Source organism: Carassius carassius, chromosome 16 (genome assembly GCF_963082965.1).
Source record: "Carassius carassius chromosome 16, fCarCar2.1, whole genome shotgun sequence".
NCBI classification, from domain to species: domain Eukaryota; kingdom Metazoa; phylum Chordata; class Actinopteri; order Cypriniformes; family Cyprinidae; genus Carassius; species Carassius carassius.
The window spans coordinates 8299121-8371209 of NC_081770.1; the positions used below are offsets into that span (position 1 = coordinate 8299121).

The window sequence follows — 72089 nt, forward strand, 5'->3', positions numbered from 1 at the left end:
ACATAACATGGAATATGTTGCAAATGCACAGTGGTGCTGTAGCCTATCATTCACATGCGTTAAGGAAATCACAACTTCATTTATATCTGGTTCTGTAATAATAGAGCTACTTTTACCCGATAGGGTGCACAATAAATAAATGCTTTTCTCATAAAGAAACCACTGATAAACCAATATAAAACATTTATTATAGCTGAAATCAGTAGAGCTGCAGGAATCTTCTCCATAGGCATGATGTTTTTGATGAGATATTTAGAGATAGACTGAAGCTGGACGATCAAACTGGATCTCTGACCATCAAAGACATCACAACTCAACACGCTGGATAATATCAACTACGTATTAGTGGAGTAAAACTGTATTAAAAGATTCTCCCAATTTACACACCGTAGTTACTAAAATAGCCTACATTCAGAAGATGATATAGTGTGGGAATTTGTTAAATTATTTCTATACATAGTTCTGAGAAATCTGTCACTATATTGAAGTGACTGCTGGAATACTGACTTGCTATCAGTTTAGAAATCATTTTCAGCCCACAATTATAAAGTAAAATCTAACAGCATGCATTAATTTAATAGAAATGATCAGAGCCACTGGGTAGAGCGCCATATGGTGTTCAAGCATCATCTCTGGAACAATTATACTTGGGCGCTCTGGACTTGTTATCCCTTCATAAGAGCAAAACGTAACTCTGTGTGATATTTAGTCTCTAGATAAGGCTTCAATGCAAGTCTGGGGGATTTTTTTTCACCTGTTTATCATCTAACAATTGAAAACGGTCATCTGAAATGCTTGCAATGGATGATAATAGGCCTATAGTATGATGTAAGACTGAGTAAATTATAAAAGAGCTATTATAGGTGAGTGTAATTTAATTTCAGTTTTGTGTAATAGTCAGTTCTCTAAATACTGCTGCTTCATATTAAGCTCTCAGTGGTGATGCTGTTTTAGCAGCTGTTCTTCATCAGTTCAATCAATATCATACAGCAGAAGTGAAATTAAATTACACTCACTAGTGACTGTAAAACCCGACAAGTTAACTTAACTCAAATCGTTTGAGTAAACCGATTGCCTTAAACCATTTAAGTTGAAAAAACTAACAGTTATGAGTACTCTGAACTTAATTCAGTTGAGTTCACTGAAAGAAGATATACATTGCAATTAAGTAATTAAGTGATTAACTGAGTGATAATTGTGAATTAGTGATGAACAGCTGCTGTTAACAAACAGAATCACTGAAGAAAAGAGAAACACAAGAACTACTACAACTGACTTCAGACACAGTCTTAGATGAAATCAACTGAAATAAAATACATTAAATCTCTCAAGATCTGATATAACAACCTACACCTAGGTACAGGTTAACACCTGATGGCATTTCTTCTGGCCTTTTGAGTTACAACAAATGTGTTTTAGAAACACACGGTTATAACAGCCAGAGAAAAGACTAAGACAGAAATCAAGGGTCAAGAGCCCAACTAAAGCAAACACTGATCTCTAACATGGTTACTTCAAATGAAACAATAAATCAACATCTAAACCTTAGTTCATTCTCAGTAAGATCTTCTGTAGACGTCTGACAGAAATAAAGTCAGTCTGGTTATTAATAAGTGGAGCTGGTGGGGTTGTTTAATCAGATCTTGAGAGATTTCATGTATTTTATTTCAGTTGATTTCATCTAAGACTGTGTCTGAAGTCAGTTGTAGTAGTTCTTGTGTTTCTCTTTTCTTCAGTGATTCTGTTTGTTAACAGCAGCTGTTCATCACTAATTCTCAATCAGCACTTAGTTAATCACTTAATTACTTGAATGCAGTTTTAAAACTTACATGGTTTAAATCAAGGCAATCTGTTTACTCAAACGGTTTGAGTTAAGTTAACTTGTCGGGTTTTACAGTGTATCCTGAATCTCTTTATATTGATGATGCTGATGCTGTGGCAACGGTGAATGCTGTGGATGATATTTAGTTCATAAATGATCCAGCTTCAGTCTGTCTCTGAATCTCTCAGTTTCTTCATTACACTGAACATCTGTACTTTATTTTCTTGTACATTCTAAAATAATTTATCCTGTGACTCACTCTGTTGGACATTAGGTCATGGGCGTCAGTTTGGTTTGAAATGTGGTGGGGACAGAGACGCATTCAGAAGTGCATTTTCAGAAGTGCTGGGTACAATGATGCATTTTTTTTCTCTTTCGCGCAGGTCATGTTTTGAAAGACGTCCTGTATCTTATTAATGTAAATAAATAAAAATGTATACAAAAATGTGATGATGTCCGACTCGTTTTATGAAGAAGAAAGCCGTACAAAGCATTAGACATATGATATATGACCCACTAATCTGCTTCATATCATCATATAAGTACCATGTTGACAATATGACATGGCCATGACATGGTTTAATGTACCTAAACAATGATTACCAAATTTCTCTTTCATGTTGCTTTGTTATAACCACTGAAAACGGGGAAAAAAATCTAACCCAAAATCGGGCCTCGCTCTACATTATCCCGCTTATTACATGGCTACCCACCAAATAAATCAATTTGACACAAAATATTGATTTAAAAAAGAGTTTATCGATTTAAACACAATTGTATTGCTTCCGCTAAAGAAAATAGTTCCGTCTCTACGATTAGAATCCTGCCGCGTCCATAGCAACGCTCTGTTTTTCATGGCAACGGTGTTATTATCAAGAAATAACAGACTTCATTCTACAGTGGAATTCAACCAAGCCATGTAATAATTTGATTTAATTCCCAGTACAATTTACCATATCTACACACAACACAACTTAAGCACTACAAATTTTATCAAGATTGAAAAAGCAAAAATACGTGTAGCACATGAACACTATTGACTATCACACCATGATCTGACTGCTCTCAATTCACAACAACATGCATCCATCCAATCTACATCAGGCATTTTGACTAAAACTTGATCCATTCCTCATCATCATCATCATCATCATCATCACAATTAGTTCAGAATTCAGCAATAGATTCAAGCAATAATTAAACAAGATACTGACTACTCAACAATCATCTCCCCCAACACTTGCTGTATGAACGCAAACCGTAACTAGCTAATTAAGTTGGTGGCTAAGGAAGTCTAACGTAACATTAATTGCAAGAGAAGAATTAAAACAGCCGATCCCTTGTGTGCAAATGCACAAGACCTAGCCATAATACCAGCAAATCTTAATAAACATAAGTTATGGCGTCTTACCTTTGTGTCAATGGTCTGCAGACCCATGCTGTGTGTACAACAACGTCCATTTGTTCTACAGGTTATCACTTTGATATGTTATAGTCCATGGCACTAGGATGCAACCTTGTGATATTGTATGAAGGCTAAATGACTTGCTCGTCTATGATACATTCGCCAGAAATTCTGGCCAATCCCAGCAAAGAATAGGTAGCCTCGTTCCCGCTCGTTCACTGTCCATTCCAAACTGTCAACTCATTTGAAAAACATTCTTTAAAAAAAGAAGCGCGATAGTCATATAGAGAAAATAATAACAGTGACACGATGACTCCCCCTCCCCCAACCTAGAACGTATCCCAATGTTACAGTTGTTGCAGTTTTAATGAACAGAAAAGCGTGTAGCCAGCGCAGCAGCAGAACTGGAGGTTTTCAAAAAAAAAAAAAAAAAAAAGTGGTGGGTACAAAATGACTCATGACGAAATCTGGGGGGGACGCGTCCCCCCCGTCCCCCCCGAAATCGACGCCTATGCATTAGGTGCTGTAAAATTGTGTTCATATTGGATAATTAAAGTCAAAGTGGCAGAAAATAAGCTGGTTGGCTGCTCTTAGCTAGTTTAAGCTGGTAGTAGCTGTTTTAGCTGTTAGTACAGAGTTGTTGACTTAGGCCCTGTCCACACGGACACGGGTATTTTTATAACCGTGACTTTTTTTACACGGTTAGGCCTTTCATCCAAATAAAAACGCAGTTTCAGGGCACCGAAACCGAACATTTTTTTGAAAACTACGGCCAGGGTGAGCATTTTCAGAAACGCTGGTTGCAGTGTTGTCGTGTGGACAGTATAACCGGGGTTTTTGCCTTGCGACGTCAGAGTGTGCGCCGTTATCCTGCTGGTGTGGCATGCTCTTAACAGCGCTTGATAGCATGTTTTTGCGTTTTCATGTGGACGGAATTTTTTTTTTAAACGCAGGAGGAAAAACTCCGGTTATAAAAATACCCATGTCCGTGTGGACTAGGCCTTAAAAGGGCTAACTAAACGGAATGAAATTACAATTAAATGTAGTGTTTATTGGCAAAATACATATATTCATTTTGTAGAAAACACATTTAATGTTTTAGAACAACAGATAAAAACGCAATATCTCACAAAACCATTATTATTGTTATTATCATTAATGGTTATCATTCATAGTTAACAAAAAAAAAAAAAAAAAAATCCAGTAATATTTGTAAGAATAGTTGAAACTGCTTTGGACGTGTTATAGACTTGAAGTTTTGTTCTTTTTTATCTGTTGCTATTATTTTATTTTGTTTAGTAATACAAATGGTAAAAAATTTATAAATAGTCACTTTGTGAAACAGGGTTAAACCTAAAATAAAAATATAGTCTAAAGTGGAAATTATCAGGGTCCATTCATCATCAGCTCATGTTGATTAAGTACTGTATTGAAATAGCCTAGACAAATACTTTGTTTTAATTGGACGGTATATATCCAGTCATGTCTAGTAACTAACAATTGTTTTCAATATCATTAGGATATATATATATATATATATATATATATATATATATATATATATATATATATATATATATATATATATATATAAATTTAAAAACCATGTCATAAGTGGAGATCAAACTGATTATATTAAAAATTTTGAAACGTTTTAAACAATGAGATCTAGAAGGATTTGTTATCTTGCGGCACCATCTGCAGGACATCATTAGTATTACGACCTTCAAGAAGTTGCTGTAAAGTTGTTTTCGTATTGAATATTCATTAGAGATTTTACCTTTTAACCTTACTATTTTACTATTAAGGGTCAAAGGTTTTTCTGTGTATATAAGATTTTTAAAAGCTGTGTTTTGGATCGCATATTATAACATGTTTGTTTTGACATGTTGTTAGCATGATTTAAAACTGTTAGGATGATCCGGCACTTTTAGCTACATATATATATATATATATATATATATATATATATATATATATATATATATATATATATATATATATATATATATATATATATATATATATATATATATATATATATATATATATATATATATAATTTTTTTTTTTTTGTTTTTTTGCATCCACTTCAAAGCTTTACTGGTAATTTAAATGTTTTGATTGTGTGCTTTTTTGACACATTTTTACATTTTTCTGAGCACAATCAAAGCGTGCTATGAGATAGAAAAAGCCTGTCAGACTGTGCCTGATTACTGAACTGAGTTATGTTTTGTGCTAATGCTGTCAAAACACACAAGGTTTAAGTGTAGACTCAGCTGGATATGTCTTAAATAAAAATAAACACCTGAAAGAAACAGATGCATGTCTGTACATTAGATGTGTGCAGGTCTTAAAGAGACAGTAGCCTACATGCTGCAGCTGCAATTAAAGGGATAGTTCACCCTAAAATTTTGTTTCTGTCATTATTTATTCACTCACATGTTGTCCCAAAACTATATTAACTTCTTTATTGTGCTGAACACAAAATAAGACATTTTGAAGAATCTGTGTAACCGAACAGTTGCTGGTCCACATTGACTTTGATAGTAGAAAGAAAAAAAATAAAACACCTATGGAAGTCACAGTGGACCAGAAACTGTTTGGTTTTCCACCTTCTTCAAAATAGCCTTTATGATTAGCAGAAGAAGGAAACTCATTCTTTTTAGGCTTAAAATAACTTTTAAGTGAGTACAAGAGGGTATAAAAAATTAAACACTTTTAATTTTTGGATGAATCATTTAATGTTAATAAAACACCAAACACATAGACAAAAATCACTCAGTACTCTTGACTGAAAAACTTTTTTAATACACCTATTGTACCTGAAAATAAAACTCTTTCTTTTATTTGTATAATATCTGTATTTGTAATTTGTATCTTTGTTCTCATTTTTTAATGACAAAGATAAAATAAAGAACAAAGATTTCTATCTTTACTGATGCAGTTTGGCCTAAATATCCACCTTACTTTTCATTTGTGTTACCTTAAAAGGCTTTATAATAGGGAAATTAGTTTGGCTGTGATGCTCAAACAGCTTGCAAAATAAAATAAAATAAAGCCAACATGACAAAGAATCATGATAAAGTCATATTTCTAAAAAAAAAAAAAAAAAAAGGATTCGTTATATTTTTATCATATCACCCACTCCTAACCAAGGAGGAACAAACCCATACAGACTCTAAACCCTCGCCCCTGGTCCACAATCACTCTCTGTCAGGTGATGTCATACTTGCGAGAAATTAAGTGCATTATGGGTATCGCCACTGAAGGTCTGGAAATCATGCCCATGAGGCAGATTGAACGACAAGATACAGATTTTTCTCTGTATAAGAACTTAAAAGAGCAATAATGAGTGAAAAAAAAGAAACTTCGCCTGGAAAGGATGAGATTTGCAATAGCATGATAGGAAAATTATCAGATGTTGCACTTGTAAGTAGATTAGAATTGTATAATAAAATATGGGAAAAAGGTAAACTACATACTGTAAATCATGGAAACATTCAATAATTGTTCCAAACGTAAAGCTAGGAAAAGACAGATCTAAAGCAGCAAGCTACAGACCAATAGCACTGACGTCAAACATGTGTAAGATAATGGAAAGATTGGTTATAAATAGACTCACATATTAGATAGAAAGTAAAGACTTGTTCACGCCGTACCAGAGTGGGTTTTGAAAGGTTAGGTCAACATGGACTCAATATTATAGAGTCAGAGATAATAAAAGCACAGATAAATAAAGAGGCTTTAATATGAGTTTTCATAGATGTGGAAAAGGCATATGATATGCTTTGGAATGATGGACTACTAATAAAAATGAAAACATGGGTATCTCAGGAAGAATGTACAACTGGTTATTAGACGTTTTATTTGACCGGACAATCCAGGTTAGAGTGAGAACATCAGAGTTTATTCAGTTGAACATGAAGCTCCACAAGGAAGTGTTTAATATAATGATCAATGATAACAAAATTGTCAATGTTCCTATTTATTTTGCTTTATTGTTAAAATGTTGGAAGGCAAACCCTGTTCCTCAAATGATGTTCAGTTCTACTGCTTTGTTTCAGGACTGGGATTTTTAAGATATAGCAAATAAATTATTTTATTTAGGTCTCAGAAATGTTGATCTGAATATTCACTCTGACTGAATATGCATGCATCTGATGCATTTAAAAATTAGAAAAAATTAAATTAAAAAATACAATTGAACTGCTGCTTTAGCCAGGCTCCTGATTGACTGTATTTCAAAAATCAAGGAAGGAGGCTGTGTATGCCTGATATATATTATGTTTTGAGTTCAAGCTAATGTTTTCATTTATTGGATGGATTTAAAAATGTTCAACTGCATTTTAACAAACCTCAAATTAAAATGCTGGTAATTAATAAATGATGCTCACTAATGACAGAAACACATAAGCTGCTAAAGCTGATCTAAATATGATCATTTGGTATGTGTTTCTCTCTTCCTGTGTCAAACATTATCACATCTTGTTATTTTCATATCTTGTTTTTATTTTTATCATTAGCAGAACAGGAAGACACTTTTCTCCTCCAAACTAAAAACACATGCAGTGAACTCACACTCTACAAATACACACTCTTCACACTCTCATCTACAAGATGTTTGTCCAGCAACAGATCAAACCACATTTCTGAAATAACACCACAGCAGCTTTCAGTTTGACTCAGATGAAACTATCTCCTAATGACAGATCATACATGCTTTTAACTTTTTACTTTGGCTTTTCCATAAACTAAAATTGAGAACTGAATAAATATATACAACAACTTTAAAATCACTAGAGTTTTGCTCCTTTTGCACCATGAAATGTAAAATTAACACGCTATTCTTCAATGTTTAGCTACTAAAAGACTAAACTAAAAAGGATAAAAATGATAAAAATGATAAAAAAATAAAGAATACTTCACTCATTAAGAACAGATAAAGTATTAATAAGGGCCAAATTTACTATAACAGATCATAACTACAACAAATCATATGCAAATGTAGTTTGTGAACAAGGAGGAGCAAACTCTGTTGTGGGAGGATTCAGTTCTAGTGAATTCAGTGTTTGAGCAGATGTTTTATTAGATCTGACACTGAACTAATGAAGAAAATGTTTCACATGTTTGCTTCGCTCTGTTTGTGCTGCTGGAGTCTGATCGGTAAGTTATAAAACATTTTTATGGTTTCTTTTTTTTTTTTATTCAGAGTAATGAAATTGCTGCTACAATTTAAGTTTATCTTCCAGATACTGATATGAACCTTTAGAGATAAATAAGGTACAAAAGTGCACCTTTTGAAAGAATACCATTTTACCATTTTCTGATAGTGGACTGTTTAAATTATATTATTTTCATATGCTGTAATGTATCAAATTAATCAGGAATATTGTAAAATTTACTAATTTTGAATTCAGGTCTGATTTTCAGAAAATCTATAAAATGTTAAAAATCACGCAGAAGTTACAGTTTGGATTTGTGGATTCTACAGCTACAACAACTGAAGACCTCTTCATAGTAATGGGTCTTCTCAGGGCCGGCGCAAGCTCAAATGCTGCTCTAGGCAGAGCACGATCGTGCCGCCCCCACCTCACACTCACAAATAGGTCTCCTTAAGATGTATGTAAACAAATAAAATTTTTTCTCTTTTTTATCTATAAAATTACACTAAAATAAAAATGTGTAAGCATGGTTTCAGAAGGTTTTCTTTTTTTATACTTTTTTAATAACTTTTTATATTAAAAAGTAGGCTACACAATTCAACAGCTGCATATAATCTCTGTTTTATAATAGATAGTGTACAGAATAAAACTAAACATATGCACACAAATTTTTAGTTCATAAGTACTGGAGGTTTCGAATTTTTCTTGACTAATACACACACACACATTCACACAACTAATAGTCTACATTTCAGTAGCGTGCGTGTCGCAGTGGCAAACACTTTGATTGCGTTCTCGAGTTTAACTTTTTAGCAAGTTCGTGCACAATTGCCTTAAACCATTTAAGTTGAAAAAAACTAACAGTTATGAGTACTCTGAACTTAATTCAGTTGAGTTCACTGAAATAACAATTGCAATTGTTGCTAGTCCATTAAGTCTGTCTGGTGTCATTGTACTTCGGAGATAATTTTTAATCAGTTTAAGCTTTGAGAAACTGCGTTCTCCAGAGCTCACAGTGACGGGGAGAGTGAGAAGCACTCTCAACGCTACAAAAACATTTGGAAAAATTGATTCCATCCCTTTTTCACAGATGAATTTAAGCGCATCCAGTGGTTTAGATCCAGCAACCAGGCGTCTGCCCAAAGCAGTCAGCTCTTCGAACAATTCATGCTCATCAACATCCCGTGAGTCTCCATGAGTCAGGGCCTTTTCCAGTCTTGAGCAATCCTGAAGAACTAATGTATTCAGTACCACAGTCTGCGTAGGGCACCAACTCCCAGAGGGGGCACCATCCCAATTGCTCAAAAAAAAACATGCGCCCTTCTCCCACCTGCGTTGAGACCGCTCGCACCTAATGTTTGCGGCTGGATGTTCATAATTGATTAATGGACATCTATGTCCGGGTAAAGGACATAAACTAAAGAAAGTAAAAAAAAAATGTAATTTAGGGACCGTCTCTAAAGTTACATGTGATATTGGTATACACTTGTCTAACGTCAGTAGCATTTGAAGAAAATTACTTACAGTCATGAAAACAACTGTAATTGTTCATCTAAGTCTCAGCTATAATGCACAATTGAATTGAAAGTTTGATATTTATTCAAATAAACTGTAAATCATATGTCAATTATGCTACTTTTTCACAAGGGCTCAAACGCAAATTTGAAGCTCAATAGCATTTGAGAAGAAAGACTTGCAGTCATAAAACAATTGTAATGTGTTCATTTAGGTGTCAGCTACAATGCACACCTTTTACATTTTTAATGTATATTAAAATAAATTATAAATCATATAGGTAAAAACAAGGCACGTTTATCACTTTCAGGCACATTATTATTATGTTTTTTCAGGTTCCCTTACGAAAATGACCCATGGTTTTTACAATAACACCACTAGCCATGGTAACTGCAAATTAACCATGGTTTTGTTACTTCAAATAATAATTTACAAAAAAGTATTAATATACTGTAATATTTTTTTGTTGTTGTTGCTATAAAAACAGACCTAAGCCATCAATAGCCTTTAAAATTACTTAAAATGCATTGTATGTATATATATATATATATATATATATATATATATATATATATATATATAAACAATGAGGCAGTAATGATTGGTTAATAATAAAACTGTTAACATACATAATGTAGGCAAATACAAAATAAACAATTTATGTATATGTTATTACAAATGCCTGCAAAGGGAGCCAAATGCCATGTAATTGCTGAATACAATTTATTCATTTACTTATTTATTTGATTATTTGAGCCTCATTGTTTCTCCAGTGCTCGCTCATTTAAAAGCCGTCGTCTTTTGTACTCATGACCAGATAATTGTATTTGTTCTGACATTTTTATATATACATTAAAGGATTTTGCACGTATATACTAATAGGGCACGGCAGGGCGGGTATTTTTATTCTAAATTTACAGTTAATGGAGTGGGGGGCAAATGCTGTTGATATAAGTGTGATAATTGTAACGTAATGTAAAACAAACAAATAAATTAATAATCCTCTCTCTCTCTCTCTCTCTCTCTCTCTCTCTCTCTCTTTCTCTCTCTCTTGCCGCCCTGGCTGAGCTGCCGCCCTAGTTCGCCTATAGGTATGTCACACACCGGCCTACCAAGAAACCAAGAAAAGAAAAGAAAGAAAAAAATACTCATTATTTGACACTATAGCACTTTACGGTTTCCTCACTGTAAACAAAAAATTGTTGTGTCAACTACAAATACTTTGTTACCCTGCTGCCTAATTTGGTTTTGTTATCTTGAAAACATGTTTCTTGTTGAAACAACTTCAAATTAGAGTGGAATTAGTCAGGTTACAACTTTAAGTTGACTTGACTATTATTTTCTAGTTCAGTCAACCTAAATCATGCTGTCAACAGGGATTTTTTTTTATTTTTACTTCAATCATAAGCAAATGTTACCCCACTGCCTTAAATTTTTAAATAAAGATGAAAAAATGCTTTCTGTAAATGAAATTTATTTAATGATAGAGACAAAACTTTCAAGTGATCAAAACATTAACTGACAATTGAACAACAAAAAAATAAAAAAAATAAAAAAAATACACACAAACACACACACGTCTAAAGATCTGAGTGTGATGTATTTGCATTTTTCAGTTTTAAGGAAAATGTGTACATTACTTTATAGGGAAATGAGACGTGAAACAACATTTTTTTAATGAGAACATGCATATTTCATGTCATGACATGATAAACTTGTGTGTTTCAGAAATGTGCATTCTAAAAAGTAGTGGACGTCTCAAAATAAATACAACCCCTGAAAGAGCTTGCTGTGGAGCGCATGAACACATCATGAACATTGAAAATTAAAACTGAAAGTGATGTGACATTCAGTCAAGTTTGGTGACACATTCTCGGAATTTGTGCTCTGCACATAACCCAACCAAAGTCCACACACACAGCAATGAACACACACACACACAAACACACACACCTGGAGCAGTGGGCAGCCATTTGAAGTTATTTTAAGTTGGGTGGACTTTAGTCCCCGTTTGTTAAGCTTACTCAAAAAAGTGACTCAAAAATTTACTCAAAAATATTCTGAATATTTTACAGTTGGTTTGATTCCTTTATCTCAATTGAGGGCTTCAGACGAAGAACCATATAAGTCCATATTTTCAATTTTTGAATAATACATTTTTTTTTAATTTGGACTCTGAATATTATATTACTTTTTTTTTTTTAATTGAAGATAGACAACAAAAGCTTCCCAATTCTAATGAGATAGGATTTTTTAGTATCAATCTTAAAAATAAAAAGTTAGAGTAATTTACATTTCTGGAATGTGGAAGAACAGTATATGTCCAGTTAATGTGGAATAACAGTATAAGTCCAATTAATCATATAAATTTAAACCACTGGAGATTTAATTCTTTTATCTTAGTTTTAATACAGTAACAGAACCTTAAAGAAAATATTAAGCATTTATTTCTTTCAATTTCTTTTATTTTTTGCCAACGTAAATCACAGAACAAAAACGCGGACAATACGGTACGAACAATGAACAATACATAGGCCTACTTATAGTACAGAAAATAAACGTCAGTACAAACAAACCGTACATACTTACAATAAACAATACATACAAACAATAAACAGTAATAACGGTAAACAATACATATTTACAATACAGACATACATCATCTTCATTCCATGCTGGTTCCATATGCTAGTTTACCATATATGTCTTCCTTTTTTTGGTTCTAAATAAAATAAAATAAATACCTATATATTACTATTATACAACATAAGATAAAGCATACAAGATAAGCTACAGCTACTTTTATGATTCATTTCACACAATATACACAATATATCCCACCTTTCCCTGCACATGACCTACACATACCAGGCTACTCTTCACATTCTAGTGTCCCATAAAATGCTTGGGCCTCCGCTGGCATGTAGGCTAGCATTTTCATAAGGTCACGGTGCTTCTCCTTCTTGATGGGCAGAGGGTCCTCATAAGCACGAGCATACATGGTGGAAAACAAGGGAGCTGGAGGTGGTTGATTCTTCCTCTGTTTGGTGATCAGCCAATGCTTCCATCCCTCGTAGAGGCTGTGGCTCCCTTTTGTGTGGACACACCATGGATCAGTAGCTGAAATCATGATTCAACAAGAAATTCAATAAAGATTCTTCCTTCACGCACATATCCCCAACACTGTTAATCTCAGAAAACCAGTTTAGTTTTTGTCTAGTTCTTTAGTTCTTTAGTTTTTTACCTGTCACTTTCAACCACATCATGGATGTGATTAGGAAGCCAGGTGGATGCTTTAATGTTGCATCAGGTAGCTGCCTGAAATCTGCACATTTCATCTCAATTACTTTAAATGGATGCAGCTGCCTGGCTCCACGGATCATCTCGGCGACATCGCTGGTGGTGTGGAGTGTGGACACCTTACGCCTCTTGTCCAGCGTGGCAAATGAACGGTCACAGGGAAGGAAGGAGTGACCAGACACCATGAACTTCTGCTCTATCTGACTGAAGTACCCTCTAGATACGAGTAGGGCCATGAGGTTTAGGACTCGCCAGTTGTTGTTCTGCCCACAGCATCGGTCACTATAGATGATGAGCTTCTGTTCCTTTGCCTGGACTAGGGGAGCGAAAGATGTTTCTGCCCACTTTAAAAGACAGCTTGCCACCTCGATGGAACCTCTGCGAGCGATGCCCTCATGCCAGAGGCACATTGTAGGAGGTTTGTCAATGCCCATCTCCTGGATACAGAGGTTGTAGTTGGCCAGCTGCCGTTGATAGTACACGTTGGAGTGTGTCAGGTTTGGCGTGAACACTACCCCCTGCATGTCGATGCAAATGACATGGCAGTCATCATTGGTTTTGGCCCACTCTGTGTCAGCCTGCAACTGGGTGTACGCTTTTTCGGCTTTCCGGTGGTGAAGCTCACTCTCGGCTGCGATCTTCAACCTTTCTCCATCTGTTGTAGCAGCTACTAATTTTGAGAACAGGGTGTCACATTTTGCACAAGTATCACTTCTTGGCTGCCCAAAACTGAGGTTTTGCTGCTTGAAGATGTCCCTATAGAGCCAGAACTTTGCAGTGGATGCTGGATTGTTTTCCTTGTATAGGCGGAACATGCGGAGCAGGTTTAAATCAGGGCTCAGGTACTCCCTCTCCACATCTCCCTTCATCCGTGAGTAGTGGTTCAGTTGGCGTGGGAAGCTCAGGATGTGCTCTCTTATCCCCTTTCTCACTGCAGGATGAATGCTATGAGGCCTAAAAAATAAACAACACAACTCACTGACCTGACTACCTGCTCTGTTCCCTCAGACTGACTGCCTAACTTTTCTTGAATAACCTTTTCAAAGATAAGTAACTTTAAATAAATATGTTATGGACAATGTATCTAATTAAAATCATGCATGTAATAAAAAGTTAACAAATGGAAAAAGCTGTATAAAACTTGCCTGTAGGCGACTGTTGGTCAGTTGAAAGACTGACATAAATGTGAGCTTACAAACAGCAAGTCTTTGGCCTCCTTGTTGCACATGGTACTTGAAGGTGTACTTCCTCTTTGTATTCTCAGTGTCGGGCCCACGTGGTCGTCTGCGACTCACCTTGTGCTAGAAGTAAAAAGACATATTGGGATGATCAGTGATCAGGCACATATGCAGTCTTAGTGAATTAAAGGCATACAGTAGTATTCAATTCACTGGTTATTTCATGGGCCTACATTGTAATGCATTGCATACTGTTGACATGATATGGTCATGAATTGCTTAAGTTAGCATACCTGCTCTAAACCAGAGAGAATGATAGCCTGCTGCCTCTCATAAGAGACAGCATAAAACTCTGTGAAGAGCTGGAGTTTTCTTTGGTCTGTTAGGCTTGAACACTGCCTGGGACATGTCTCCTTGCACGCCTTTGCCTTAACAGAAACAAAGTCACATTAGCGTTTTTTTGTTTTTTTTTTGAGCTATAAAACACTAGAGCTATTAGCAGCTATTAAGGTTACTAGCTAGAATATATAACAGCTTACACAATCAATGCATTTTTTTTATTACCTTTTTTTTATTTATTTTTATTATTTATTAAATAACAAGTAACAAACATAGCATAGCATACAATATTACAAAAACAAAGTGTTGCATTCAATGGTAACAGGGATCCAAAAATTATATCAAAATATTTTAAACACGTCAATGACTTTTTTTTTTTTTTACCAATTTCAGTGAAGACATAAAGCAATCAAATTCTACTCTAAACATCTTAAAGATTGGGGATGAATTTACATATGTTTGTTTATGTATATAAAATTCTGCCAGCAGTCCTTATAACACACAATCAATGAATGGTAAAAAAAAAAAAAAACATTCAAGCCTAACATTAGACGCCCAGTAGCCTACACGCCCCTCTGACTGTAACCGCTAACTTTATGTAGATACTTTGTATACGGTTTTTCACTCACCTCTTTTGGTGGACATTGTCCTCGTTTTTGCTCTCCTCTCCGGTTCACATATGGTTTCCCAGCATCCCTCAAAGACTTCCTTGCTCTGTCCTTCCATTCATTCATGTTCGCTCTCCTTTTTTTACCGACGTTTCGTCTATTAATGTCCGCAGCGGACATGAAAGCAACCGGCGTCTCCATTTTTCGTTAGTGGACATAAACGGTTTTTCCGCGTGAGACTATTTTAAAATTTTAAATTCAGAGTTTTGGTCGCGCGAACAGCCCCCAAAGTGATTCTGTATACAAAGTGGCACACATACATTGAAGTCACATGGTTATCTCAATTTTTGTTTTTTTGGACTTATACGGTTGTTCGTCGCATGTACTCAATTAGTGTCAGAGTTTAATTCATTTAAGTAGATACAGTATAAAACATTTTAAAAAACATGGTTTCATTATCATTTTTAGAAACAATAAAGGCATAATTAGAAGAAAAAAAATAAGACTTGTGGATCATAGGGGATAATATTCTGAATATTTTACAGTTGGTCTGATTCTTTTATCTTAAATAGTGTCAGAGTTTATTCAAGTGAGTACATTTAAGTTTTGTACATTGATATTCTGATATTTTTACAGTTGGTTTGATCCCATTATCTCAAATAGTGTCAGAGTTTAATTAATTAAAGTGGGTAAAGTGTATACACATGTGCAAAAATATGGATTCAGTACTGTATATAAAATCATTAAAAGCATAATCTGAAAAAACAAGTCTTGTGCATCACTGAGAATAATACTCTGAATATTTCACAGTTGGTTTAATACCTTTAGATCATATAGTGTTGTCGTTTAATGGATTTATATTATTGCATACATTAAAAGTTGTACAATTAATATAAAAAAAAAAAAAATTATAATATTGGAATTCCAAAAATGGAGCTTTGTGCAATAACAGTTATGTTTTTCTGAACATTTATTATTGCTTTAAAATTATAATGTCATGTGGTTAAATTGTTTAATTAATTTAAATGGTAATTTTCCCCCCTACAAATTAAGTCTTGTGCAACGTAAAGGACATATTTATGACTATCTGAGTTAGTTTGGGCTCAAAACATAACAGCCGCAAAGTTTAATTGGCCAAAAAATTTTTCAATTGGCCAATTTCAAATTTAAAACTAATATTACCGCTGTAATTTATGGTACGACTTTGTTTTTGCTTGTTTTTGAACAATTACTTTTAAAATAGTCTGTCTCAAGCTGCAGCGATATGTTTCATTCATTGTTGCGCTCTCATCTGAGTGAACGCTTTCAGGTGTGTGAGTCCTCTCTTCGACAGCAAATGCATCCTGCGCATTCATATGTGCTGAATACTGCCAAAGATGATGTATTTATAAGATAAAATTAATGGAGTTCAATTAAAGCTCCCTGTCTGACTCGTTTTAGAGTTGCTAATGAGTTTTGAAGTCAGCAAAAAGTAACAATAGTAACATAATGACAATTCATTTGAAATAACTCAATAAATTCATTAAATAATTCCTGTTATCTGGGGCTGTCCTAAATTAAGAAGTTATTCACGATGATTTTTAAGAAGATTCTTTTCAAGAATTTGAAATTTTCTTAGGTTTTGTCTAAAGTACAGTCTTAAGAAAAAAAGATAATAATATTCTTACGACTAATTTTTGGGAATACAAAATATTCTTAACTTTTTTCTAAAGTTAAAACTTAAGAAGAAAACGGCAGTTAAGATGACATTTCTTCTAAATAATGTTTCATGAATCCAGCCCCAGACGGGCTGATGAGTGTCTTCTGTCTGCAATGGCCTTCACCAGAATGACGAGATCTCACGATCAGTGATGTTGAGAACAAGATATTGCTATTGAACTGATTCAACACCTTGTTTTTTTAAGTTGAGAGAACAAATCAGTCAATTAACAAACTAGTTAAATATATCAACATGAAAAATAATAACTGAAACAACTAAACTGCTGAAGTGCAGAAAAGACAGTTTACTTTTTACATTTTTTAGTCCTTTTATCTGCTAGAGCTGCTCACATCAGAGAGTGTTTCTTTTAGTCAGTCTGAAAGGAAATGGTATAATAACTTGTTGTGCTTTTTAATCAATTACAGTGACAAATCCAAAAATGGTGGACAATATTAATGTGGACGCTAGTTTTACATGTCAGGATTATAATAATAATTATAATAAGTTCAGTGGTGTAACTCACTCTAACAGTTTGGCTCTCTCACATCTGACTGTTTGTCTTTTTATTCTGTGTTTCTGCTGCTGAACATTATCATGTACACATGTTAATTATAAAATCTCCAACTGTACAGCTCCACAGCTCTGTTTGTAAACCACTAGAGGCTTTAATCAGAGTAAAATCTGTTTGTTCATCAGGTGTGTTTGGTGAATCAGTTTCAGTGACGGAGGGAGATTCTGTTACTTTGAAAACTGATGTTACTGAAGTACAACAAGCTGACGACGTAGTGTGGAGACTTGAATCATACAGTTCTTCTATAGCTAAAATTAAAAAACAACATCAAATCTTCTTCACATCTGATGTTCCTGATGGGAGATTCAGAGACAGACTGAAGCTGGACAGACAGACTGGATCTCTGATCATCTCAAACATCACAACTCAACACGCTGGAGTCTATGAAGTACAGATGAGTGGACTGAAACTGATATCAAAAACATTCAATGTTTCTGTCTACGGTGAGTACATTTGTCTTGTGCCTCTTGTTTTATTAACTATTCACATATCAACATTAATTTTGTTATAGTCTGAGATGACAGACACTAAACACTCCCTCAACACATTGATTTACTTGTGTAGATTTATCCAGGTCTCTGGTTATTATCTCGTGTTTTTCAGCTCGTCTTCCTGTTCCTGTCATCAGCAGTAACTCTTCCCAGTGTTCATCATCATCATCATCATCATCATCATCATCTTCATCGCAGCAGAATTGTTCACTGTTGTGTTCAGTGGTGAATGTGGGTCATGTGACTCTCTCCTGGTACAAAGGAAACAGTTTATTGTCCAGCATCAGTGTGTCTGATCTCAGCATCAGTCTCTCTCTACCTCTGGAGGTGGAATATCAGGAGAAAAACAGCTACAGCTGTGTGATCAACAATCCCATCAGAAACCAGACCACACATCTGGACATCAGCAAACTCTGCAGCAACCAGACTCAACATCTGGACATCAGTCAACTCTGTCACACATCTTCAGGTACAGAAGAAGTTATTTACTGAGATAAACTTTTTTTTTTTTTTCACTTACATCAATGAATATTTATCTCCTCCTCCTCCTCCAGACTCAGTTTATCTGACAGTGTTGATCTCTGTTGCTGGGTCTCTGTTGATCGTCGCTGGATTTGGGATCTTCTGGATCTTCTGGAAATGTAGAAAAACTGATCAAGAAGGTGAGTGTTACAGCCTTTAACAAGTGTTAATAATAGTACACTTTAAGAAATATGCTTAAAATAATTTATAATTTAATATAATTTATCTATGTAACATTGATATCCTGAAATGTGTGTTATTTATGATCTACACTGAGCAGCTCTTTCTTCGTCTCTCACACAAAACTGCTTCTGTATTTGCTGTAATTGCAGCATTTATTTATTATTGTTGTTCTGTTGTTCACACAGGTCAGATTTGTGAAGATGAGATCACTGTTGTTGAGTTTCATGATCCAACGTTTGACGACAGAAACACATAAATCAGTAAGATCATTTATTTCTATTTTATGTTGTGTGTGATTCTATCATTTCATCTGTGAGTCAAGATGAAGATCAGTGTGTGCTTCTGTTTTTATCTGTATATTGATGATCTTTCATCACTATAAGGAACCACTGATGAACAAATATAATGAATTAATTATATTATCTGCCTCCGTTTGCCTGTTTATATTATTATTAAACACTCAATTAAACACATATTACTTTGTTTTATTTCCTTTAGGTCCTGAAGACAGATGTGAAGATGTAATGGGAAATACATTACAATATTATAATTATAATTATTATTATTATTATTATTATTATTATTATTATTATTATTATTATTATTATTATTATTATTATTATTATTATAGATTGACTGATAATAATGGATTTGACCAATATCTTGGACTCATATTTACACCTCTCTGCTGTCCTTACTTTCATTCACTGTATCAGTGTCGCCATCGGATGGGTTTTAAATATCAGCAGCTAAAACAGCTTCACAACATGAAACATCAAGTGAAAGATTCATTTGACATAATGTGAAAACTGCTTGTAACTTGATGTGCATGTGATAAAGATCATCTTCATTTCTGAGTTTAAGCTCATATTTTCATTTATCAGACTGGTCTAAAATATTCACCTGTATTGTAAACATCCTCAAAGAAAAATGCTAAACTATACTCACCACCGACAGAAGAACTAAAGCTCCTAAAGCTGTTGGTGCAGCTGATCTTGTGTTGATACTGATATTGCTGATATATTGCTCTGAAGTTCTGATATGAATTGATTTGCGAATAGCGATCCGATTGGAGCACTTCAAAACTGTAAAGTATTTTGAATCGGTTTGTCTGTTTCTCTGTTTTGTGTGCCTTAATACACCCAGATAGCTCATGTATGTCTGCTACATGTCTGCTAAAGATCACTTGATCTGGAGAGCATCAGCTGTGTACAAACATCTGACAAATGTCTGTAAAAGATGAACACCCCAAAAATAGACATATTGCAGATATAAATAAAGATGTCAAATACATATCTCCTTGATGTCCGTGTGCTATCAGGCATGTTTATACAACATTGTCAGTACTATTACTGGCTAAGCTTGCTATGACATGAACTGAAAAAGTATGATGTTTACAGAATTATAATATCTATATTTTCATTCCAAACATTACAGCTTTCCACATCTAAACCTATGCTACAACACAACCTTCATCTGATTGACAGATGATCCACATACTCTTTCAGTGTTTTTATTTATTTATGTGGATATTTCATCTAACATTTAGCTTTGTACATTCAGCTTGACAAGATAAATATAAGGAGAATAAACTCAAATGAACTGTACACATATATTTTAAATATTTTGTTTTTGCTCTTGCACCACACATGTATTAATTGTGTGTTGTTTCTAATGTGTTGTTAGTTTCATCAGTGAATTTCTCACCATTTCTTCACCATTCTCCTGAGAGCAAGAACACGTATACACAGAAGGTACAACATATGATTGTGTAATAATAATAATAATAATAATTTCTCTAAAATAATTTATCCTGTGGCTCCCTCTGGTGGACATTAGGTGCTGTAAAGTTGTGTTCATATTGGATATGAAAGTGAAAGTTGCAGCTGGTTGGCTGCTCTTAGCTGGTTAAAGCTGGAAGTAGCTGTTTTAGCTGTTAGCACAGAGATGTTGACTTAGAAGTGCTAACTAAACCTGTGGTTTTCAACCTGTGGGCCGCGACCCTCTGGTATTGCAGGTGGGCTGCCAATTACTTAAAAAAAAATAACAATATTGTTAATATATGTAAAAACGTCTAAGTCATAACATACAGTAATAACATCATTTCATATATATCATTGAATAAGAGCTCGCTCGCTAGCTTCTGAGTAGATCAAGTTATTAAACCAACAATAGTGGGTCAGTAAATATATATATTGAATAGTGGTTATGCTTATCTGTTGCTATTATTTTATTTGTTTAGTACACTGTAAACTCTAATGTTGTCTTGACTTAAAAAATCAAGTAATGTTGACTAAACATTACTTAAAATTTTGCGTTTTGGCCCTGTCACTTAAAAATATGAGTTAATTTAACTAATTTACCTTCAAAATGCATAAACTTAAGATTTCAAGTGTTTTGAGCCCAAAATCATGAGTAATCCTTTGGATAAACTCAAAGTCACTCTGTTCTTCCTTTAATGTGATTGGCCATGGGAGGAATTCTGCCTAGCAACAAGAGAACAAAAGCACTGATTGGTGGATTACAAAATTCGTCCTTTTGGTCTGTTAGGTTTGTTGAACTACATTTCAAGAGGACGTTTTTTTTTAGTGTATTATGTTAGGTGAGTAAAGTTATGTAGATATAAAGTTGTTTAGCATGATTTCTACTAGTGAAATATGTTATCCTTGTGGTACGTGATTTTGATATGGTATGATTATTGAAAGGACAACTTATAGTATTTGATGAAGTGGCCCAATCGTTTTCCTTTGAGAGAAAGAACATGGCAGCTAACGTTACTGCTTAACTCGTTAAACCAATACACTGGAAACCCTAATAAGTTGACTGAACTAAATTGATTGAGTAAACTCGTTGCCTCAATTTAATTGAGTAATGGAGTCTCCCAAAACTTACATATTTAAGTTTATTTAACTTGACGGTTTTGTAGATTGTACTTAAATCACTCAGTTCACCAAACTTGGTGCTTATTTAATGTACTTAAACGATTATGTTCACTTAACTTGGTATTAATTTCAAGTGTACTTATACATTTAAGTTAACTCAACATGTCTCAAATTTAACTGAAAATTATGTGCTTATTTTTGACCGCACACTTTTTGCACACTGAAGTAAAACAAATAACAGCATATTTAAACTTTAACCTTTTGACAAAATGTCACAATATTTATGAAAATACAGTAAACCCTATACTGCACTGTAAAAAAAAAAGTTGTGTCAACTTAAAAAAATAAGGCAACTTATCGCAAGCGCTTTTTTGAGTAAACTTAACAAAAAATTACTATGTTTGCGTATTTTAACATCAACCTAATCCATTGGGCAAAGTTACGTCCAGTGGACATCTTTTTATGTCTTTGCAGACGTTGAAAAGATGTCCACTGAGGAGACAGAATGTTTTTGTGATGTCTTTTTTAAATGTTTTTTATGTCTTCTGTACGTCCGATTTAGACGTTTACAGATCCTCCTTACAAGGTTTTCTGTGACTTTATTTCTGTCAGACATCTAGAGAAGCTCTTATTGAGAATTAACAGAGGTTTAAATGTTGATACTTTATACATTTGAAGTCACCATTGTGGTGGAAAGTGTTTGGTTTAGTTGGGATCTTGGTCCAGTTACTTCTTGTGTAAGTTTGTCTGTTGCAGTAACGGTGTGTTTTAAATCACTGTTTTTGTGGTGAAGAAAGACAAACTTAAATGAGCTCAGGTGTTATCAGCTCTTTGCTGGTGTTAGCTTGTCTCTTGCTGCTGTAACTTGTGTGTTGTTAAACACTGTTGTTGTGGCAATGAGAGTTGAGATCAGACATGCACATCTTGCTTGTAATGGTGACAAGTTAAAATAAAATGTATTGCTGCAACTGTGGATTAACTTTTATGGATAAAAACTTAATAGATAAAATAATATACTTACTTTTTGAAAATAGATCATGTCGTCACAAACAGACATCAAGATTTTGGATATGCATCACATCAATGGTGACAATCAGAACAAAAAAGGCTGGAAAATAAGGATGAGTTTGTGCTATGGAGCTCTTTTGTTTGTCACCGTTGTTGTGATGCAGATGCTAAATCTAGAAGTCTGTGTGTGTGAGTACTTGATTCTTTTACTCAAAATATTTCAAATGCATTCATTTTGTCCATCTTCAAAATAAGTATTTTGCTCTTGGTGCCGGTTATAAATATCAAACAAACTTATTTTATGATCTCAAATACGTATTATGTGATGACTTTCTCATCAACTAAAAACATCTGATAACACCTGAGTTCATTTAAATTTGTCTTTTTTCACCACAAAAACTGAGTTTTAAAATACGCCAACCCAGCAGCAACTGGACCAAGATCCCAACTAAACCAAACACTTTCCACCACAATGGTGACTTCAAATGAACCAAATATCAACATTTAAAACCTCTGAGTGATTTAGGTAGAGTCTACAAAAGCGTCAAGTTAAATAAACTTAAATATGTAAGTTTTGGGACACTCCATTACTCAATTAAATTGAGGCAACAAGTTTACTCAATCAATTTAGTTCGGTCAACTTATTAGGGTTTTCAGTGTAATACATATTGTTAATAATTGTAAATAGTCACTTTTGTGAAACGGGGTTAAATCTAGAATAAAAAGATAGCCAAACGTGGCAGTTATCAGGGTCCATGCATCAAAAACTCATGTTGACTACAGAAGTATTGATATATGTACTCTTTGAGGTCAGACGCTAAAGTGCTCTTTTCTGGTGCACATGTGCGGTTTTTCTGAGCACATTCAAAGCATGTTATGGAAAAGAAAAAGCCTGTCAAACTGTACCTGATTACTGAACTAAGTAATGTTTTGTGCTAACACTATCAAAACACACAAGGGTTGACTCAGTTGGATATGTCTAAAATGGAAGTAAACACCTGAAAGAAACAGATGCATGTCTGTACATTAGATGTGTGCAGGTCTTAAAGGGACAGTAGCCTACATGCTGCAGCTGTTATTAAAGGGATAGTTCGCCCTAAAATTTAATTAATGTCATTTTTTATTCATTCACATGTTGTCCCAAAACTATATTAACTTATTTCTTGTGCTGAACACAAAAGAAGATCTTTTGAAGAATCTGTGTAACCGAACAGTTGCTGGTCCACATTAACTTTGATAGTATAAAAAAAAAAAAAATAAATAAAAAGAATAAATAAAACACCTATGGAAGTCACAGTGGACCAGAAACTGTTTGGTTTTTCACCTTCTTCAAAATAGCCTTTATGTTTAGCAGAAGAAGGAAACTCCTTTTTAGGTTACAAACAACTTTTCAGTGAGTACAAGTGGGTAGAAAAAATAAAACACTTAATTTTTGGATGAATTATTCATTTAATATTAATAAAACACCAAAAACATCAAAATCACTCTTGACTCAAAATACACCTTAATACAGTTGCTATAATAGGAATCAGTGTATATAGTGTTTTATTTTTATATTTGTAATTTTTTTTTAATTGTTAATTGTTTGTTTAAAACAATTAACAAATATAAAAATAAAACACTATATTGTACCTGAAAATAAAACACTTTATTTTATTTGTATAATATCTGTATTATTAATTTGTATCTTTGTTCTCACTTTTAATGACAAAGATAAAATAAAACCAAATATTTCTATCTTTACCGATGCAGTTTTTACTTTACAGATGCCTGATATACATTATGTTTTGAGTTAAAGCTCATGTTTTCATTTATTGGAAAGATTAAACTGCATGTTCAACTGTATTTTAACAAACCTCAAATTAAAATGTTAGGAATGACTAAATGATGCTAACTAATGACAGAAACACTGAAGCTGATCTAAATATGATCATTTGGTCATTGTTTCTCTATTCCTGTGTCAAACATTATCTCATCTTGTTTTTTGCCATTCTTAGTAGCAGAACAGGAAGACAGTTTTCTCCTCCAAACTAAAAACACATGCAGTGAATTCACACTCTACAAATACACACTCTACACACTCTCATCTACAAGATGTTTGTCCAACAGCAGATCAAACACATTTCTAAAAAAAGACCACAGCTTCTTTCAGTTTGACTCTCAGTAAAACTGCTACTGACAGATCATACATGCTTTTAACTTTTTACTTTGCTTTTCCATAAACTAACATTGATAATTGAATAAATATATACAACAACTTTAAAAGCACTAGAGTTTTGCTCCTTTTGCACCTTGAAATGTAAAATTAACATGCTATTCTTCAATGTTTAACTACTAAAAGACTAAACTAAAAAGGCAGCTAAAATGTATGTTAAATGATAAAAAAATAAAGAATACTTCTCTCATTAAGAACAGATAAAGTATTAATAAGGGCCAAATGAACTATAACAGATCATAACTACAACAAATCATATGCAAATGTAGTTTGTGAACAAGGAGGAGCAAACTCTGTTGTGGGAGGATTCAGTTCTAGTGAATTCAGTGTTTGAGCAGATGTTTTATTAGATCTGACACTGAACTAATGAAGAAAATGTTTAACATGTTTGCTTTGCTCTGTTTGTGCTGCTGGAGTCTGATCGGTAAGTTATAAAACATTTTTATGGTTTCTTTTTTTTTTTTCTCCAGAGTAATGAAATTGCTGCTACAATTTAAGTGTATCTTCAAGATACTGATATGAACCTTTAGAGATAAATAAGGTACAAAAGTGCACCTTTTGAAAGAATACCATTTTTTTTTTTTTACAATTTTCTGATAGTGGACTGTTTAAATTATATTATTTTCATATGCTGTAATGTATCAAATGAATCATGAATATTGTAAAATTTACTAATTCTGAATTCAGGTCTGATTTTCAGAGAATAAATAAAATGTTAAAAATCACGCAAAAGTTACATAAATTCTGAATATTTTACAGTTGGTTTGATTCCTTTAGATCAAATAGTTTCAGAGTTTAATTGATTTAAGTAGATACAGTATATAAAACATTTTAAAATTATTATTATTAAAATTATTATTTTTAGAAACAATAAAGGCATAATTAATAAAAAAAACAAAAAAAAAACTTGTGGATCACAGGGGATACCATTCTGAATATTTTACAGTTGGTCTGATTCCTTTATCTTAAATAGTGTCAGAGTTGATTCATTTAAGTTTGTACATTTACATAAAACATATGAAAACATGGTTTCAGTGCTGTATATAAAACAATAAAGGCATAACCTAAAAAAAAAAAGAAAAAAAAGTTTTGTACATTGATATTCTGATATTTTTACAGTTGGTTTGATTCCATTATCTTAAATAGTGTCAGAGTTTAATTAATTAAAGTGGGTAAAGTGTATACACATGTGAAAAAATATGGATTCAGTACTGTATATAAAATCATTAAAAGCATAATCTGAAAAAACAAGTCTTGTGCATCACTGAGAATAATACTCTGAATATTTCACAGTTGGTTTAATACCTTTAGATCATATAGTGTTGTCGTTTAATGGATTTATATTATTGCATACATTAAAAGTTGTACAATTAATATAAAAAAAAAAAATTATAATATTGGAATTCCAAAAATGGAGCTTTGTGCAATAACAGTTATGTTTTTCTGAACATTTATTATTGCTTTAAAATTATAATGTCATATGGTTAAATTGTTTAATTAATTTAAATGGTAATTTTACCCCCTACAAATTAAGTCTTGTGCAACGTAAAGGACATATTTCTGACTATCTGAGTTAGTTTGGGCTCAAAACATAACAGCCGCAAAGAGTTTAATTGGCCAAAATTTTTTTCAATTGGCCAATTTCAAATTTAAAACTAATATTACCTCTGTAATTTATGGTACGACTTTGTTTTTGCTTGTTTTTGAACAATTACTTTTAAAATAGTCTGTCTCAAGCTGCAGCGATATGTTTCATTCATTGTTGCGCTCTCATCTGAGTGAACGCTTTCAGGTGTGTGAGTCCTCTCTTCTACAGCAAATGCATCCTGCGCATTCATATGTGCTGAATACTGCCAAAGATGATGTATTTATAAGATAAAACTAATGGAGTTCAATTAAAGCTCCCTGTCTTACTCGTTTAAGAGTTGCTAATGAGTTTTGAAGTCAGCAAAAAGTAACAATAGTAACATAATGACAATTCATTTGAAATAACTCAATAAATTCATTAAATAATTCCTGTTATCTGGGGCTGTCCTAAATTAAGAAGTTATTCACGATGATTTTTAAAAAGATTCTTTTCAAGAATTTGAAATTTTCTTAGGTTTTGTCTTAAGTACAGTCTTAAGAAAAAAAGATAAGAATATTCTTACAACTAATTTTTGGGAATACAAAATATTCTTAACTTTTTTCTAAAGTTAAAACTTAAGAAGAAAACGGCAGTTAAGAAGACATTTCTTCTAAATAATGTTTCATGAATCCAGCCCCAGACGGGCTGATGAGTGTCTTCTGTCTGCAATGGCCTTCACCAGAATGACGAGATCTCACGATCAGTGATGTTGAGAACAAGATATTGCTATTGAACTGATTCAACACCTTGTTTTTTTTTTTTTTTTTTAAGATTAGAGAACAAATCAGTCAATTTAGAAACTAGTTAAATATATCAACATGAAAAATAATAACTGAAACAACTAAACTGCTGAAGTGCAGAAAAGACAGTTTACTTTTTACATTTTTTAGTCATTTTATCTGCTAGAGCTGCTCACATCAGAGAGTGTTTCTTTTAGTCAGTCTGAAAGTAAATGGTATAATAACTTGTTGTGCTTTTTAATCAATTACAGTGACAAATCCAAATATGGTGGACAATATTAATGTGGACGCTAGTTTTACATGTCAGGATTATAATTATAATTATAATAAGTTCAGTGGTGTAACTCACTCTAACAGTTTGGCTCTCTCACATCTGACTGTTTGTCTTTTTATTCTGTGTTTCTGCTGCTGAACATTATCATGTACACATGTAAATTATAAAATCTCCAACTGTACAGCTCCACAGCTCTGTTTGTAAACCACTAGAGGCTTTAATCAGAGTAAAATCTGTTTGTTCATCAGGTGTGTTTGGTGAATCAGTTTCAGTGACGGAGGGAGATTCTGTTACTTTGAAAACTAATGTTACTGTAGTACAACAAGCTGACGACATAAAGTGGACATTTAAATCATACAATTCTTCTATAGCTAAAATTAAAAAACAACATCAAATCTTCTTCACATCTGATGTTCCTGACGGGAGATTCAGAGACAGACTGAAGCTGGACAGACAGACTGGATCTCTGACCATCTCAAACATCACAACTCAACACGCTGGACTCTATGAAGTACAGATGAGTGGAGCTAAACTGATAATCAAAACATTCAATGTTTCTGTCTACGGTGAGTACATTTGTCTGCCTCTTGTTTTATTAACTATTCACATATCAACATTAATTATGTTATATTCTGAGATGACAGACACTAAACACTCCCTCAACACATTGATTTACTTGTGTAGATTTATCCAGGTCTCTGGTTATTATCTTGTGTTTTTCAGCTCGTCTTCCTGTTCCTGTCATCAGCAGTAACTCTGTTTCAAACTGTTCATCACCATCATCATCATCATCTTCATCATCATCATCTTCATCACAGCAGAATTGTTCACTGGTGTGTTCAGTGGTGAATGTGGGTCATGTGACTCTCTCCTGGTACAAAGGAAACAGTTTATTGTCCAGCATCAGTGTGTCTGATCTCAGCATCAGTCTCTCTCTACCTCTGGAGGTGGAATATCAGGAGAAAAACAGCTACAGCTGTGTGATCAACAATCCCATCACAAACCAGACCACACATCTGAATATCACTCAACTCTGTCACACATGTTCAGGTACAGAAGAAGTTTATTTACTGAGCTAAACTTTTTTTTTTTTCACTTACATCAATGAATATTTTTTTCCTCCTCCTCCTCCAGACTCAGTTTCTCTGACAGTGTTGATCTCTGTTGCTGGGTCTCTGTTGATCGTCGCTGGATTTGGGATCTTCTGGATCTTCTGGAAATGTAGAAAAACTGATCAAGAAGGTGAGTGTTACAGCCTTTAACAAGTGTTAATAATAGTACACTTTTAGATATATGCTTAAAATAATTTATAATTTAATATAATTTATATATGTAACATTGATATCCTGAAATGTGTGTTATTTATGATCTACACGTAGCAGCTCTTTCTTCGTCTCTCACACAAACCTGCTTCTGTATTTGCTGTAATTGCAGCATTTATTTATTATTGTTGTTCTGTTGTTCACACAGGTCAGATTTGTGAAGATGAGATCACTGTTGTTGAGTTTCATGATCCAACGTTTGACGACAGAAACACATAAATCAGTAAGATCATTTATTTCTATTTTATGTTGTGTGTGATTCTATCATTTCATCTGTGAGTCAAGATGAAGATCAGTGTGTGCTTCTGTTTTTGTCTGTATATTGATGATCTGTCCCATAATAATATAATTTATTTATTGTGTAAAAGAAATGACAATAAATAGACTCATTAAGGAACCACTGATGAACAAATATAATTAATTAAATCATCTAACTCCATTTACCTGTTCATATTATAATAAACACCCATTTAAACACATATTACTTTGTTTTATTTCGTGTAGGTCCTGAAGACAGACCTGAAAACTGCTTGTCATTTGATGTGCATGTGATAGAGATCATCTTCATTTCTGAGTCAAAGCTCATATTTTCATTTATCGGACTGATCTAAAAATAATGAATATTGATCTAAAATAAAATAACTGCATTGTAAAATACTAAATTATACTCACCACTGACAGAAGAACTAAATCTGATGGTGCAGATGATCTTGTGTTGATACTGATATTGCTGATATGTATTTGTCATATATATGCCATGTATTTGACCAAAATTATAGCAGAAAGATGTACACAATAGCATACAGTGTATGGGCCAATATTTTAATATTTTAGTATAGGTCTTCTAAAAGTAGCTGGATTCAGCCTCATGTGTCATCTAGCATCTTAGCAAGGAGTTCATCTTTCTAAGAATAACCTTCACCCAATTTAAAATACCTGAAAGCTTTTACACACATACACAGAGACTGCTGATTAGACACTGTTGTGGAAATGTGTCGTAAAGTTTTGAAATTGAACTTGATACGTTATTAATAATAATAATAATAATAATAAAAACATTGGCCAGACATCAACATTGCTCTCCATATAAAATAAATCTATAAATCCATTGGGTTTATTGATCATTTTGTTCATAATTTCACGCAAGCCCTGTGCGTTTTGCTTACACTGCACATTAAAACAGCGTCAGTTCGCCAATTTAGCGATGCTGAGATAAAATTACCTGAGTTTAAGTTTGAAGAACTCATGACGATGCCATCTTGATTAATTCAAGTGGAGGTGATGTATTTCCTGTTTAAGATTGGAGCTCCACTTGCCCGTGGTCTGCAGCCAGACCCTTCTCTTTCACTCAGATATACATCACAACAAGGAAGAAAGGACAGTCTTAACTTCCGTTTTATGCCCACTTTAAGACTCAAGCCATTCTCAACAATTTTCTGTTTCATTCTTCTTCTTTTCTTCAATGCTTGTTTACATGTTTGTTTACCTAATTGATGACTGTGCAATCATTTTTTTTCTTGCTTAATCTTTAATCCTTGAGAATATGAAGTATATTTTTTATTTTATGCTAAATATATATTAAGTCATATCTGATATGAATTGTGATATAGAATTTAGACATTATAGAAAATGCTGATCCATGTGTGAGATGATAATATAAAATCTAATATATATATATATATAATAAATTAAACATTACCATGTCAAAGTTTTTGATAATTTATACAGATAACTTTTATATATGCCAATGAAATAAATAATAACCATATTAGAATAATATAACATTATTTATTACTATCATTAGGGCTTCATCATTAACATATAATACCAATATATATATATATATATATATATATATATATATATATATATATATATATATTTTTTTTTTTTTTTTTTTTTTTTTTTTTTCATATGTGTGTGTGTGTGTGTGTGTGTGTGTGTGTGTGTGTGTGTGTGTGTTGTGCTATCTGTCACGCCCACTGAAGTCTTGTGAGTACATCACGTGCGCTAATCCTGGAAGTGAACTAAGTATAATAAGTTTGAAGTGAACTAACTTTGGAACATAACCTGTTCCAGAACCGGTTATCTTCAGAGAGCAAGTGACTATGGTTACTTACTCTGATTTTAGAACCGAATGCTGAGGTTATCCACTCGCTTATCCTCAAACATACCCGGGTTATGTTCTGGGTTAGAGATCTCAAACTGAAGTTGGACCAATCAGATGTGAGCAAAGTGACACATGTTTTACAAGTATTTATATGGAACATTATATTTTGCTACTGACCATTCTGAGTTAACTGAGTGAAGGGAAGGAAGTGGGAGAAGTGAGATGTGAAAACAGATGTCCGTATCTTAGGAGAAAGTATCTCAGGTTCTTCCAGCCTTACAAATTTTCTTTCTAAAAAAAAAAAAAAACTTTTATTCATGTTTTTACTCACAGACATCTGATCTCAGCGGACTGAACAGAATAAATCAGCTGGAGGAGATTTCTACATCTGCTGGTTAGAGAAAAACTTGTAAAAAATAAAAGTTTTTGAAATAAATAAATCTGTAATGACCATATATCACCAGCAGAGGCAGAGGTTTCTTAATTTTAGACTTGCCAACCAGCAAGTTAAAAACGTCTGTGTAAACATAATGTGACACTTGCTTTCTGAAACAAATAACAGTTTTTATATTAATTATTATTTTATGTATTCTGGTATTTGTTTCTTTGATTGTTCTGACACTACCTAAATATCTGCTTCTGTTTTATTATAAATATGAAGATGACAGTTCATAGTTTGCATATATTTTACACCCTATGATTTATAATTATATATATATATATATACACACACACACACAAAAAAAAATACACAATTAATAAATTCACAATACCTCTTATTTATCTTGTTAAATCAACTGCACAGTATGTAATACTTACATTCTTGTGGTACTGCTGTATGGCTCCTGCGGTGACGGTAAACCACACCAGCAGCTACAACAACAACCACCAGCAGAACAGAAACAACTTTTCCTGCTACAGCAAATGAGCAATGAGAATGTTAGTAAAATACCATTTAATCTTTTCTTGCTGGTTTGTTTTAACATCAGTGTGTACAGTGACTGAATCTCTCTCCATCCCTGACACTGACACTGTATCAACCCGAAGCACCTGAAGAAGAAAGTTAACATAATCCATAAATATAAAATAGTGCTGTGAAAATGTTTTTCTATAGATACCGATCGTGATGCCTGGATTTATAATGTAACATGCAAATAAAAACATCAGAGGAACAGCATAGATTCAGAGATTCACACATTCTCTCATCAGACAAACAGACATAAGACTCATAGATGATCGTATCACACAATCCAAATCCTGATTTTGATGTTGTGATGAGCATTACACATAAAATAAAATAAAAAAATAAAATAAATAAATAAATAAAACAACACTTTTACAGACATACACACACACACACACACATATATATATATATATATATATAATATTTTTGGCTATACGACATTCATTTAGCAGAAGCATTAATCCAAATATTTAAATAACAAATTATCCATTTATGGAGTGAAATACATTTACATTTGTTGACGGTATAATGCCACGTTACATTTTTATATCAAATCAGTTGACAATCGAATGCAACGTAGGCCTAAACTGATCGTTACTCCATTGGTTTCAATGGGTCTACGCTGAACTTCCGATGCTTTTGGGAAATGCAACCAAGTGATCATTCATTCGTTCATTTATTTATTTATTTGATATGGTGTACAGACTGTGAATGAAAATTGAGTGCAATTTCAGTCGTCATTTGTAAATCTCCAAGTGATGTATGCCTCTGTGTTGTTTTTCAAAGTAAAAAACAACAACAACAAAACAAACAAACAACATAAAGATGCCATTTGTACTTTTTTTTTTGTCAACAAATGTTGACCATTGAAATATGTGACCATTCTTAGGTGATGTAGTCACACTAAGCTTTTATACAGCGACTATAGCACATATAAAGACACAGAAATCAATGTGAAAAGGAGATATGATCAAATAAATGTCTCACCACTGTCGAGAAAAAAACAAGGTCAATGCAAGCAAATTAAAGGGTATGTTCAGCCAAAAATGAAAATGATGTCATTAATGACTCACCCTCATGTCGTTCCAAACACGTGAGACCACCATTTATCTTCTGGACACAGTTTAAGATATTTTAGATTTAGTCCGAGAGCTCTCAGTCCCTCCATTGAAGCTGTGTGTACGGTATACTGTCCATGTCCAGAAAGGTAAGAAAAACATCATCAAAGTAGTCCATGTGACATCAGAGGGTCAGTTAGAATTTGCTGAAGCATCAAAAATACATTTTGGTCCTAAAAAAAAAAAAATCAACTTTATTCAGCATTGTCTTCTTTTCCGGGTCTGTTGTGAGTGTGTTCACAGCACTGCAGTGTAGTGATGTCCGGTTCGCGAATGAATGATTTGATTTAACCGGATCTTTTTGAACCAGTTAACCAAAACGAACTGTTTGAAATGGTTTGCGTCTCCAATAAGCATTAATCCTCAAATTACTTGATCTGTTAACTTTTTGTGGCTGACACTCCCTCTGAGTTCAAACAAACCAATATCCCGGAGTAATTCATTTACTCAAACAGTACACTGACTGAACTGCTGTGAAGAGAGAACTGAAGATGAACACCGAGCTGAGCCAGATAATGAATGAAAGATTGACTCGCTTCCAAAGAAAAAAACAAACTAAGAAGCATGCCCTCTAGTGGCTATACATGAGCAAACCAAGTAGACCAGGGGTTGTTGTCCAAAACATGAAGAATGGTGGACCAGACAACATTTCAGGATATAGTCATAAGTCATAATTAGCATATTGATAATTTTAATTTCTTAATGGTGAAGTATAAGGGTTTTATGGTAAAATACTTTCTCTTAACTTAATTGACAAGTTTGCTATCCGTCAGTTTATCTTCCTCAAAAGTGTAAACATTGAGCCCTCCAGACACCATTAAAAGACTGAGAGCAATCTGCTCAGATCTGTCAATCTCTCTCTAGCTCAACCAATAGCGTGAGTTTAGGGCGTGGCTAATGCATCAGGTGGAGTCAGAGGGTATTTAGCCACTGTGGGAGTATGACTGATGCCGCAATAAATGCTATGAAAAATCTATTTTGACCTGGGACTCTGATTTGACAGTTTTTGAAGGATTCAGCACGTATCTGACCATAAAGCTTTTTCGGGAGGGCATTAGCTCTTCACCTACAAACTAAACTCATACACACTGAATCCCCCTTTCACCTACAAGCTTTTTGCACAACTCAAACCACAACTCTACAGAAAACCAACTACACTGGCTTTCATTTTGACTCAGAAGATGCACTGCAGAAAGTCACAGCTGGCATTAAATTGAAATGAAAAATTGTTCATAATTGATTTATTGAAGTAAATTATAAAAACCACTCTAAAATTATTTTAAAAACAGCATGAAATTAAGAAATATGTAAGCACCCATCCAATTGGTGACGTTTAACATACTACTTTTGGAAATTGATATTTCTACATAAAGTGGTTTTAAAAAATATATATCATTATTATTATTATTAAAAAATATATATTATAATTTTGTGGCAACCGTTAACAGCCTTGTTGTTGTCTCTCCAGTGCACCTGTTGCCACTTTCATTTGCACCAAAGCATGTGAAACTATTTCACAATCACTTATGATTCGACAAACTGAAATCCCAGAAGTTTAACTGACTTGGAGATAAACTATGACAATTAAGTGTACCCTTATTTTATTTATTTTTTGGAGCAGTGTATATATGCACCACAAAAAATAATTAATAGTCTGTGTGGCTTCTCACATGCTCCACACTACTCTGCAAAAGGTTGTTCATTGCCATGTGCAGTGTTAGTAGCATGCTAATACACTGGTTGTCAGTGCTCATCTCAATATAGGTGAGAGTACATTCATCTTTAGCCTTTTTCACAGAAATGTTCCATGTGATAGTTCTTTTCTGGTGCTGGTGGCATCTAATTGGTAAGCTATCTATCTATCTATCTATTTGGTTTGTATATTAGAAGCATTAATCAGAGTAAAATCTGTTTGTTCTCCAGGTGTGTTTGGTGAGTCAGTGTCAGTGATGGAGGGAGATTCTGTCTCTCTAAACATTGAATCTCAAATGCATGAAGATGATGACATAGTGTGGCTATTTGGAGTTAAACAGTCTCTCATAGCTAAAAAATGGCTAATCTTCTCCACATTTGATGGTCCTGATGGGATATTCAGAGACAGACTGAAGCTGGACAATCAAACTGGATCTCTGATCATCACAAACATCACAACTCAACACGCTGGACTCTATGAAGCAAAAATGCGTGGAGCAAAACTGACATCAAAAACATTCAGTGTTTCCGTCTATGGTGAGTCGAGATCATTTTGAGATCATCAGAATGTCCAAACATTCACATTTTCTTACTCAGGGCCGGGGGGGACGGGGGATGGGGGGCATATTGATTTCATTCAACAAATGAATATATTTTCTATAAAAAAATATTGTATGATGGAATAAAGTTTACAGTATATCAGTATACAGTAGTTTGATTACGAGTGCATCTGGAAAGTAGCAAAGGACACAACATGATCTGCTGTAGTGAAACTGCATAATCCTACTTGTCCTTAACATGCTTTTTATTAAAGGCTTTATAATAACTGGTAAGATATAGGTAACACATCTAGTTTGAAGAGGCTTGCTCTGTTAGATGCTCTGACAGATATGTGTACTGCTCTGACAGTAAAATGCAGCAGCAAGATTTCTTACTAGAACCAGGAAGTATGACCATATTAGCCCGGTTCTGTCAAGACTGCACTGGCTCCCTATCAAATATCGTCTAGATTTTTAAATCTATTTTATTATTTATAAAGCCCTGAATGGTTTAGCACCTCAGTACTTGAATGAGCTCTTGTTACATTATAATCCTCCATGTCTGCTGCGTTCTCAAAACTCATCCTTTTTTCTATTTGGCGCCTAAACTCTGGAATAACCTACCTAACTATATTCGGGAGGCAGACACTCTCTTGCAGTTTAAATCTAGATTAAAGACCCATCTCTTTAACCTGGCATACACATAACATACTAATATGCTTTTAATATCCAAATCCATTAAAGGATTTTTAGGCTGCATTAATTAGGTAAACTAGAACCGGGAACACTTCCAATAACACCCGATGTGCTTGCTACATCATTAGAAGAATAGCATCTACACTAATATTAGTCTGTTTCTCTATTATTCTGAAGTCATCCAGATCAGAGGGTCACTGCAGTCACCCAGATCCATTACGTATCCAGACCAGATGGTGGATCAGCACCAAGAGAGGACCTCTCCAGCCCTGAAAGACAGCGGAGACCAGGACAACTAGAGCCCCAGATACAGATCCCCTGTAAAGACCTTGTCTCAGAGGAGCACCAGGACAAGACCACAGGAAACAGATGATTCTTCTGCACAATCTGACTTTGCTGCAGCCTGGAATTGAACTACTGGTTTCGTCTGGTCAGAGGAGAACTGGCCCCCCAACTGAGCCTGGTTTCTCCAAAGGTTTTTCTCTTCATTCTGTCACCGATGGAGTTTCAGTTCCTTGCCGCTGTCGCCTCTGGCTTGCTTAGTTGGGGTCACTTCATTTACAGCGATACCGTTGACTTGATTGCAAATTATTGCTCAGACACTATTTAAACGAAAAGAGATGATGACGTACCTGAATTCAATGATGAACTCCCTTTAACTGTCATATTTGCATTGTTGACACACTGTTTTCATAATTAATCTTGTTCAGTTGCTTTGACACAATCTGTTTTGTTTAAAGCGCTATATAACTAAAGGTGATTTGACTTGACACTAACAGACAGGCTACTTGCACTGAATAATGCGTTTGAGATGTGTTTGCTAAAATAAATGTGCCATATACAGAATAGTGTTTTAAACCAACAAATAAGTGTATTTTATGATAGCAGTAACTGTAAACTGATATTTTAATCAGGTTTTCAAAATATAATGTAATCAATCTATTTTCATTTTTAGTTTAGCGAATTTAACTTCTGTTTTAAAAAGCATTATTTTTGTTTTTAGATTTTGGTAATGCGATTTTTGCACATGGTTACATTTACAATATTTGTTTTCAAAGCCTTTAATATGAACATTGTTTCATTGGACAACATTGGGCTGGATGTAAAAAATAAATAAATAAATAAAAAGAAAAACAGAAAATACAGAGATATATATAACTTGATATATTTTGTTTACACTTAACTCATGTTAACACTCATATTGTTTATGTATTGTGTCATTACTGTAACAGTATTTTAACATTCATGGACTGGCCCTATTGTCTTTTATTGTAAGTATCTCACTGTAATCTCACATTTTTTATTTTATTTTATTTTTTAATAAAGACGTACTAAATATTTTTTTTGGAGATCAACTTCATGCCACAAATGCTGTAAAATTAGCTTAACTGCTGCTGAAAACAGAATATTCCTTTAAAAATATAATATATAACTACATTTAATTTTATAGTTTGATTTGACTTTCACTGTTCGTCAACACACTAAACCGATTGGCTGATCTGTTGATTCTCTCATGTTTTCAGCTCGTCTGCCTGTTCCTGTCATCAGCAGTAACTCTTCAAACTGTTCATCATCATCATCATCTTCATCACAGCAGAATTGTTCATTGGTGTGTTCAGTGGTGAATGTGGGTCATGTGACTCTCTCCTGGTACAAAGGAAACAGTTTATTGTCCAGCATCAGTGTGTCTGATCTCAGCATCAGTCTCTCTCTACCTCTGGAGGTGGAATATCAGGAGAAAAACAGCTACAGCTGTGTGATCAACAATCCCATCAGAAACCAGACCACACATCTGGACATCAGCAAACTCTGTCACACATGTGCAGGTATGGTGATATTAATACTGATTTACTTGTTATATAGTGTTTATATTTTATATTTGTTGTAAATCAGATAAACATATTCACTTACATTAACAACTAATTTCTGTCCATTACAGAATTGTTCATTACAGATCATGACCTACCTTTGTTGTACATAGTTCTGATTTCTGCTGCTGTTGTTGGATCTCTGTTGATTGTAACTGCAGTAGGAATCTTCTGCATCTGCAAGAAATGCAGAAAAACCAGTCAGTACAGAAAGCAATTAATGTCTAAATATTTATATTAAGCACATATTTTTGGTATAATATTGAAAACTTTGTTGTTTTAACACATCTGTGATTCTTGTTAATGCAGCTGAGACCAGAAGCGATTCAGCATTGTATAAACCAACAGCACGGAAAATGGTAAGATCTGTGTTGGAAGAAGTTGTTTCAGTCAAGTCAGGCTGACTGAAGCTAGCTCTTCAGTAGAAAAAAAAAGTAAATAATTTTTATGCTATTACATTAAAGGGTTACTTCACCGCAAAATAAAAATATTGTCATTAATCACTACCATGGGGGTACCATGTCGTTCAAACCCATAAAAGCTTTTGTCTTCGGAACACGATTTAAGATATTTTGGATGAAAACCGGAAAATTGTGTTCCGAAAACGAATTAAGCTTTTAAGGGTTTGAAGGACATGGGGGTAAGTGATTAATGACAACATTTTCATTTTGCGATGGTATAGTAGTCCTTTAAGTGTATGTATGAACATCAGTCTAAACACTAAAACAGTGTTTTGCAGGCCTATACATTTAATTAGCACAAATCTATTACTGCACAGTAATTTAATGATTAGTTCATCCAAAAAACAAAACAAAACAAAACAAAACAAAAAAAATATTAGGTTGGTTTTAGGCAGTATGTCAGCCTCAGTCAACATTCATCACTTTCATTATATATTCTTTCTATATAATGAAAGTATTTCTCGGAAGAAAGAGAGTAGCATTTTATTCACTGTGGGTTAAAATGGTAGACTTCTGTGTTTGCATAATAGCAAGTCTTTTATTTACCACCGATATCAGTTGGAAATGTAGAATTTGTGCACAAGAACAATGGAATGAGTAGAAATATGACCCTGTGTCAGAGGCGCCACCCACAGAAAAACTCCAGAGATTGTTCATTGATTTAAAGGGGACTTATTATGCTCTTTTATAAAGTATAGATTTTTTTTTTCATTTTTTGTGGGTGGGTGGGGGGTGTACTAGAACAGGCTTTCATACTTGATTGTTTGAAAAACATATTATTTTTCACATATTTTACATTATTACAACACCTCTCTCTCCAGTCTGGCATGAACGGCTCCAATAGTTCCTGTATCAAATTTATTGGTTAGCTGGGCCGGTGTGTGTTGTGATTGGTTACCTGGACTGGTGTGCGTTGTGATTGGTTAGCTGGGCCGGTGTGTGTGTTGTGATTGGTTAGCTGGGCCGGTGTGTGCTGTGATTGGTTAGCTGGTCCGGTGTGTTTTGATTGGTTAGCTGGGCCGGTGTGTGTCTTGTGATTGGTTAGCTGGGCCGATGTGTGCTGTGATTGGTTAGCTGGGCCGGTGTGTTGTGATTGGTTAGCTGGGCCAGTGTGTGTTGTGATTGGTTAGCTGGGCCGGTGTGTTGTGATCTTTTAGCTGGGCCGGTGTGTGTTGTGATCGCTTAGCTGGGCCGGTGTGTGCTGTGATCAGTTAGCTGGGCCGGTGTGTGTTGTGATTGGTTGGGCCGGTGTGTGCTGTGATTGGTTAGCTGGGCCAGTGTGTGTTGTGATTGGTTAGCTGCCAGTGTGTTCTGTGATTGATTAGCTGGGCCAGTGTGTGCTGTGATTGTTTAGCTGGGCCAGTGTGTGTTGGGATTGTTTAGCTGGGCCAGTGTGTGCTGTGATTGGTTAGCTTGGTCAGTGTGTGTTGTGATTGGTTAGCTGGGCCAGTGTGTGCTGTGATTGTTTAGCTGGGCCAGTGTGTGCTGTGATTGGTTAGCTGGGCCAGTGTGTGTTGTGATAGGTTAGCTGGGCCAGTGTGTGCTGTGATTGTTTAGCTGGGCCAGTGTGTGTGCAGGCCTATACATTTAATTAGCACAAATCTATTACTGCACAGTAATTTAATGATTAGTTCATCCAAAAAACAAAACAAAACAAAACAAAACAAAAAAAAATATTAGTGACCTCAAAATAGAGTTTCTTTTAGGCAGTATGTCAGCCTCAGTCAACATTCATCACTTTCATTATATATTCTTTCTATATAATGAAAGTATTTCTCGGAAGAAAGAGAGTATCATTTTATTCACTGTGGGTTAAAATGGTAGACTTCTGTGTTTGCATAATAGCAAGTCTTTTATTTACCACCGATATCAGTTGGAAATGTAGAATTTGTGCACAAGAACAATGGAATGAGTAGAAATATGACCCTGTGTCAGAGGCGCCACCCACAGAAAAACTCCAGAGATTGTTCATTGATTTAAAGGGGACTTATTATGCTCTTTTATAAAGTATAGATTTTTTTTTTCATTTTTTGTGGGTGGGTGGGGGGTGTACTAGAACAGGCTTTCATACTTGATTGTTTGAAAAACATATTATTTTTCACATATTTTACATTATTACAACACCTCTCTCTCCAGTCTGGCATGAACGGCTCCAATAGTTCCTGTATCAAATTTATTGGTTAGCTGGGCCAGTGTGTGTTGTGATTGGTTACCTGGACTGGTGTGCGTTGTGATTGGTTAGCTGGGCCGGTGTGTGTGTTGTGATTGGTTAGCTGGGCCGGTGTGTGCTGTGATTGGTTAGATGGGCTGGTGTGTGCTGTGATTGGTTAGCTGGGCTGGTGTGTGTTGTGATTGGTTAGCTGGGCCGGTGTGTGTTGTGATTGGTTAGCTGGGCCGGTGTGTGTTGTGATTGGTTAGCTGGGCCGGTCTGTGTCTTGTGATTGGTTAGCTGGGTCGGTGTGTGCTGTGATTGGTTAGCTGGTCCGGTGTGTTTTGATTGGTTAGCTGGGCCGGTGTGTGTCTTGTGATTGGTTAGCTGGGCCGATGTGTGCTGTGATTGGTTAGCTGGGCCGGTGTGTTGTGATTGGTTAGCTGGGCCAGTGTGTGTTGTGATCTTTTAGCTGGGCCGGTGTGTGTTGTGATCGGTTAGCTGGTCCGGTTTGTGCTGTGATCGCTTAGCTGGGCCGGTGTGTGCTGTGATCGGTTAGCTGGGCCGGTGTGTGTTGTGATTGGTTGGGCCGGTGTGTGCTGTGATTGGTTAGCTGGTCCAGTGTGTGTTGTGATTGGTTAGCTGCCAGTGTGTTCTGTGATTGATTAGCTGGGCCAGTGTGTGCTGTGATTGTTTAGCTGGGCCAGTGTGTGTTGTGATTGGTTAGCTGGGCCAGTGTGTGTTGTGATTGGTTAGCTGGGCCAGTGTGTGTTGTGATTGGTTAGCTGGGCCAGTGTGTGCTGTGATAGGTTAGCTGGGCCAGTGTGTGCTGTGATTGTTTAGCTGGGCCAGTGTGTGCTGTGATTGGTTAGCTGGGCCAGTGTGTGTTGTGATAGGTTAGCTGGGCCAGTGTGTGCTGTGATTGTTTAGCTGGGCCAGTGTGTGTTGTGATTGGTTAGCTGGGCCAGTGTGTGTTGTGAATGGTTAGCTGGGCCAGTGTGTGTTGTGATTGGTTAGCTGGGCCAGTGTGTTTTGTGATTGACAGCACTCATTGCCTGGTCGGGAAATGTCATGCCCCTAATCATAGCCACCTGCTGCAAGTTTCAGTTTAAATATTGTGTCATAATCAAATCAATTTGAGCACAGTTTAAACCCGGATGATTGTAAATACTCTAAGCTTGTCTGTCTTGGGAACACTAGCGTGTCTCTATCATAGTGATAACAGTCATTGTCTTCTCTAGTGCAGCTCAACCAGGCCTCTTCCCATTCATAGATATTTGTGAAAATATGCAATGTTGTCCAAACGAGTCGTTCGTTATAGTTTTTTAAAAGTGAGTTCTGTTAAATAAAATATCTCCTTTTGAAGTGGACTTTGAGCTTTGTAACTTTGCAGATCTTTTTGATACTCAAACAGCAACACTACAGACTTACTAAAGTTGAAAAAGTGGGTAAGCAGTTCTGACTTGAATTTCCAGACTGCAGACTAATTTCTGTTTTCTTAAAAAGTAAATTCAACTATAAAATAAAAAATGCAATGAATTTGAGTATACTTACTAAAGGTTAAAGGTCAGCCCACTTTACTTGAATCCCGGCCCACTTTATCTAAAACAGTCCGTTAACGTGGGCCAGCAATATTTAAACACCTTACAAGAAAACATCAGCTTACCTGAATAATGTGCGATCGCATCGTCGCTGATAATCAGCCTCTTGTAGCTATAATTCAGCGCTACAAGGAACTAATTCACTTGCAAGTGCAAAGGCATTACTAAACAAATACATCTTTATTCAGGTTTGGCTGATGCAGTATAACACTGGTGGGTGTGTCCTCATGTCAAAGAAGGACTGTGTCACTGTGAAAGATAGAAACTAGAAACATGAGATTTTCAATTCTTAATTATAAGGTTGCTCACTAAATGGAACAAATATCATTGGGACAGGTCCTTGTGTTTTTGTTTCCATAGTTAATACGGAATCAAATGCAAAGAACAAAATGTTAAAAAATTTGTTGTTTTCCACCGTTATAGGACAGTGGCTGCTGGCAATGCAAATGTATATTTATGCAAATTATGTACATAATCCATAGGAATGCAAAACAGGGATTTACCGCCTGATTTGTGAATGCCTACTAAACTTTTGGAGTAAAAATGTTGGAAGGCAACCCCTAGCTGTCCTCAAATTATGTTCAGTTCTATTAGTTTTTAGGACTTTGATTATTAATGAATTATTTTACAAAACTTTAGGTATTGTAAATGTTGGTCTGCATATTCACTCAGAATCATTATTTTTATTTTTATTTTAACAGTGTATGCTTTTACACTGTTGCATCATATTTACTGTATTTTTTCTTTGCAGAAATTCAAGAAGGATCCTGTGTATGGAAATGTCACCAAAAAACGGTGACCAGATTCCACGTCTACTGGAATAAATGATAGAGCTCACACAAGCCCTGACTCACACTTCTATTACATTTATTTTTGCCAAGATATTTGTCTCAGATTTTTTACCCTCTCCTTTTTCATCATATTGTTTAATTTTATCTTATTTAAATAAGCATAAAATTGTACACTGTACAGTAACACACATGATTGTTTAATGTCTAAACAACACCCGGCAGGGTGTGCTAAAAACATATACTGCTGTTCTCAATATAATGAACTGAATAAAATCTACACCTGATCATTGCCCCCTGTTGCTTGTTTATAAAACAAACAAACAAACAAACAGACAGACAGACAAACAAAAAAACACTCAAATGAACACAGCTTACTTTGGTTTATTTCTTGCTATAGCACCTGAAGACTAACCTGACGCTGTAATTATCATTTAAAAATATTATTGTTATTATTATTATTATTATTATTATTAATATTATTATTATTATAGATGGACTTAGATTGATAATCGATTGGACCAATATCTTTGACACCTTTCTGCTGTCGTCAGTTTCATTCACTGTATCAGTGGTGCCATCTGGTGGGTTTTGATTATCAGAAGCAAAAACAACATCACAACATTAAACAACAGGTGATTGGAAGATAACATAAGGTTTAAATGAGAGAATTTAATTTATCTTAAAGTTATGCCTGTGCAGTTCATGGTTATTGTTATCTATATTTTTTACTGATGATCTGTAGTTTTAACTGTTTTGAGTCAGTGGTCATGGTCAGAGACCCAGTCTGTAAATGTAACACATGCAAACAAACAGCTGAAGATCATCACTGGTTTACACATTCACTAATCAGACAAACAGACATGAGTGTTTGCCAACACTTGACATTATACAGATACAGTATTCAGTTACTTTACAGTAAAATCTAAAAAAGAAGAATAATTAAATACTGTTGACAAAATGTCACCTTTAATGATGAAGCACCCTGTCAAAACTGCTACATGCCCAGATAGCAACATTGTGTCGGCCCAGATCCGGCCCACATCTGGCACCCATGGAAAGATGATCTGGCCCACATGCAGCGTGGAATGATGGCACTTGGGCGGACCGCTCCTGTTTGCCAGAACTGAGCCACAAGCAGGCCATAGCAATGCCAAATGTCAGCCAAGAGTAAAGAGATTAACCAGAACTTATCTGAGCCACAAAATCTGTGTGTATTAAATATGAAGTAATTTCAGCCTTAATAAGCCTGTTAACAAGCAGAATCACTGAAGGAAAGAAAAGAACAGAGAAAGAGATAAGCAGAAACACAAGAACTACAACTGACTTCAGCCACAACCTTAGATGAAATCAACTGAAGATAAAAGAAGACATGAAATCTCTCAAGATCTCAGCATAGGAGGATTAAACAACTCCACAAACAGGTTTACCAGCTTCTCTTATTACTAACCAGATTGACTTTATTTATGTTAGACATCTACAAAAGTTTTTTATTGAGAATTAACAGAGGTTTAACTCTAATGTGTTTCACCATAACAGTGATTAGTGTTTCCATTAGTTGTGCTCTTAATTGGGCTCTTATTATATAGTTTTGTGTTTTTTGGCTGCTGTGACGGGTGTGTTTGTTAAACACATTTGCAGCTTCAAAGAAAGCTAGAGTGACATGATATCAAGTGTCTGCTGTTATCTGTTGATGGTTTTTTTAATCATCATGAAGTACACTTGTTAATTTATGTTTTTCTTTTAATCAAACAATTACGTTGTTCCAGTAATACATTCATATTACAAACCCTGTGTTTCTGCCGCATGAGAACCAGCAGTATTATAACAATCAGTTAAGATCTTTTAACAAACACGAGTTTAAAAAACTTATAGTGACAATAATGGTGACAATCAAAAATATTTAGATAAACTGATCAATTCAGAACTTCACTGAAAAGCTACTGTCACAACAAAAACAACAGCAAAATATACGCAGATATTTAGAATTAAACAAAATAATAGGACAATTCAGCTGCATAATTTATTCATGTTGCAATGCATGCTGGGAGTTTTGTACTATGCTAATTCCCAGCATGCATTGCAGCAAGGTACATTTGATTGTCACCATTGTTGAGATTCATGTGCTGATTGTTGATGTCTGTGGCATCATATATTGAATTATTCATAATCGTTAAAAACTTCTAACTGATTGTTGTAATATTGCTTGAATATATTATATATTAATGAATATATTAATGAAACAATTGTTAGATTAAAAAAAAAAAAGCAAATCAGCTTGTTTCATGAGGATTATAAAATCATCAACAGATAACCGCTGTCACCTGACCTCAATTCTCTTTAGCTTTCTTTGATGCCGCAAATGCGTTTAACAAACATAACGTCACAGCAGCCAAAAAAGACTAAAGATAAAATAAGAGTTAAGAGTGCAACTAATGGAAACGCTAATCAATGTTATGGTGACACACATTAGAGTTAAACCTTTCTTAATTCTCAATAAAACTTTTGTAGATGTCCAACAGAAATAAAGTCAGTCTGGTTAGTAAAAAGTGAAGCTGTTAATGCAGTTTGTGGATAATGCAGTTTGTGGCCATAGAGCAGAGAGAGACAATGAAGCAGAGAGAGACCTGGGCCGTGGAGCAGAGACAGACCATGGAACAGAGGGGGATCTGGGTCGTGGAGCAGTGACATACCATGAAGCAGAGCGGGACCTGGGCCATGGAGCAGAGAGAGACAATGAAGCAGAGAGAGACCTGGGCCGTGGAGCAGTGACAGACCATGGAACAGAGGGGGATCTGGGTCGTGGAGCAGTGACAGACCATGAAGCAGACGGGGACCTGGGCCGTGGAGCAGTGACAGACCATGGAACAGAGGGGGATCTGGGTCGTGGAGCAGTGGCAGACCATGAAGCATAGGGGGACCTGGGCCATGGAGCAGAGAGAGACAATGAAGCAGAGAGAGACCTGGGCCGTGGAGCAGTGACAGACCATGGAACAGAGGGGGATCTGGGTCGTGGAGCAGTGGCAGACCATGAAGCAGAGGGGGACCTGGGCCATGGAGCAGAGAGAGACCATGAAGCAGAGAGGAACCTGGGCCGTGGAGCAGAGACAGACCATGAGGCAGAGGGGGACCTGGGCCATGGAGCAGTGACAGATCATGGAACAGAGGGGGACCTGGGCCGTGGAGTAGTGACAGACCATGGAACAGAGGGGGACCTGGGCCATGAAGCAGTGACAGACCATGGAACTGAGGGGGACCTGGGCTGTGGAGCAGTGCAGTATGGGGCCATGGAGGAGCAGGCCTAGCGGGGGGCCATGCTGGAGCAGGCAGAGCATGGAGCCATGGCGGAGCAGTCCTAGCGAGGAGCCATGGTGGTGAAGGCCTAGCAGGGAGCCATGGTGGTGAAGGCCTAGCACGGTGGCCAGGCAGTGCCTGCAGAGCAGAAAGCCATGGTGGAACCATGGACAGACACCTTGGTAGTGACAGGACAAACAGTGAGTTCTTGAGCGGCCTCCGTGGCCATGACAGTACAGGCAGTGAGTTCATGAATGGCCTTCTTGGTCATAACGGGACAGACAATTAGTAAATGAACTACCTTCATGGCCATGACAGGACAGGCAGAGAGTTTGTTGACGGCCTCCTTGGCTGTGACAGGACAGGCAAAGAGTTCTTCTTGTGCTTCTTTCTATTATTAGCTATGTAAATTATGAAATGCCTAATTATATTATAGTTTGTAATTACAAATTACAATATTTCTCTTTATTCTCTCATGTTTTCAGCTCGTCTGTCTGTTCCTGTCATCAGCAGAGACTCATGTGACTCTCTCCTGGTACAAAGGAAACAGTTTATTGTCCAGCATCAGTGTGTCTGATCTCAGCATCAGTCTCTCTCTACCTCTGGAGGACGAATATCAGGATAAAAACAGCTACAGCTGTGTGATCAACAATCCCATCAGCAACCAGACTCAACATCTGGACATCATGGACACATGTTTAGGTACAGAAGAGCTGATATATGTGTTTATGTACTGATCTGATCTTATATGTTGTAGATCAGACTCAATGACTTACATCAATGTCTCTTTTCCTCTCCTTCTCCTCCTCCAGACTTAGATTTCTTGACAGTCTTGATCTCTTTTGCTTCTGCTGGATCTCTTTTAATCATCACTGGTTTTGGGATCTTCTCCATCTCCAGGAAATGTAGAAAAACTGATCAAGAAGGCCAGTGTATCATACTGCTTCTCAAATACTAACATTAACTGTGAATTTATTCTTGCAGCCGACAAGAAAACATTTGTTTATTAGTAGTGCAGACTGTCTTCCAGTGTGAGACTGTGTGTGAGGAGGAAAAATCGTTATATTAGTTATAAGTGAATGTAAGCAGGCAAGACCTAATAACTGAAATATCAAACCAGATATAATATAATTTATAGTGCAAATATGATGTCCCTCTGTTCCTGTCTGGATCACTTTAGCAGCTTTACCAAACTTCCACATACTGACAAACATCAAGCCCTCGCTGTTCCACTGCCAGTTTCATTCATTTCTTAATTTTTTTTGATTGTCGTTTTCAATGAAAGTGTAAAAAGTAAAAACAATGTTACATTTTTTATGTTATGTGCTGCTTAAAGTGCCAACTTTAATGCTTTTCAGATCAGGTGGCAAGTCATTAACATTATTGTCCTGTACGAAAACAGAGTATAAAGGAGGAGTATTGATGTTTCACAAATACAAAAATACTAGACACAGAATTCAAACTGTCATCTTTTGTACTCCAGTAATACAAACTGAGCATAGCACATCTAAAACACTTACCGTTGTTTTCTAATAAGTTCTCTGTGAGAGTGAGAGAGAGGTGCATATATATATATATATATATATATATATATATATATATATATATATATATATATATATATATATATATATATATATATATATATATATATATATATATATATATATATATATGTATGTATATATCAATACCTCTGTTATTTTAATTTTTAATATATATATTTTATTTTTTTGCTCACAAAAATTCATTCCATGTAATACTTACAGTCTGTGCTGCTTATATCCCTTTTGGTGTCTGATGGTGATCTATATAGTTTTTTATTCTCCAGAGTCTGTTGTTCTGGTGTTCATGATGGTCAGAGATCCAGTCTGATTGTTCAGCTTCAGTCTGCCTCTGAATCTCTCACTACCTTCATTACACTGATCATCTGTACAGATCTTCCAGAGATCTCCAGTGATTTCAGCGATGAGAGTCATTAATATGCCACATCAACTCATCATTTTTTATTTATTTTTTCAGATTCTACACAGCAAAAAATCCAGAGTGAAATTAACTCTGCTGGGAGTACATGTGAGACCACACTCAAGAGTGTGAAAGTGTTAAAATAGGAGTGTTAAATTAACACTGAAGCAGAGTTAAAGTTAATGAGATAATTAAGTGATTAATTGAGGGATAATTGACCATTATTGACGAGACTTGATGTTAACATGCGGAATCAAAAAATATGAAAATCACTATTTTTATGTCACCATTATAGTGGTCAGTGTTTGGTTTAGTTGGGCTCTTGAGCCTTCCTTTTTTAAAGGCAGATTTGGTTTGGATGTTACAACTGAATTGTAATAAACAGACAAGAAAAAAATCAAAATGGGAATTTGATCTGAATCACCAAACTCAATTAAAGCCTAAGCAGATTTGATTGACCTCATTTGATTATAACAACCCTGTGATTGTACAGTACCTGGTAATTAAAATGATTTCTTGAAAGTTGTTCTGATAATTAAAAAAAGCTTGTTTTAGGCACACACATATACATCAAAAATGAGTGTAGGAATCTCAACAACGGTGACAAACAGCATATTCAGAAAAACCGAACAACTCAAAACATTAGAAAACAAACTACTAAATGTAACATAAAAATCAATAATAGAATAGTAAGAATAAAGGAAATTACTGAAACAATTCAGCTAATAATTTATTCATGCCGCAATGCATCATGGGAGCCATGGATGAATTTTGATAGGTGGCACCCAGAATGCACTGCAACATGCTTTTTTGATTTTCACCATTGTTGAGATTCACAGGTTGATTCTTGATGTTTGCATGTCTAACTGAGAGACTCTTTTGAAATATTTTTGAACTAAAAAAATTTAAGAAATTCCTCAGATTGTAATTAAAAATGCTGGAAATACTTTTTGAAGAATCATAGGACTGCAATATTCAGCAATGTAACTTTAACTCTGTTATTCAGAAATAACAACAGTCTTTGCTTGTCCATCAGTTTTATAACTCAGTAATAACAGCCAATTAAAAGCTGACTTTAACGGTTCAAGGGTCAAGAGCCCAACTAAAGCAAACACTGACCACTATAATGGTGACACCATTAAAATAGTGATTTTCGTCTTTATTGATTCTGGATGTTAATGCCAGGTCTTGTCAATAATGGTCAATCATCCCTCAATTAATCACTTAATTATTTCATTAACTTTAACTCTGCTTCAGTGTTAATTTAACACTCCTATTTTAACTCGTTCACATTCTTGAGTGTGGTCTCATATGTACTCCCAGCAGAGTAAATTTCACTCTGGATTTTTTGCTGTGTAAAGTGACAGATTCTCCCTCATTCACTGACCTTCTCTTCATTTCATATCTACACAACATGAAATATTTGTGAACTTGACTGCAATTGCGCAATCCCTTTTCTGACTTTTGGTCTAAAAAGAAACATTTTTAGAGACGGTATGGATCGAAGAACACACTTTACATATCATATCCTAATTCAAACAGATAAAATGAATATTCAGTCAGTGTCAGTGATGGGGGTAGATTCAGTCACTTACAATAAGATGACACTATAAAGTTTTTGACAGTGGAGATGATTTAAATACTATGACATTCTTTCTATACATAAAGCTCAGAGAATTGTCACTGGTAAAACAACTGCTAGAATAGTATAAATGAATAGTTATTCATTTAAAAAGCGTCATTTTTCGCCACACAATGATGTAGTTAAATCTAACAGCATGTATTAATTTAATATAAAAAGTGTCATCTGGTGTTCAAACTTCACCTCTGGAACAATAATATAACCTCCCAATAATAGTGCTTGTTAACTCGTCAAAAGAGCAAACATTAACTCTCTGTGATCTTCTTGTCTCTATATGGCTCGGGTTTCTCCTAAGCAAGTCGGTGGGATTTTTTCACCTGCTTATCATCCAGCAAGTGAAAGCGGTTGTCTGAGATGTACAAAATGAATGATAATATAATAAGATGTCAGAATGAGTAAATAATGACAGTTATCATTTATAGGTGAATTATCGTAAACTCATTTTTGAATTGATTAACTTTATTGAATTGAATGAAATCACTGAAATGAAATGAGCTTTCTAAAGCTGCTTTACAGCACATCGATTTCTGTTTGTATCATTGATCATTAATTTCCTGTTTATCATTCTGAAGCTGTTTTGAAACAATCTGTATAAGTATAAATAAATGTGTCTAGACTTGTCCATTTAACTGGCTATTTTTTTCATTGTTATGCAAAAACTGTTTTCATTGATAATATTCCGAAAAACATTTTTATTTATTGAGCATCAATAACTGAGCATCAAATCAGCTTGTTAGAATTATTTGTCTGAAGGATCTTGTGTCACTGAAGGCTGGAATAATGATGCTGGAAATTCAGCTTTTCCTCACAGCAATAAATTAAAAACATTTTTACATGTATTTTTGAATATATATATATAGATTCTAGAAATTTCTAAATGTAAAATATTTTTTTTCAAAACAGTTTTATCAAATGATGGTAAACAAATCTCTCACTTCTGTCCCTTTAAACCGGTCAGTCAGCACTTTTCCTTTGCCAAGATAATCCCAGACAGCAAGCAGTTTCGGCCCAGAACCAGCCCATATTACCCACGTGAAATCCATGCGGGCCAGATGTGGGCTGGTTCTGGGCCAAAACTGCTTACTGTCTGGGATCCATCCACCTCGGCATATCAGCTAGGGCTGGGCGATATATCGAACGATATGATCATGCGCATCTAATCAGTAAAGCTGCTTCCGTGATCATCGCTAAAATCTCCATCACCTGCTTATAATTGGAGTGGCATTGAATAGACAGAGCCGTAGATCGCTGACAAGCCACGCCATATCACGTTCATTATCGCAGATGAATCGCCTTCGATAATGAACGCGATATGGCGTGGCTTGTCAGCGATCTATGGCTCTGTCTATCAGAGGTGGGACTTTCAAGTCACAAGCAAGTCTTCAAGTCATATTCAAGTCCTCAAAGGGTTAAAGCTAAAGAGATAATTAAGTGACTAATTAAATGATGATTGTGCATTAGTGATGAACATCTGCTGTTAACAAATCAACATCACTGAAGTAAAGAGAAACACAAGAACTACAACTGAATTTAGCCACAGCCTTCAAATAAAAAAAAAGTAAAAGAAAAAAAAACACTATGCCACCATAATTGTGGTCAAGGTTTGCTTTAAGTAGTGTCTTGACCCTTTTACTAATTCAAACCAATTTGATTCAAAACAATTGCAATATTGTTTTTGCAACAAACATGTATGCATTGCTGAGTCGAACCTTGCAGTAACAGATGACCTTATGCTTTTTCTGCTTTTCTGCTTATAACTCATCATGAAACATCATGAAATTGTGTTTATCTTTGGATAGTAGACTGACACTCAGCTATTACTGAACTGAAGTAAAAAAAAAAATCACAATGCTTCAATGTTGAAAGACACAAAAGGAGACAATCGGTTCAGGTTTTTAGACAACCACACTTATCACACGATCCTCAACAGTGGTGACAATTTTTCATACTGCAGTGCATGACGGGATGACATGCATGAGTTTTTACTAAGGTTTTACCCAGCATGCAACATTTTGTTGATTGTCACCACTGTTGAGAGTCATATGCTGGTTCTTGATGTCTGTGTGTGTCTACAGAGTATAGTTTTTCAAATTTTGTATGCACTTAGTAGATTTAAAATTCTTTTTTTTTTTCCATAGTGTAGTTTTACTGAGTTGATTATGCCAAACTTAAATAGAGCTAATGTTAATTTGATTGTAATCTGACCACCTATCACATACAGATCAATGTCATCTCTCTGCTTTACAGCACCTCATGCAATGCTACATAAAGAGATCTAACATGTTAGTCAAGGGTCAAGAGCCCCACTAAAGCAAACACTGATCTCCATTATGGTTGCATCACTTTAACCAATAAAACATCAACATCTGATCCTCTGTAATTCTCAAGAACAGCAGGTTTTCATCATTAATGCACAATCATCACTTAATTATCTCATTAACTTCAACCCTTTGAGGACTTGTGATATGACTTGAAGACTTGCTTGTGACTTTAAAGTCCCAACTCTGGTAAAAGCTGAATGTCAGTCAACAATCCAAAGAAGACTATCTCACGATGTCCAAGTCAACATGAGTTATAAGCAGAAAAAGCATAAGGTCATCTGTTACTACAAGGTTTGATTCAGCAATGCATACATGTTTGTTGCGAAAACAATATTGAAATTGTTTTGAATCAAATTGCTTTGAATTAGTAAAAGGGTCAAGACACTACCTAAAGCAAACCCTGACCACAATTATGGTGGCATAGTGTTTTTTTTTTTTTCAGTTGAAGGCTGTGGCTAAATTCAGTTGTAGTTCTTGTGTTTCGCTTTACTTCAGTGATGTTGATTGTTAACAGCAGAAGTTCATCACTAATGTACAATCATCATTTAATTAGTCACTTAATTATCTTATTAACTTTAACCCTTTGAGGACTTGGATATGACTTGAAGACTTGCTTGTGACTTGAAAGTCCCACCTCTGCTGTCTATTAAATGCCACTCCAATTATGTGATGGCGATTTTAGCGGTGATCACGGAAGCAGCTTTACTGATTAGATGCGCATGATCATATCGTTCATATATCGCCCAGCCCTAATATCAGCCTTTTATTGTGGCCAGCCTAAGGCACAATTGTGCAATAATCATGCTGTCTAATCAGCATCTTGATATTCCACACCTGTGAGGTGGATGAATTATCTTGGCAAAGGAGAAGTGCTGACTGACACAGATTTATACAGATTTATGAACAATATTTGCGAGAAATAGTCCTTTTGTGTTCATAGAAAAAGACGTAGGTCTTTGAGTTCAGCTCATGAATAATGGGGGCAAAAACAAAAGTGATACTTTAAAAATTTTGTTTAGTGTATATTAAATCTTAAAGAGACACATACAGTGTCCAGCCCCGGACACCTGATCCTGTCAGAAAATAGCAGTTAGGTCTGGTAACAGATCAATAATCAGATACTCATACTCAGAATTTGTGCTCTGCATTTTACCCACCCAAAGTGCACACACCCGGAGCAGTGGGCAGCTAGATCCAGCACCCAGGGAGGAACTGCAGGTTCAGTGTCTTGCTCAAGGACACCTCGGTCGTGGTATTGCCAACCCAAGACTTGTACCCACAACCTTAGGAGTCAAACCTTCTAACCACTAGGCCATGACCCAAATTGTCTAAGAACCAAAACCCATTAACAGCACATATTGTCCAATACTGTATTAACACTCTTCTGTCAGCCAAGAAGTGGTCTGAGTAAAGCCAGAGAAAAGCAGAACCAGGAGACAATGTGATGATGATAAAAAAAGGAGCAGAGTTTATTGAATAATTTTAGTTGTGTACATTTCAATGCTCAGACTTCATCTGATTAACACAAATCAACAAATGTTATTATACCACAAGCCATAGCAATGGAAAATGACTGCTTCACAACATTATCCTGTGACATTAAAAAAACTTGATATGTAGACACTGTCTGATCTCTTATGAAGGCAAATGGCCCTCAAAAATCACACAATCATAAGACTAAACAACAATGGCAAAAATATATAAAAATAATAACATCAACTAAATTTGTAAATTATATAATGAATGAAATGATTATATAAAAAGTTTCAAAAGGATTATTATAGGTCATGATTAAATGGAGTAATACAATGTTTAAATGATAATACATGAAGAATAAATGAAAATAAAAAAGTAAAACAACACAAATTTATGGTTGCTGTCTAGGAGCAACACACAGTTTGTTGAGAAGAATCCTTCAATCCTTCAAAAAATATTTAGTTTCTGTGTTTATGAGAAAGTATTCTTTGGAATTTTTTCAGATTCTGGTGTAAGTCAGATCAAATATTCACCCAAAAAACACTAAAAACATAATTCTAATATATTAATATTTTAATAGTTATTAATCGAGAACAAAACCCTGAAGCTATTATCAACTGCACTATGTAATTAGTAAAAAAAAAAAAAATGGCAGTAGATATGTACAGTAGAGATCATACACACATACATAATATCCAGGCCTCATACACACCAATAGTTTGTCTCAGTACGTTTTACACATTGAAATGATTTTCTGCAAAGCCCTTTTTTTATCACCTGTCACCTGAACTCAATGAGAAATCTGCAGGATGTTGTGTAAGTCTAACTGATGCTATATTTATATCTGGTCTCTGTCACTTCTGTACATATTTCTCTCTCTCTCTCTCTTTTCTTCCAAAATCACACGTGTTTCTTTAATTTCCTCTAAAACATTGAGAAGGTTTTTGTGTTCTTTTCTTATCTCAGCAATAGCCTTGAGTACACTGGATGAGACCTTTTCTGGATCATCTGTTTTCCACTGCTTTCTCATCTGGTGAATCTCTTTGGCATCTTTCGCTATGAAGACAGCATCAACAATAACTAAGAGTCCACCCAATACACCTGATACTGCTGCTGCTGCTCGCCCGATTTTGGCAGACTGAACAGCAATTCTGATAAAATTTCCCAACACAGCAAGGCTCGATAGTCCTGTGACAAATGCTGTTGTACCTTTTCCTATCTCCCATGACAATCTCACATTATCAGAAGTTGAGGTACTGGCAAAATCACGGAACTTAAACATTTTTTCTGTTAACCTTCTCAATTCAAGTGAACATCGAATCAGCTCACTTCCATTTTCAATGGAAGGTTCCAATCGTTTAAGGATCTCATGGTATTTTTTTTGTTCAATTGAATCTGCAATGTTGGCGCCAGCACCGGTTACACCACCTGCAGCACTGACTCCAGCACCTACAAATGAAACAATCAGAGATGTTCCGAAAGTGAAAGGTGCTAATATTGCACCAACTAATGCAGTTATTCCTCCAGCTGCTCCAAACACAGCACCTGACAGACTTGCTGCTGTGGCATTATAATGTGCTGTCTCTAGTAAATCTGCAGTTTTTCCCCACTCACTAACTAAGATCTCAAATTCTTTATAATGCTTGTTGTAGGCCTCATCAAAGGCACTGGTGGACTCAGTAAGTCTTTGGTCAAGTGCTTTTGGAATTCTCTTGTTTCTCTTTACTGCATCTTCCAGGAATGGTTTTTCTAGAATCTCATCAGCTGATGGTCTGTCTTTAGGGTCACAGCTGAGCATTTGTCTGATTAATTCATGAAGTTCCAATGAGTATCTCTCTGAGATGTGAGGCAGGGTTCCATCCATGCTGTTAGCATGTGCACATAAACGCTTTATCCTATTTGACTTTGGAGGAAAATAAAGAAATAAATAAGAATCTGGTAAGCCTCAAGATCCTACTCACTGAGAAAGCAAGGTTTAATGTGTTGATATTAGCTAATACATTAGGTAATAAACAATTTATTTACAGCTTCTTTTTTTTTTTAAATCTAGCCAAGGGCATAGGTTTGCTTTTGACACTGGTGAAGACATAAACCCAAGCCCCACCCCCGCCATATTCATAATTCATAAACAGTTTTTAATTTTACATTTAACAGACAAAAATTAGACAATTTTAATGTTTATTTGTTTATTTATTTTAACCAATAACATTACAGCAGCATCAGAGCACTGGTTGTCTTAATCACTCATAACTTTATTTTTACATTAATCTAATTGCATCCGGGATTATTCTAAATGTATACTCTGCTGTTGCTATAGTAACGAACAGCACTTTCACATGCACCTGATTTACAGACAAACTGCACCCATTTCATTCTTTTTCTTTCTTTTTTTGTGGATATTTCAGCTAACAGTTTGCTTTGTACATTCAGCTGAACAACATAAAATCACATATGTGTCCCAAATTATGCTAGACTAAAGGATTGTGTATCTTTCAGCACAACCTTTGTCTTTATAGAGAGAGATAATAATAGCTAAAGACTGCACTGTCTCTTTCCTTTTGGTCCGTTTTGTCAAACTCATTGATGCAACTTTGTTAATTCCTGAAGTGAGCTTTTACATGAACTGTTGTGGACTGCTGTCTTGAACTGGGTGCTATACCTGTGAGTTGTTCTAAATGAGGCTGCGTTTCTCCGGTTTGCGACTACGTTCTTATTCCGCCAATGTATTAAATATGGGTTTGTAACGTGTTTACTTTAACTTATTATGTAATATATCAATGTTATGACGTTCCGGATGAGTCCGAAATTACAAAAATATACATATATTTAATTGTTTGATCAAATTTTTTGGTAGGGACAGTTTGGTAGGGACATGTCCCTGGCGTCCCCCCAATTCTACGCTCTTAAATTGCAACATTGGCTGAAGTTGTTGCTCATCAGTGGCGGCTCGTCGAGGGAGGCACAGCTTCCCCAGTATTTTGAGGTGAAAATGGGAGGAGGATGATTTAATGTTAATAAAAATAACAATTAATTTCAGTTCATGTCTCAGAATGTGTATTTTTGTTTGTAATTTCACAGAAGTAATACCAAAACATGTTACTGAAGTTGGAAAAGGATGCTTTTCTATCACAAATGTGCGGAATCTGCTGATGTAATTACAACCGGTAGGTGATAGAGAAGGGGAGGGGGATGCAGAGGGAGAGCTGAGCTCTCGTACCTCAGCTGGTAGAAAAATAAATCAGCTTCACCCTCACATCAGCATCACTCTCACAGTGTTCACTCTCAGCGCTGAGCAGTGTTGAGAAAAGAAACCTCGTAGTATGGAGGGATTATTGGGTCAGATTATATACTAAAAGTCTAAATCTAAAAGTCTTAAACCAAAACTAAAAATCTAAATTTGAAACTTAAAGTCCAAGTCGAAAATTAATTTGGTATTAAGGATTGGGCATTTGGTATTTAGGATTGGGCCTTTTTATATTTAGGAAAGGGCATATTGTATTTAGGATGGGGCATTTTCTATTTAGGGTTGGTCATTTGGTCATTTAGCCATTTAGGATTGGGCATTTGGGGAATTAGGATTGGGAATTTGGTATTTAGGGTTGGCCATTAATACACTGTAAAAAAAAAAAAGTTCCGTCTACTTAAAAAAATAAGGCTTATCGCAAAGGGAAAAGGGACTTATCGCAAACGCTTTTTTGAGTAAACTTAACAAACGTGGACTAAAATCCATCCAAGTTAGAATAACTTAATATCACAAGTTGTCACAACATAAATAGACATGTTAACCTAAAAAATATCAGAACAAAATATTTTTGTTTACTGAACACAAGGCCTATTATCTATAAGCATACACAATTTTAAAGTGAAAAGTGAAATTCAGCCAAGTATGGTGACTTATACTCAGAATTCATGCTCTACATTTAACCCATCCAAAGTGCACACACACCATGATCACACACCCTGAGCAGTGCTCATCATTTAAGCTGCAGCACCCGGGGAGCAGTTGGGGGTTCAGTGCCTTGCTCAAGGGCACCTAAGTCATGGTATTGCCAACCCGAGTTTCAAACCCACAGCCCTAGGGTTAGGAGTCAAACTCTCTAACCACTAGGCCACGACTTTATATCGTTCAAATAATCTAAATAAATAAAAGACCATAACACGGGTCAAATAACTTTTTTTATTATTGAAAGTTTGTGTCCAAAGCACAAGGACATACCAAGTCTTGTATATTAACTTCTTTATTCAATGCATTTTACACTGAACTCAACACATGGTACATAATGCATGTTAAATAAATCCAGTGTTAATTATACCTTCATACGTTAGCAGTCTTGTGGCATGAAGTCACATGTATTTAACATTTTTGTTTGTTTTTAAAGGAACTATTACGTGAAAATTACTATATTGTGTATTTTAACATCAACCTAATCCACTGGGCAAAGTTACGTCCAGTGGATGTCTTTTTATGTCTTTGCAGACGTTGAAAAGACGTCCACTGAGGAGACAAAATGTCTTTATGATGTCTTTTTTTAAACTGTTTTTTATTTCTTCTGTACATCCGGAATAGACGTTCACAGATCCTCCTTACAAGATTCTGTGACTTTATTTCTGTCAGACATCTAGAGAAGCTCTTATTGAGAATTAACAGAGGTTTAAATGTTGATACTTGATTCATTTGAAGTCACCATTGTGGTGGAAAGTGTTTGGTTTAGTTGGGATCTTGGTCCAGTTACTTCTTGTGTTAGCTTGTTTCTTGCTGCTGTAACTGTGTGTTATAAAACACTTATTGTGGCGGAAAGAGTTGAGATCAAGCGTACACTATACATCTTGCTTGTAATGGTGACAAATTATAGCAAAAAAAAGACGTTAATGTAGATATGATAAAGGCAGCATGTCACAAACTTGTTATGGTCTTTTATTTATTTAGACTATTTGAATGATGTAAATCGTGGTCTAGTGGTTAGAGAGTTTGAGTCCTAACCCTAGTGTTGTGGGTTCGAAACTTGGGCCGGCAATAACACGACTTAGGTGCCTTTGAGCGAGGCACCGAATCCCCAGGTGCTACAGAAATGATGAACACTGCTGCGTGCATGTATTTTGTTCTGATATGTTTTAGGTTAACATGACTATTTATGATGTGACAACTTGTGATATTAAGTTTTTATTTTAAGTTGGGTGGACTTTAGTCCCCGTTGGTTAAGTTTACTCAAAAAAGTACTTGCAATAAGTTGCCTTATTTTTTTTTTAGTTTACGCATCTTTTTTTTTTTTTTTTACAGTGTATCACCCTGGAGCCTAAGACCGGTTTCCCACTGAAGCTAAGCAGGGCTGAGCCAGCAGGGGGTGCTCACCCTGTGGTCTGTGTGGGTCCAAGCGCCCCAGTGTAGTGATGGGGACACTATACTGTCAACAAGCACCGTCTTTCGGATGAGACGTTAAACCGAGGGCCTGACTCTCTGTGGTCAGCAAAAATCCCAGGATGTCTTTTGAAAAGAGTAGAGGTGTGACCTCGTCGAGTAATGTCACTAAATCTGCCCATTGGCCTCTGACCATCATGGCCTCCTAACAATTCCCATATCTGCTGATTGGCTTCATCACTCTGTCTCCTCTCCCCCAGTAAACTGGTGTGTGGTGGGCGTTCTGGCGCAATATGGCTGCCGTCGCATCATCCAGGTAGATGCTGCACACTGGTGGTGGATGAGGAGATACCCCCTGACTATGTAAAGCACTTTGAGTGCCTAGAAAAGCGCTATATAAATGTAATGTATTATTATTATTTATATTAAATCATTTAGCCATTTAGGATTGAGGATTGGGGATTTGGGGATTTAGGATTGGGCATTTGAAGATTGAGGATTGGGCATTTGAGGATTGAGGATTGAGGAGTGTATGCAAATTAGGAGGCGTGGCCCAAATACTGGAGGCTGGGTTTGAAATGGCTGGTGCGCAGAGGCACCTTATGGACAGCAGAGGGGGCTCCCAGTGCTAAGGAGCACACTGTAATGAAACCAAATGGAGCGGCTTGAGCGAGGACTGTGTGATAACTTCAACTTAATGACTGCTTTAGTAACTGAGGTATTTCTGCTGGCAATCAATGATAGATGTTTGCAGGTATTTCTTACCTGCTGCACTGTCTGCTGCTTTCTCGTCGTCAGACCGATCGCACTCCTTTCACTGGTGACTTTGTGTTTGAGGCCACAAATGTTACAAAGCAGTCATTAAGTTGAAGTTATCACACAGTCCTCGCTCAAGCCGCTCACTCTCTCCGTTTGGTTTCATTACAGTGTGCTCATTAGCACTGAGAGCTCCCTCTGCTGTCCAAAAGGTGCCTCTGAATTTTCGAATTGGACTTTAAGTTTCAAATTTAGGTTTTTAGTTTTGGTTTAAGACTTTTAGTTTTAGACTTTTAGTTTATAATTTGACCCAATAATCCCTCCATATCATAGGGGAGGCTAGCCTTTCTTCTGGTATATTAACCATTCATCATAAAGATGTAAATTACGTGTTATTAGTTTGAACATCTCGCACTGCGCTGATAATGTAACTTATGTACTTATGATGAGTAGCGATATTGAATGTTTGATTGCCAGCAGATTTACCAAGCTCATTAAAACAGTATATATACAAATTCAAAATAAATGGAGATCATGTCTAAGCTGAATATAGGCTACAGTAGTCAGCTTAATTGAATAGAACAACAGGCTACTCTCTTTTAACACAGACTTTTAAGAAGGGATAGATGTTTGCTTTAAGTGACAGGATAGGTAGTTAAGTGAAATTATATTATCTTGCTGTATGTATGTAATTTTTTTTTTTTTACGTGTTCTAACTAAAAGCAAACAAAAAGTCATTTTAAAGTGGTTAAGTAAATAATAATAATAATAATAATAATAATAATAATCAGCAGGGATCCCCAGACCAATACAATTAGTCTGCCTCATCTATATTAAAACACACAAGCCGCCACTGGTCCTGAATCAGCTTCAGAGTTTGTCAGTCAAATGGGCCATCTGACTGACTGTTCAGCTGGCGAACGAGTGCACAAAAAAAAGAAGAAAAAACTTCTTACACTGGAATTTCTTACAAAGAAAGGAAGAAAGAAAAAGAGGTTGAAGAAAGACCACTACTTAGAATAATATTATCAGAATCAGACGACTGTATTATTCATGTCATCCTTCAACTGCTTTCAGTTGCAAAAACCAACCCATCTGTAATATTTTTGTAATTTTTCTTTTTTGAAAAGGAAAAACAAAAACACCCACCCATACATCCAGCATGCAGAGATCATGGAGTATCCATCCCAATGAACAAATGTCACTACAAAGAAATGGATTAAATAAATAAAGAAAATAAAATAAAAACAGCTGTACTATAGTTAATTGATGAAGTGAAGAACACTGTATTAGACAAATAAAATAATCTGGTAAGTTTACTTTGGTTATAATAACTTTGATAATTTACCCATAATGCAAATGAGCACTCAGTGTACCTTTTGGAATTATATTGTTTCCTCTGATAAGCTTCTGGACTGATATAGTTCATTGCACCCACAGCTGATTCTGCATATGCATCAGCTCTGAAAAAGAAAAATCAATGTACCCTATTAAAAATTATAAAAAAGAGGGATGAACCGAAATATTTTTTCCCTAACAAAAATGTCACTTTCAGTCTTCAACCAAAAAAAACAAACAACAACAAAAAAAAACAACGTAATTTAGGATTATAAACCATTACTTTAAAATAAAGAAAAATTTGATTTACAGAAAAAGCAGGGTTCATGTGACATTATCATGGTTTAATATATGTAATTATTCCTGTTGATATATTGGTGGACTCTCGCTAGAAATAGCAGTCCGGGGGCACATAGACCGGACCTAAAGGGCACTTTATGGCACTTTTCCGCTGCAGGGTATGACTCGTTTTGGCTCGGCACGGCCCAGTATGGCATGACACGGCTCGTTTTGCATTTCCACTGCAAAATTATATCTCTGTGTTTTCTGGAAAATGTATCCATAATGATACCAGACAATATTTTGCTGAGAGTCTAATTGTTCTGACAGCTGACTCCTGAATTTTTTTTTTTTTTTTTTTTTACCTTTACACAATTGTTTCTAAAAGTGTGAACCAAGCAAATGCAATCATTATCAGCAGAATTGATCTTTGCAATGCAGAGAAAACAGAAGCTGTATCTGAAGTGCCATTTAGATTTTTTTACACACTGTTTAATACAGCTCTGTGGGACATTGAATACTTTAACCTGCAGTTACAAATTAATACGAAAGTGAAAGTGAAGTGACATTCAGCCAAGTATGGTGACCCATACTCAGAATTTGTGCTCTGCATTTAACCCATCCGAAGTGCGCACACACACAGAGCAGTGAACACACACACACACTGTGAACACACACCCAGAGCAGTGGGCAGCCATTTATGCTGCGGCGCCCGGGGAGCAGTTGGGGGTTCGATGCCTTGCTCAAGGGCACCTAAGTCGTGGTATTGAAGGTGGAGAGAGAACTGTACATGCACTCCCCCCACCCACAATTCCTGCCGGCCCGGGACTCGAACTCACAACCTTTCGATTGGGAGTCCGACTCTCTAACCATTAGGCCACGACTTCCCACATAATAAAAAAAAAATATAAAAAAAAAGGTACCTTAAAGGCAGGGTAGCTAATACATTTATAAACAACTTTCTTCCAAATTTGTTTAAACTTTCTATATATATATCAATGCATAATTAAAATGTAAGTACTCTGATAAAAAGAGTATAAAAATCGAGTGACTCTAGACCGTTTAATCTGTATTAAACACAGCTCATTATTTCCATTCGGGACGAAACATAGGATTGGCTTAGGCGACTGTCACTCTCTCGCAACCATGGCAACCACCCTTTTGCTACACATGACCTGCCCACTTGCGCGTGCACGTTTGATTTGAGGAATTCAACAGGCACGGATCCTAGGAATACCAAAACAATGGCAGAGAAACAGCAAGCAAAATTCACAGTACCGGCCTATGCAGTTAGTGAAGGCAAACCAGGCAAAAAAAGGAAGACAGTAACAGTACAAGAAAAGGCAATGAACAAAAAGTCTTTGGATAAACAAAGAAATAAAACGTGAGTATCGGCGTGGCTTTCCAGCGATGGCGAGAACTGAGGGAACTCAAGGGGCTGAAAAGTGACTCCTTGATGGCTTTATTTCTGCTGGACAGGTAAATCTTTCTTTTTGTATTTTGATCATACATATTTTTTTGTTTATTTTTTCATGAAGCATGTGTCATTAGCACACGTAGCTGTGTAATATAGCTAACATAACATTACTTAGTGAGCCGTAGTAGAGGCTTTGGAAGGAGCCCAGAAGGGAGGGGGTGGAGTGAATGGAAATAATGAGCTTTCTTTAAAACAGTCGTGAGAGGTCTACAGACACTCGATTTTTATACTTTCTTTTTCAGAGTACTTACATTTTAATTATGTATTGATATATAAATAAAGTTAAAACAAATTTGGAAAAAAAGCGGGGGCTGGTTGCTGAAGCCACGCCCACCTAGCTTGATGGCAGTTCAGCAGCGGCAATCCACCTGTCACTCAAGTGGCCACTCCCTTAATTATGCAGAACCTTAAGGCTTAATATAATTTAAACAAATGAGTTATAAAAAAATTCAACCCCCTCACAGTTATCATGAAGGTCAAAATTAGCTTATGTAAAGTTGTGCATTTTAACATGGGGAGTCTATGTGACTGACTCCCTTTTGCAGCCAGCCTCAAGCGACCAGTGGATGAATAACAGTTTAAGTCATTTCCTTGTTGGCTTCATGAGAGGGAGCGGGAGGTTGCCGCTCAGCCGTACCGAGCCATTACCCCCCCCCCACCTCACCCCATGCCCGCCACTGCTGACCTGTGTTTATGCAGAGAAATAGAGAAACTGTGTTATGTTTTAGAAATATGAGAGGCTTTTGTTCCTCTCACTCTTCCTCGATTGTTGGCTTTTGGCAAGAATATTTCATTTGGATACATCATTAGATCTCATTACTGTTTTTACCTTTCCAAAATTTTTGAGCATCCAAAATCTCCTAGATTGATGTAGCCATCTTCAGTCAGAAAAACATTCTACAATAAATGCAGAGAACTCGTAAGTCATACGGTACATGTGGTGATAATTTGATTTGTTGAGATTTGTCAATATCTACCTCAGGTCTTATGTCTCTGTGAAGCACATTGATTTTATGAATATACTGCAGGGCCAGACAAATCTGAACAAACCAGTCTAGAATCTACAAACAAAAGATACACAAGAAAGCAGTGAGTTCATTTATGATATATGGCTTTGAAACAATGTCAAGTTGACTATTTACTAAATTAACACCAAAACATAGACAAGTTGTGAAGAGATAAATAAAATAAGTTCCGTCCCTGTATGCACCTTGAGTCTCAAGGAGGAACCAATAGTGAATATTTTTCCACACTCTGTGAAATAATCTTACCTTTTTTTTAATATATGCAGAAGTATATATGTGCATTATTGTTTTTTTTATTTTATTTAATTTTTCTAGGGCAGCGAGGTGAATCATATTTTAATCGTGATCATTATTTCTGGTTCTCTTGATTATTAAGCATAATAGTAATAGAGTGAAATGTGCCCACTTTTTTAATCCAAAGGTTTCATTTTAATTTGGAAATTTTGTAATCTCGAATCGGTAATGTTTTGTTGCAGTTTCCAGATCTCAAGAGTTAAATCCCTAAACAGAGCTTTTCTCTGGAATCAATGCATGAAATGATAATAATAATATAATATTAATAATGATAATAATAATAATAATAATAATAATAATAATAACGATAACGATAACAATAACGATAATGATAATGATAATGATAATGATAATAATAATAATAATAAAATAAATAAATAAATAAACAAATAAATAGTTAAAAATGTGACAATATTCTTAATTAATATTAACGATTATATTTTTTAAGCAAAATCATTTTAATGAATCATTTAACTATTATTGTGCCACACTAATTTTCCCTCAGTCTTGACTTTTGGGGGGAAAAATATTAACCTGAGGACACACTTTTCTAACTAATATATTCGCTCACTGCATAGAAAGCTTTACTATTAGTAGAAAATATGTATAACATGTAGATTAAAATGTAGGTTCATTGAAATGAATATATGCACAGTACAGACCAAAAGTTTGGAAACATTACTATTTTTAATGTTTTTGAAAGAAGTTTCTTCTGCTCATCAAGCCTGCATTTATTTGATCAAAAATACAGAAAAAAAATGAAATATTGTGATATATTATTACAATTTAAAATAATTGTTTTTAAATTTATAATACTTTAAATTATCATTTATTTCAGTGATGCAAAGCTGAATTTTTAGGATCAGTATCACATGATCCTTTAGAAATTATTCTAATATGATGAATCATTATCAAAGTTGGAAACGGTTCTGCTGCTTAATATTTTTTCAGAACATGTGATACTTTTTTAGGATACTTTGATGAATAAAAAAAAAAGAAGCTATGTTTTTAAAATATAAATATTTTGTAATAACAATATACACTACTGGTCAGTAATTTGGGGTCAGTAATTGTTTTTTTCTTTCTTTTTTTAAAATAAAATCAATACTTTTATTCAGCAAGGATGTGTTAAATTGGTAAAAAGTGATAGTAAAGAAAATATATTATTAGAATATATATTATTAGAAATTTTATTTTTTATTTTGAATAAATGCAGTTCTTTTTAACCTTTTATTCATCAAATATATTAGACAGCAGAACTGTTTCAACACTCATAATAAATCAGAATATTAGAATGATTTCTAAATGATCATGTGATAGACTGGATGTCACATGTGACACTGAAGGCTGGAGTAATGATGCTGAAAATTCAGCTTTGCATCACAGAAATAAATTGTTTTTTTTTAAAGTATTTTCAAATAGAAAACTATTATTTTAAGTTGTAATAATATTTCACAATATTACATTTTTTTCTGTATTTTTGATCAAGTAAATGCAGGCTGGATGAGCAGAAGAAACTTCTTTCAAAAACATTAAAAATAGTAATGTTTCCAAACTTTTGGCCTGTACTGTATGTTGGTCTAAAATGTCTACACAAGACACCCACCTGTTGTTCTTCAAAAAACCCTTTCTCTTTCTGTGTTTCCATTTTCTTTTTAAGATCTCCTCCTGCACAATACTCCATCACAATATAATAGAGTCCAAATTGAGTATCTAAAAAACAAGAAAAAAAAGAAAAAGAAAGAAAAACAAAACAAAACAAACACTATACTAGTCAGAGAAGACTCTACCTAATATTACATATATTTATAAGGGTAAAAGGTTTATTTCACAGCTGACAACTACAGATATTGTGTTTGGTTCATTTTATTCACTTTGGAAAAAGGAACATTCCTTTGGTCTAAAATTTAACCTGTTAACTTTGAACACACCTTCAAATGAATCCACATAAGAAACGATATATCCATGAATCATTTTTTTCAAGATCTTGATTTCCTTTTTGACTGTGTCCAGCTCCTTCCTCTGAGGGGAACAATTGTATTTTTTTGGTTATTATAGCAAAAAAAAAAGGCATATTTAATAGCATTATTTAATAGCAAACAAAAGATGTGATTCACATGGTCAATAAACATTAATTATTTAATTAAGTAAATCATTGATGATGTAAATGCTTAATTGTACTTACATCTCTTGAATTCATCTGTTTGACCACAAAATGATTTCCCTCTCCCTTATCCACCAGAAACACATTTCCTGTTGCCCCTCGTCCAAGTTCTTCTTTAAAGGTGTATCCATGTTTTTGTAACACCTCTATAATTAAACTTTGGAGTCATTTCTACAAAATACTACTACTTTAATACTAATACAAAATAGTAACTACACTACCATGTTGATAATAAATAAATAAAACACTTTTAAACATTTGTATATGTAAATGTAAATTGTTCCTGACTACTAGTTGTTGTAGTTCATTAATTTTTTTTTTTCTCCAAGAGACTTACAAATGAGAAACATCACAATCAATTTGTCATATTCATAGTATATAATGCTAGTCTTTAATAAAAAGCTAGACTGGAAAACAAGCTAAACAGAAGCAAGAGGAAGATTGTGTGTGTGTGTGTGTGTGTGTGTGTACACTTGTAGAAGACACTAGAATGTAGAGTGATACTTCTAGAGTTTATTGCATGATTTCTGTATACTTCATGTTATGGACTACCCATCCATCCATGGTGTTTCCCTGCTTTACATGATGAAGATGGATGGATGGAGTTAATTTCTGTGACTTGACAGTGATCAGGAAATAACTGTTGTAGAACTGAAATGATCATCTGTGCCTGCATTTGTCATCTCTCTTTGTATTTACACATTAACTGTTAAAGTGCACTACTGCAGTTGTGCTGATTAGCACACTAAAGCTTAGCTTCCATGACAAAATTAATCATGATACAAAAACTGTGCTGTGAACAAAGACAATGAACCATGTATTTCAAATAAGCTGTTCTTGCAAGCTGCATATAAGCAAACACACTTTTATAAGTGTTATATGATTCATGAGCAAAATGACTATTAAGTCATCTAAGAGTAAAAAACAAAAATAAATTAACATTCAGAACTGACTAAAATATAAAACAAGAAAACAGAATTCTAAAGGAAACTAACTTCTTTCTGTCAACTTCTCCACCGTCCCAATTTCCAGCCACTATCATGTTAGAGGATGTATGTTGCTAAAATACATCTAAAACTAAATGAAAAATATAATTGTATTTTAATGACATAACTTTCTTTAAAAATAAGGATGTTGATTTTTTTTACATGAAGACACTAAACACTCTTTGCTGCATTGTTTAAATGTAACAGTTTGAAAGTTTATAAATGTTTAAACAGCTGTTTATTCATTTATTTATTTGGCAAAATAATTGAAAATGTTATATTGTTATTATTACTATATTATTTGCGACATCATATTGTGATTTCAGCGGGTAATTTGCTGCATTATGCTGCTTATTCAAAACTGATGTTCCTCAAATTTGTCACAAAATTTACTCACCACTGAAGAAAGGAGGCTGTTCAATGCTCCCATCTGAGGAAGCGCTGTCACCACTGTCTCCAGAAAGTTTGTGGTAGGCATGCATCTTTAAGAAAAAGTTGTGCTGCTTTTAAACAGTGAAAGAGAAAGTGACTTGACATACAGCCAAGTATGGTGACCAATACTCAGAATTTGTGCTCTGCATTGATGATAGCGTCCATCAAATTCACATAAAATACTGTTTATTGACCCCCTTTATGGTTCAGCAATTAATACAATTAAACACATCTTAGGGTTGTGTATTTTGGTTCCTTAGGTAATTACTGACCAGAACCTGAACCAGAACCTTTTTTTCAATGCTTTAGTGGTATTGTGATAATCTTTGTGCTGTATGTTCTTTCGCCAATTTGATATGCAGTTTTTATATGCTATACTTTGCCCAACCAGTTTTATTTAGGACCATACATTTAAACATTTCTGACCTAATTAATTAAAAGTAAACACAAAACACAGCATCTGTTTAGAATGCAAGTTTTCTTTCTTTGTTTTTCTTTTGTTAAAGCATTTTTTTAAAAAAGCATTGGAGCGTGTATTGTCCATGTTTCACCACAAAGATGGCAAAAAAATAAAATATATAAATAATACTAATAAAAAATAAAATAAATAATAATAATAATAATATACATTTGTTTAGTTAATTGTTTGGTTAACTAATTTTGTTTAATTGATACAATTAAAGCACTTTTTTTGTTAAAATTTTCACCTCACATCTACTTTCAGTTTAGTTTGAAGTGTGTCACTGCATTTGCAGATCAATAATTTATTGCAAATTGTACATTAGTGCCCAAAACCAGAAACACTTTAACACCATTACACGGGACTAACCTTGTTGCAGTCCGGATTGAAGCTATCGGGTGTTATGTCTCTATGAGGCGATGAGAAAATCGTACCTCCAAACGCTGAGAAAGAGAAACCCTGAGCTTTACAATTCGACGACAAAACTAAATTTCCCTTAAAATATAATGAACCAACCGATCTAGATTAGTTTTAAATCATTTAAGTTAGACAAATAAAACATTACCGAACCTTAAGCCGTTTGAAGTTATCTAAAATGTAGTTAAAACAACTTCAATGTATAAGTGTTTTGCTCCTCCTTCTTCCTGTTCTCTTCTCTTATCTTCTCTTTCTCCTCCTTACTTTATGTCCCACCCTAAAACAGGCTGAACAGTTAATGAAGCAGAACAAAATAGCCATGGAAATGTTTATATATTAATATTGACTTTATATAAATAGTGTAGTATTAGGGCTTGACAGAGATACACTCAAGTTTACAACCAAATTTAGTAGATCAATGTAAATTTATGATTAATTTTTAGTAAATTTTACTGACAGCTGTCCAGAAAAAAGTAAAGAAAAAAAGTACTTGTTTCCTTTGACCAGGCAGAGAGATAGAAAACATACACAAATGTCAGCACAGAAAAGACATTTTGCCTTAAGCAAAAAAAAAAAAAAATATATATATATATATAAATATATATATATATTTATATAGATTTTTTTCACAGATTGTGTAAAGTTAAAACTGTAATTTATAAAATTTATAAAGAATAAACTTTTTATGCCATCTCTCACTTGTAAAAGTTAAGCTGTAATAAAGCAAAAAATATATATAGACTTACATTTAAGTACATTTTTATCTTTTTTATTGGGTATAATAGCAGATCACGTGCAGTTGCACATTCAGTTTTTCGCTGATGAGCCGAGACGGTGTGCCCCAGCCGTACAGCGGTGGTACAGTAATTGTGGCGACGGAACGTAACATCTCCATTCCCTCCTTCAGGGAACGAAGGTTACATACGTAACCGAGACATTCCCTTTTAATTGGTCACGTTCAACATTATGTCAATTACTGTCGAATTGGAATCCGTATGGAAAACGCCACTATTGCTGACCCCCTCCAGTGCCCTGCAAAAGCCAGCAAAAGGGCTGACCTTAGGCATACACACGCAACCTGGTCTCACAGGATTCCGTGAAATGTCCATGGGCCCTTAACTCAAAATCCGTGAAGCTTTCACGGAATTGCCCCAAATTCCATGAAGCGGCCACGGATATATCTCCAACGCAAGTCAATGACACTGACCTTCTGTGGTCCACACACGGATACCCATTTCAATGACGGAGTACAGAACTCGCTCAACGGACGTGCTTTCTCATTTGGAAACGCAACATTTGGAGTTTTTGTTTCTTTTCCAACATCAAATGCCATAATGACGTTAACCTGACAGTTATTGTAGTTATTGCATTGTCCTGTCATCATAAAAATTCTGTTTGTTTCACCACTGTTTGTTTCACCAAAGTCCCGTGATGGCACCACGGACCTCAACAACCTTACCTCACTCACTGGATGTTGTAATGTTGCTGGCTTGTTTAGGAACTTATAAGCTTTTCGTCGACTCTGTTGCAATGGCATGTAATTAACTTGACATTTTTTCTCGTCCGGTCATCATAAAATCCAGTTTGATGGCATTTTACACACATTTTGGCTATAGTCAGAACTAAAATCTGTGATAGGAGCATGGAGTGAGTCTGTGCTGAGATCACGGATAACTCTAACGCAAGTCAATGGCACTCAACTTCCGTGGTCCACACACGGATACTTGTTTCAATGACAGAGAACAGATCTCACTCAATGGACGTGCTTTCTCATCTGGAAACGCAACATTTGAAGTATTTATTTTCCAAGACCAAATATATGGAATGCCGAAGCTGCCAATTTTAAAAATAAATAAATACATAAATAAATATACAAATAAATGTAAATAAGAATAAATAAATACATAAATATATAAATAAATATACATAGAAAAGCAAAAAAAAAACGAAAATAAATAATTATTTATACATTTATTTCCATATTTATGTATATATTTATTTTATCCATATTTATTTATTTATTCTTTTATTTATTTATACATTTATTCATTTATACATTTATTTATTTATACATTTATTTATTTTTACATTTATTTATTTATAAATTTATTTATTTCTTCATTTATTTCTTCCTACATTTCTTCCTGCGTAGGGTAATGAGGAGGGCGTGGTTTACCTCAGACATAGCAATCGAGCTCAGAGTAAGCGAAGGCGAAGGGTTGAGGCCACAGTGACGCCTGTTGTGTGGCGAAATACAATTAGTATAGCTCACTGACGTTGATACGGTCTGTGACTGCGAGGTATATGGTCAAAATCCTAAATCTTACTGTGTGACATGGATAGGCTACTCTTTATTCCGGACATGGGCATAGAACATTGTTTGGTCTGGATTTGTAAAATGTCCTGGGCTAACAAACATGAAACAGGGACTCTGCAGTGCTTAATTTGTAAATTGCGAGGTCCCGGAACAAAGCGGGGTAACGGATGCCGGATGCATGTGATTACAGGAGGGAGAGGTGACGGAGCACTCACGCAATCACATTAGTCAGCAGTTTAAGTGATTGACTGCATGCATCAGTTGCTTTTAGGGTCTGTATGTTCATGAATAACATGGAAATGCCATGCAATTTTAAAACAACAATTTCCAGGCCTAAAAACGTTTTGAAAAAGTTGTGGAATTTTATTTTACAAATCCCTGTATAATAGAGTCCTAAATTTCGGTGGGGGACTGTGTAGCTATGTCGCATGACTCGGCGGGAACTGCTATTATATTATACTTTTGTAAAGGGACCGTTTTAGATGAAGGCAGATGGGTTATTGCTGTAATCAAACAAGATAATGCTACCTTCATAGCTTGCTGTGTATATGGTCACAACTCTTCTCCATCCAACAGAGTAATGTTCTCTCATATAGTGGATAAACGTAGGCAGGTAAATAGGAAGTATATTGATGCTTATTTTATTTTGGGAGGAGATTTCAACGAATGCGTGGATGATTGTCTGGACAGATACCCCCTAGACTTGATGGTGGAAAAAATAATGACTTAATTTTTTCTCTTTACACAGATCTCTCCCTGACTGATGCATGGCAGTTCTTTAACCATTATACAAAAGATTTTACCTGGTCAAATAAAACTTTATCTCTTAGATCCAGGATTGATTTATTTTTAATTTCTTCTTCTATCCTTAGCTGTTTAAAAGATATTTAACACACCATTGCCCCCTTATCTGATCATAAATTAGTTTTTTTTTTTTTTTAAGATAAGTGATGTCCATGATAATCCGAGACTCAGGGGTAATTGGAAACTTAATAATACCTTGCTAAAAGTATCATCAAGCTTATCCAATAATTATTTACTGATTTAAATGGGGATTATAAAAAAACATGGGAGTTCTTCAAATATAAAGCCAGACATAAAACAGTTAAAAGAAGTAAAGAAATTAAAAAGAGTAAACTTCAAACTGATTCAGTGTTGGTTATTATTGACTTAAAGTAATTTAGAAATAAAAAGGATACAATTGGAGCTTGATAAAGCCTACTTAGATCTGGCTA

At 35.1% G+C, this 72089-nt stretch overlaps 2 protein-coding genes across 4 annotated transcripts; one reads left to right on the plus strand and one right to left on the minus strand.

Moving 5' to 3' along the window:
• Positions 1–8185: 8185 nt before the first annotated feature.
• On the plus strand, positions 8186–37890 carry LOC132160277 (SLAM family member 9-like). The gene is made up of 4 exons (XM_059570024.1): positions 8186–8393; positions 17728–18045; positions 18206–18562; positions 37512–37890. The coding sequence occupies exons 1-4, from the start codon at positions 8336–8338 to the stop codon at positions 37874–37876; spliced, it is 1098 nt and encodes a 365-aa protein (XP_059426007.1). The 5' UTR covers positions 8186–8335; the 3' UTR covers positions 37877–37890.
• A 15325-nt stretch (positions 37891–53215) lies between these two features.
• LOC132160260 (calcium/calmodulin-dependent protein kinase type 1D-like) lies at positions 53216–68789 on the minus strand. Of its 3 annotated transcripts, XM_059570000.1 has the most exons (11): positions 68691–68789; positions 68490–68584; positions 67626–67710; positions 66264–66388; positions 66010–66100; positions 65685–65791; positions 63737–63820; positions 63589–63656; positions 61042–61128; positions 60815–60869; positions 53217–55456 (listed from the first exon to the last, which is right to left on the minus strand). In XM_059570000.1, exons 3-11 carry the CDS (start codon positions 67708–67710, stop codon positions 54392–54394), a joined length of 1767 nt encoding a protein of 588 aa, XP_059425983.1. In that variant the 5' UTR covers positions 68490–68584; positions 68691–68789; the 3' UTR covers positions 53217–54391. The 3 variants fall into 3 exon arrangements, with proteins under 3 accessions (XP_059425984.1, XP_059425983.1, XP_059425982.1); XM_059570001.1 differs by having other exon boundaries at positions 53216–55456; positions 63737–63813; positions 65681–65791; positions 68490–68771; XM_059569999.1 differs by having other exon boundaries at positions 68490–68771.
• Between the last annotated feature and the right edge of the window lie 3300 nt (positions 68790–72089).

Bases quoted from the DNA above. Each gene is read 5' to 3' on its own strand.
- LOC132160277 (XM_059570024.1), top strand. From the start codon at position 8,336: ATGAAGAAAATGTTTCACATGTTTGCTTCGCTCTGTTTGTGCTGCTGG. The intron at 18,046-18,205 runs GTGAGTACATTT...CGTGTTTTTCAG, and splicing joins ATTCAATGTTTCTGTCTACG to CTCGTCTTCCTGTTCCTGTC. The intron at 18,563-37,511 runs GTACAGAAGAAG...TCATGTTTTCAG, and splicing joins ACTCTGTCACACATCTTCAG to CTCGTCTGCCTGTTCCTGTC.
- LOC132160260 (XM_059570000.1), bottom strand. From the start codon at position 67,710: ATGCATGCCTACCACAAACTTTCTGGAGACAGTGGTGACAGCGCTTCC. The intron at 65,792-66,009 runs GTGTGTTCAAAG...CTTGTTTTTTAG, and splicing joins TTATGTGGATTCATTTGAAG to ATACTCAATTTGGACTCTAT. The intron at 63,821-65,684 runs GTGGGTGTCTTG...TTTTGTTTGTAG, and splicing joins GGTTTTTTGAAGAACAACAG to ATTCTAGACTGGTTTGTTCA.